A 54,445-nucleotide genomic window follows, 5' to 3' on the forward strand; every position below is an offset into this window, starting at 1 on the left:
GAGAAAATAATTTCACCCTACTCTCTCACAGTCGCCAAAGAGGAGAAGGAGAAAATAAATCTACAAAATCAAGAAACTTGGTATGGAGAGACATTAACACTAAAGACTCAATTTACTAGGAAAAAATTTATTAAAAATGATGGATCTCCACTCTCTCCGGTGATATGCCGAAAGAGTAAGGGAGGAAAGGGGACTAGTGGTGGTGGAAACGGGAGCGGCGCTGAATTGGAGACCTAGCGGCGGCGCCCAGTCTTTGTGTTTGTAATATTAGCTCTGTTGTTAGTGGTGGTAATTGTGAATTAATTAATGAATCATGATGATGATGAGTCGTGGTCCTCATGGACAAGAAGTCAAGCACAGAGTGAGGACAAGAGTACTCGAAGGTATTAAGAGTACTGTTATAATCATGTGCTAGGATTGTGCCATTAGTGTCTTTAGACAAATTTTCAGGTAGCGAAAAAAGAAGAAAAAGACACAAAACATTTAGTTTGTCTTCTTTGGACGATTGTGTCTAGACCTTCTTTGAAATCTGATTTTTCCCACCTGATTTCTACTACATGTTTCTCATGACGAAAACGAACTGATTTTTATAAACTTCTTGTATAATTTCTGTTAAATTTCTATGTTCCAAAGGAGCTCCTGTCCTTAACGAAGCTTAAACTTTGATAGTCCTGTATTTGTACTGTTTGTTTTAAAACTACACAAGCACAGGCGCGAAAAAGACAAACTGAGGCTTGCAATCCTCAGATGCGAGGTGTAATACCATCATCAAATCAGATCGGATCAGATCAGATAAAAACGAACTGATCGCCATCATCTTCATGTGGTGGTAGAGCAGGTAAACCACGGACGTCCATGATCTGTGCAAGTCAAACTGGCAAATGCACGTGAAGACGCGATCCTTGTCAGAGCTGTCCCAAGATGCTCGCGGTCATGAAACGTGAAAGGAAGGGGTAACATAACATAACAGTGCGATTCTTTCGCAGAAGCAAAAAGGTGAAAATAAACAAGCAGACAACCAATTACAGGGAAAAAAACACCAATCAGACTACATGAAGGACATGAGTAAACTAGACCATATATATAACACTAACTATAAAGTTAAGCTCCATTTGCTACCCTTTTTTGTCATATTAAAAAATGATGAGGAAGGTACATAGGATGCAATGTACTAGTGGGGTACTCCTGTGATCATTGTTCAGCCTATGTCCTTTTATAACCAAATAGTTCATTACCAAAAAGGTGCATGAAGACAGCCATATATACACACATGCTGCCACGAAATCAGAGCTTTTGGCTTAGAACAAAGCATGCATACTCTAGTATTTTGAACACATTGTAACCATGGAGGTTAGGTGGAAAAGACAGAAAAGCAAGACTAAATTACTCATGGTGATGAAGAGCCGGATCTTACTGGGCACTTTGCATGAACCACTCGTTGGCTTTCAGGTGCAATGACGATACAGAGAAAGACTTGTCAAACTCAGTGTTGAGACCACAGTGCTGTTCAACAGTCAGCACCAGGTATTAGTAGTAGTAGTAGTACCATAAGAGAGCAAGGGCATCACTAGTGATTAACCTAGAAACTAGTTTCCAAGCAAGTATGAACACTAAACAGTATCTCCAACTACCTGATGACACACCATTAGTGTAACAAACCAAACACAGCGAACATTAGTCATGGCATTAATCTACATACCTGCTAAAGTTGGGATGGACGTAAGGTCCACCAACAACCTGTGAGCTGAGCATTTTTGGCTAATCTCTGAACCGACAAGGCGACAAATGCAACGCATGTCGCCTCTTGTCATCGCACTGCACACTGTCGCCTTTGTAATTGCGCTGCATGCACTTGCTGCTGCTGCATGTATGGCGCTTTCTTGCAGCCTATGATCACTCAACCATATGAAAATGGTCTCTTGGTTTCCTACCTAATACGCACATGGTCACTTGTTCTTTTTTTTTCTCACAACTTTTCTTGGTAGTACTAGTACATACTTATATTCTCATAATTGAATTCCATGAATCACGCTAAACATTTTGATTCACCAGCTGAAATTAGGGGAAAGCACCTGGATAGATTGCACTCTAAAACCCAGACACAGTAGAAAGTACCAATGGATCTACTTGGTCTCAAATCTGTAAGTAATACAGAATGCATGTCTTGCAAGTAATTTTGTGGTACTAGCAAAGTTTCGGAGTCAAGCAAGTTATGTCATGATTCATTCTTGAAAAAACTCTTGGTCAACACCTGTGCACACAAGCATCGCCTGCTGTTTGTCGGCGTGGGCCATGGACCAGATAGACAAGCGTCGTCGTGCTTTCCTGTGGGCCGGGACTTCAACCGTAGCAGGTGGCAAGTGTAAAGTGGCTTGGCCGATCATGTGCAGGCCAAAAGACTTGGGAGGTCTAAGGGTCTTGGACCTCAGATTCTTCGGTTTTGCGCTACGCCTTCGTTGGCAGTGGCTGGCAAGGACATCTACGCAGGCAACCTGGTTGAAGCTCCCGTCCAGGGTCGAGAAGGAGGTCGCGGCCATGGCATCCGCCAGCATGCGGGTGGCCGTTGGCGATGGGATTTCCACGCGTCTCTGGACGGACTCCTGGACTGCGGTCGGTCCTCTCTGCAGCTACGCTCCGAACCTCTTCGCGGCCATCTCGGCGTCCGGGAAGAAAAGGTCAGTCCGGGATGGCCTTCTCCAGGATCGTTGGATAAGGGATATTACAGGTGCGCCAACGGTGCAAGTGCTGTGCCAGTACCTCAGAGTCTGGAACGTCCTGCGCGGTGTTGTTCTAGAGCCGCTTCGGGCGGATCGCTTCATTTGGTCCTGGAACGCAGACGGAGCATACTCCGCATCGTCAGCCTACAGGGCCTTCTTTGCAGGCTCCTCGTCACTGCCTGGAGCTAAAGAACTTTGGAAGACGAAGGCCCCAGCTCGTGTCAAGTTCTTCTTCTGGCTGGCGGTTCACCGAAGGCTTTGGACGGCCGATCGACGGAAAAGACATGGTTTGCAGCCTGATGATACTTGTGCCCTTTGCGGTCAAGAAGCTGAAACCTGTGATCACCTACTAGCCGGCTGTGTACTGGCCAGGGAGCTTTGGTTTGCAGTTCTTGCGCCCCTGGGCGTCTCTGCGCTAGTACCGGTGACGAACACCCGGCTAATCGATTGGTGGCTGCGCAGCAGGATAGCCCTTCTAGGTGATCTCCGACCGGCGTTTGACTGCTTGGTGTTGCTTGTCGCTTGGATCCTATGGAAGGAAAGGAACGCAAGGACGTTCAACCAGGAAGCCTGTAATGTCCAGGAACTACTCTCAAAGCTCCTGTGTGAGGCGCAAGACTGGGTCGCGGCTGGCTTCGTCTCACTCTCTGTCTTGCCTCAACTGTCGCTTTTAAACAATGCTTTGTAATCTCTGCTTGTTGTTCCTCAGTAGCTAGGTTCCTTCTGGTTTCAAGCTGGCTACTCGCCGGCTTGCTTTGTCAACTCTCTGTAAACGTTTTCCCTCTTAATGAAATACGAGTGAATGACCCGATCGCGAAAAAAAAAACCCTTGGTCTTGAGTTCAAACAGTGCATACGAAGTAGTAGTACAAAATTTTTTCTTGATGGCAGTACTGATGAGTTACAGTGTGGAAAATCTTTAATCTATACAAAAGATAACAGATCCATAAGAAAAAAAAGGGGGGGGGGGGGGGGGCAGGGCTTCATTTTACTTCTTTGTACAGCCACGGAAATACATAGCCCTCCTCCACAAACCCAAAAACTGAGCCAACACAGCTCGACATGTAGTGGCACCTCAGATTGGCACTCAGACAAACACCATGGAAGGCAATGCAAGCAAGGAACAATAACCCATGCTCAACTTCATAAGTTATCTGGGGGTTTTGATTTTTGAACCCACTTGGACGAGCCTTACTGAATCAGCAATCCAATCATGTCCATGTTTCATTTATCTCAAATGGGAGATTGCATCTGAGTAGCATACGGTGATTCTGGGCTGATCCTCAGCGTTCCTCCAAGCTCCATGGGCACTAGGGGTACAAGCGAATGGAGTACATCGGTGATCAGTGGCCTGTAACTTGGCTCTGGTTGCACACAGAGCACAGCCACCGCAGCAACCTAGATGAAATGTACCCGTCTGATCAGTTAAAAAGCTAAATACACATGAAACAGACAATACTGTAATGACTTGAAAATGCTTACTTGGTATAAGTGTTTCAGATCCATTGTGTTCTTGATCATGGGGTCAATTATGTTAGGGAGTTTGGATCTATCAGTTAGCTGAGGCATGGCCTGCATCCGAGTCGAAGTATAGCAATATGTCAGAAGTCAATACGCCAATTTATCTGCCTCAGTTCTTGCATGTTGAGCAGGAAAATATTTTACTATTTAATTGGACACTAGATTATAATAATTCAAGATGCCAAATTTCATAACATTGTGTACCCATGTAACAATTGATTGGCACTGAGATTGTGCCGTCTTCTCAACAGGTTTCCTTCCCAGTAGAAGTTCTAGAAGTACCACCCCAAACGCATATACATCGCTCTTCTCAGTCAACTTCCCTGAATTCAATGCAGTTGCACATGATTAGAGTCGAGTACCATAGTTGTGATGAATAAATACTAATGTACACTTCTAGAAACAGGATTACAGGTGAGACACAAGGAGAGGGGAAAAAAAGGGCACATATACCATCCAATAAGTACTCAGGGGCCACATAGCCCATAGTCCCAGAAAGCTTTAAATTCCCTTTGCTGTGATTCCCACTAATCACTGCAAGGCCAAAATCTGAAATCTGCCGAATAAGAATTATTTCGTATTTAGGTCATATACTCATATGAGTTGTGGTCAATGGTCAATAGCAATAATAAATTGACTAGAATGAAAATACAAAGGCATACCTTAGCACTGAAGTCTGAATCTAAAAGTATGTTAGATGACTTCAGATCCCTATGGATAATTGGTGGGTTGCAGTGCTCATGCAGGTACTCTAATCCCCTGGTTGGTTCAGATACAGATGCATATTATAATACAGTCATAAGCAGACAACATAGTTAAACTATACTACGAGAAGGTGCAAAAGGGGAACCTTGCCGTGTCAAGAGCAATCTTCATCCGAATATGCCAGCTCAGAGCTGAACCATGTGATGGCCCTGGATACAAAACCACGGGGATTACATCGAAGCTTCTATAATCTCTAAATTTTATTAAAGATCATGCTCAACAATAAACATAAGGAAACAACAAAACACAGTAGAAATTTGAAAAACTATTGATACCATGAAGTTGTGAATCCAACGACCCATTCTCCATCAGCTCATAAACAATGAAACGGTTCTCCTCATGAATACAGAAGCCCACAAGGGACACAATGTTCGGATGCCGAATCCTCCCGAGCAAATCTAGCTCATTCTGCCGATTCAATCAATAATAAATTCTTTTTTGAGAGCACTGTTTAATTAATAATAACAATCCGAACACAACCATTTAAATGGACATTTTTTCAGAGAAAATGGCATAGCTGATTATCACCTCGAATTCCTTCTCGCAATCATGTGCCCCAGCCCCACCATCCAATCTCTTAACCGCAGCAGCAAACCTCCCATCAAAATTGGCTTTGTACACAGACCCAAACCCACCAACTCCAAGGACATTGCTCTCACTGAATTTTTCAGTTGCTGCCTCCAAAGATGTGTAATCCATCATCGCGGCAGCACTCTTCTTGGTAGTCTTGTATGAGTTGAAGCTATTCAACATTGGCACAAATGCAATCCTTGCGGTATCTGAACAACGCATGAGTAGGTCAGATTCTCAGGAGCTAGGTAAGTAATTCACATGACCACATGGGCAGCACAGCAAGTCAACCAGGGGAACAAGAACCGGTCAGGCCAATACCTATGCTCTGGGTGTCCTTGGAATCCACCAGGGCTCGCCGTGATCGTCGCCACAGCAAGAAGGCATACAGTGCGGCGATGGTGATCACGACGATGGCGACGGATGAGAGGATAATGGCAGCGATGAGCTCCCTGCGGAGGTGGTGGTGTCTCTCCACCACAATCACCCCTGCAACAACACCACAAAAGCAAAATGATGAACACTGCAAGATTCATTCGGACGTCACAGAAAGATGAATGCTTCCAAACCAAACTGAACTGGGTAAAATTGGAGTTTCGAAGATGGCACGGTTCCTTAATAAACTCCAAAAGAAAGAACAGATATTTGCTGCAATTTGAGTTAAATGCGACAATATTGACGGCAGTCAACTGTTTCCTTATAGGGCCTAAACTCCAAATATTTCCCTCATTGCAATAGGAATAACAAATAAAGTTTAATAAGCAACTGAAACTCCACAAGATTCCCGCACAATTTCCTGAATGGAAAATCCGAAACAAAAATAATCCACGCTTTCTGCTCAACTTGTAAAAGACTAGGATCCCAATGAACTGTTCCCCACCACTCCAATGACATGGTTTGCCCACCAAATCAGCACTAAATGTTTTCCCCAGAAAAACATGAGCAAATTCCCGGCCAAAAGGCGCAATTTTGCAGCACGACACGCGGCCAAGCGGTAATCATCAAGAACCCCGGAACATCACTGCAAAAAAACACACTGAAACCCCGCAAAAAGCAGCGCAAGGTTTTGATCCAGCATTCCAGTCTACCTAAGGGAGGAGGCCCCGCGGCCGCAGGAAGCACGGCGGCGGCGCCGTTGGCAGCGGGTGCAGGCTGCAGAGCGGGCTGAGCCGCCGATGGGCCCTCCGGAGAAGGCGGAGAAGCCCCGGTCGGTGTGGCCCTCCCATTGGCCACCAACGGGCGACACAGCAGGAGCAGCAAGACGACGAAGGCGGAGGAGCAGAGGTGCGGCAATGGCGGCGGCATTGACTTCATCACTCCTCCCCGCCTCCGTCTCTCTCTCCCCCCGCGCTCCCTCGGCGCTCGCACCCCTCTTCCGCGGGAGCAGAGAGACAGGGGCGTTACAACAACGAGAGGCACACTAAAGTCTGTGCCTTTCTGACCAGATACCATGCGAGTCAGGGAATCCAAAGGGGCTCGGCTTCCTCGGCGCCTTCGCCCAATCACCCCCTTGTGTAGTTGTGTGCACTCCTCCCTCTGGTTTCTTGAGCCGCCACTTGGGCCTTGTTTAGTTCATCCAAAAAGCAAAAAGTTTTCAAGATTCTCCGTCACATCGAATCTTGTGGCACATGCATGAAGCATTAAATATAGACGAAAGCAAAAACTAATTATACAGTTTAGCTGGAAATCGCGAGACGAATCTTTTGATCCTAATTAGCCTATAATTGGATAATATTTGTCACAAACAAACGAAAGTGCTACAGTACCGAAATCCGAAATCTTTTCGGAACTAAACAAGGCCTTGCTCGGTTTCTTTTGGGCCAGCGTAACCCTTTCCTTGAGCTGCAGGGTCAGTGAGAGAGACGGAGCACGGGAGGGAGAGCGATGGCGACAAGACTAGAGGGAGCTGGAGAGGAATGGTAACCCGCCGTGGTGCACGGACGGCAGGGGGTAGGAGAGGGACGGGCGGTGCAGCACGAGCACGGCTCCCACCTCTTGTAGGGTTGGTGGTCGCGTCGAGCAAAGGAGATTGTCATGTGGCAGTTGCGAAAAGGCACCGCCGCACCGCAGCGCAGCGCAGCGCAGCTGTGGATGGCGATCGCCCATCACCTCGGTGGCTCTCGGCCGGGCGGGTCGTTGATGGCGCACGCGCTGTGCTGCCGCGCACACCAGCTTCGGTTTCGTGCAGATGCAGCTGCTCTGCACGGCACGAACCTATCGGCATCAGCCAGCCCGTCGTCCCCTCCGACGAGTGCACACCGAGCTTAGCCAGTTGCTACGCAGTACAGCAGTACGACCACTGTACCAGGGACATTGAGCGTGTTAATCAACAAGTAACCGGGTTGTTAAAAGACTCTAGGAGTAGTGTTAAGACTGAACTATGGGCAGAGACGACTACAGTGCTACAGTATCGGAATAAGGCTGTTTACCTTTACTATAAAAGAAGTTGCCAGCTACTGAAAACTCTAACTGTCCCTAAAAAAAAACTCTGAATAACTGATTCTAAAGACACAACAGCTTATAGTTTACTCGCAGCTTATTTTAAAATATTCAGGCAATTCAGCTACCAAACTATAAAACGCTACTCGAGTTTAGAGACAAACATACCAGATTAGTACAACTGAATTTGTCATGTAGTATAGCTTCATAGTTTTATTGATTGGGTGTGCATGGTTTTTTTATGTTTTTCTCTACAAACATAGTCAAGGACTTGATTAGTTTGCAAAAATTTTTAGTCTTAGCTACTGTAGCATTTTATTTGTATTTGTTAATTATTGTCCAATCATAAACTAAATAGGCTCAAAAGTTTTATCTCGCAAATTACAAGTAAATATGCAATTAGTTTTATTATCTATATTTAGTGGTCTATACATATGTCTAAAGATTCGATGTGATGAAGAAACTTGAAAAATTTTAGAAACTAAACAAAACCTTAGGATAGTTCGCTTCAACTAGACCTATAAAGATTCTATTTGATTGAGTTTATCCAGTATTTTTCTCTCACAACAATTCATCGAAGAATACTTTCAGCGATGACAAGTGAACATGCTCAAAGTTTTTTTTTTTTTAGGAGGGGGGGCACGAATAGAGTGTATAGAAACGGAGGCTGTGTGAAGCAGTAAACGGCAGTTGTGATCATTAATCGGAGTAATGAGTGGTTTACTTAACCGAAATAAATAAATATAGCCAGTACGTACTACTGAACGGCCCTGTTGCTATTCGCCGAAAGCAATGTTTCATCAATCTTCCTTGACGTTCAAAACCGTCGGTGCTTTCCCCTGCAATTCCTGCCGGCAATCCAACACAACAGTGTCCCAATTTAAGCAGCCATTCAGACCCGGTGGCTCCCAATCTGTTTTCCAGTAGTAGCACGAGAGTACAGTAGCATGCAGTGATCCATTGCAGAGCCCTGCATGTGCAGTACACTTGGAGTTGGAGAGTAGTGGAGCATGCACATTGATCTCGTTGATTGCAAGAATTGAAGAAATTAAGGGCCTGTTTGACCTGGCAGTAGTAATCGGCACTCAAAAATTAGGGTCTGTTTTGCTGCTTGCTTACACAAGTTGTCTAACCAGACCGTAATCTCTAGGCTATTGATTTTTTTTTGTTTGAACTTAAATCATAGGCCATTGATTATGATTACTGTCTGGTGGATAGAATTGTTGGCTGATGAGTAGCGGGTTGTCAGCCAAAGCCATGAACCAAACAGCCTCTGACGACTGAGTTTTGCTTTTGCGCCAGGCTACTTTGCTTTAATTAGAAAGCAACAACAAAGCCCAATTAAGGTTCTGCTTGCTTGGAAGTTGGAACGACGATGAAAGCTTTTTTCTTTGTCAAAACTCTCAAAAGCACGAGGGAGTACACATCAAGGATCAAAACTGAAAACCACGAGGGGAGGGGGGAGTACAGTACAGATGAGTGACACATCGCCATGCTCATATTAATTAGCATATGTGTCTCGGATAAAAGATAGCGACATACAAAGCGAGCAACAGTTAGGATGATATATATATGGACTAACTAGAGGTGACAAAACACGTTTCTAACTAATTAAAACTGTATTTTTTTTTTGGCAGCCAGCGATCGAGCGAGTGCGTAGATAGATGATTATTATCGAGACAAGGGCTCGAACAGGAACTCGATGGGCGCTCGGCGGACGGCTTTGTACAAGGGCTCGACGCTCGACACAGGAACTCGAAAGCACGCACGTTTAATTCGAAGGTCGTGTCAGATAGTAGCAGGGGGATTATTCCACAGAAAACGGCTTAGGTTTCACGAGAACGCGCAGGGGTTTCCGGGTTGGATGCACACGCACGTGACACGCTCGGCTCCGACGACGCACGCGGCACGCGCATGCGCCCAGACACGCAGGCGACGTAGCGGCGCCTGTTGTCGTGACGGGACGATGGGAGGCTGGGGTAGGCGGTTTGATTAGATTCAAAAAGTTTTAATATTGTAGTACTTTTATTTTTATTTGATAAATATTATTTAAATATGAAGTAACTAGACTTAAAAGATTCATCTCGCGATTTACAGGTAAACTGTATAATTAGTTTTTTTATTTTTTATTAATATTTAATGCTCTATACATGTGTTATAAGATTCGATGTGATTGAGAATCTTAATTTTTTTTTTTAATTTTTGGTGAACTAAACAAGACCTACGGTGGGGGAGCAACGTTCCTACCCAGCAGGCTCACAGAATCTTGGGCACGAATAACGGCCCGGCGCCTGGTGTCCGGCGACTTTTTGAGCCCGTTGCGGGCGTCGCTCGCTCACTCGCACATGCGCCGGCCGGCCGGGGGTGACCACCACTCGGCACTCGCTCGCCGCTAGCTAGTTCTGGACCAACCAACCCAAAACCCAGATGGTCCATGTCCGTGGCAGCCTGCTGCTTATTCCATACAGTACCGTTTATTTTATTTATTTCTTCGCGATCGATGGAGATGCATGGAGAGTGGATAACAGCAGGCAAAGGTAGCTAGCAGCCTAGCACTTGCAGCATAGTCATAGCTGCGATCCAGCAAGAGTCCATCTAGTGGGGACTCGGGAGTATGTAGGGACTGTATATAATTCAGTATAATACACGGAGAAGACGGATCCTGCGTTCGTGCATCAAAGTTGCGTGGCTATTTCCTCCAAATAAAGGACATGGGGGCTGAGGGAGCTAGGGAGATGTGGATGTGTATTGTGTAGTACGTACTAGTAGTATTGGCTACTGAGTTGGCATACGATCGGCGAGCTGGTCCTGGCGCACCGGCACAGATGGCGATCGACAGCGAGAGCCGCCATCGCTGAGGAGAGGGCGCCGGATCGGAAGCAGCCTGGATCCAGAATTCCAGAGGCCCCAAACGCCTCGCCTGGCCGACCCAAACTACTCGCCTGCCGCGCACGGCATCCGGTGGCGTGCACACCAGCGTGGGTGACTGGCGGAGGTCACGGGCGCCTCATGCACCTGCAACTGCGCGCGGCCCGTACGCGGCGCGCGCTCGGCCGTGCCCACCGCAGAAACGTCGCGTCGCGGCCGGGCGTCCCGCGTTCCCCTGCAGGTGCAGAGTGCAGACCGCCTCCAGCAACTCCGCTCTCGATCGCCATCCTCTTTATCGTCCACGCATCTCGGACCGTTTGTGTGGCACTGGCACGTAACCTGTCTATCTATACTATACACGTCGCGGCCACGACGGGTGTTCGATGGGATCTCCTTTTTTTTCTTCTTTGGATTGGAAATGAACATGTGTTTCAGAGTGTGAATTGCATAAAACGCACTCATTTATGCCTGCCTGTCACCACTGCATCATCACCTCTACGGAAAACTACTCACGAAACCACAGCGTTCTACGTGGGCTCACCACCTGCCCATTCTTCTTCTTTTCGTTTTTTTGGACCGTCCTTCCTACTCGTTACTATCTAGGCCCGTTGACGATGCAGCAAAGAGCAAGCATGTAGTGATAGGCATAGCTAGGGATGAAAACGGATCGGATCGGTGCGGGTAATACCTTTTTCATATCCTAATCCGCTTTTCTTTGTCGGATTCGGTGCGGAGCGGATAATACACGGATGCGGATGTGGATACGGTTTTTTTCGGTAGTCGGAACTGGTACGGATATGGAGCGGAAACGGATCGGAGACGGATTTTAATAGTCGAGTAACATGTGCATACATAGAGAATTATATGCTTATCAAGAATTTATTTAGTACAGAACAAGAATAGGCAATAGATAATAATCTTGCATTGCATTCCATGTTGCTGCTCTCACACTAATAATTAACACTTTACATGATATCTCCACTAAAAAATAATAAGTTATTAGCCAATAAATAATAGCATCTAGCAAATTTCTTAATTTAAAAATTAGAACATTAAACAAACACATCATAAAATACAAGTCCTCAGATAACAAACTTTTTAAAATCCTAAATTTTTTAGTCTTGGAAGAGAAAACCTTCGGATATCCTATTTTGAACATCGGATAATCCGCATAAAATTTGCGGATAATCCATATCCGTCGGATTTTATCTATTCCATATCCTACCCTATATCCGCAGACAATCGGATTCGGATTACCCGTATCCGCACGGATGTTAAAAGTTCTTCTCCATATCCTCAAAATTCGGATTCGGATCGGATCGGTTCGGAGAATTATCCACACCACTTTCATCCCTAGGCATAGCAGCCAGTAGTTCCACAAAGGCCCACACTCCACTGTCTGTAACCTGGGCCGAATGGGCTGGTCCAAAGTTGGGCTGTTTGGGTGGATTCCCAGCGCAAATGTTGGAGTTCCCGAACGACCAGGCCCACCCATCCGCCCATCCATCCACAGCCGCTGCCAGCACGCCGATGGACGCGAGGGAGTGAGGGACTCGCGCGCCCCTGCCGCCGGTCCCGGCTGATGCCGATCGGCGTCGTGCACCGCGACCGCACGGCGTACGTCCGGGAGCTGGAGCTGGAGCTGGAGCTTCCATTGAGAACGTACCAGTACAACAACGGGCGCATCGAGTGAGCCCGCGCGTCCTTGTGAGCGCCACCAACCGGCTTCAATTCACCGGTCACCACTCATCTTCCATGGTGTGGCCTACTACTCCTGCTCCTGTACTGTGCTCATGCATACAGTACCCCCGTACTACAGTAGTATACGCCGCATGCATCCTTGCATATCTTGTTGTTTGTCCGAGTTTTAAAGAACACAATGTGCTGCAGCTTTATTTCAGAAGATAAGAAGGAGCTCTGAAAAGAGATTATTGCCCAGGATCAACGGGAGGTCGTCAGAACTCAGCAAATGCCACCGTACACAGCGAAAGACTGAAGAGCTCAACGACCCAAGACTACAAACGACGGGCGACATGATACTAATCCTCTTCTTAGGAAAAGAAACGTTTTACTAATCCCTAGCACACTCACCGTAATGATGTGTGCTACTGCTTCGGGTACAGAGAGTAGGGCCTTGTTTAGATCCGAAAATTTTTTGGTTTTTACTACTATAGCATTTTCGTTTGTTTGTGACAAATATTGTCTAAACATAGACTAACTAGAATCAAAAAATTTGTCTCGCGATTTACAGATAAACTGTGCAATTAGTTTTTGATTTCGTCTACATTTAATGCTCCATGTACGTGCCGTAAGATTTGATATGACGGAGAATCTTGAAAACTTTTTAGGCCCTGTTTAGTTCCCCATCCAAAATTTTTTCATCCATCCCATCGAATCTTTGGACACATGTATGGAACATTAAATATAGATAAAAAAATAAACTAATTACACAGTTTAGTTGAGAATCGCGAGACGAATCTTTTAAGCCTAGTTAGTCCATGATTAGCCTTAAGTGCTACAGTAACCCACATATGCTAATGACAGATTAATTATGCTTAATAAATTTGTTTTGCAGTTTCCTAACGAGCTATGTAATTTGTTTTTCTATTAGTTTTTAAAAACCCCTCCCGACATCCTTCCGACACATCCGATGTGACACCCAAAAAATTTTCGTTCCCAATCTAAACAGGCCCTTAGTTTTTGGGTGCATAACAAGGCCTAGCACAGGCTACAGAACGAAGCAACCGGAGACAACAAAAACGTACGAGAACCACTGCTGCGTGCTGCGTGCACTGTTGACTGCAGACGGCAAGCGCTGACACTGACAGACGGGACGGTCCAGGTGCTTGGTGTGTTCCTGATGCCTGGGCCCCACGTGTCCGTAGCTTCTGAGTACAGTGCTTCCACTATTCATTATTCCCCCGGGGCCCTGGGCACCACGCACCAGGTACAGTACATACGTAGAGGAGCCAGGGACTTGTATCATCTTTCCTTCACTTCGATGATTTTTCTAATGACATTGTAAAACTTGTATCATCTTTCCTTCACTTCGATGATTTTTTCTAATGACATTGTATACTCGTATTGCCGACAAATGACATTTACAGTAGGTTTTAGTACAGAGCTTGTGCGTTGAAGCATATGATTACACCTTTCCTTTTGTCAACGATTGTGTACTAGTAATTAGCAGTACAATAATTTTGGCTTTGACTACTATAATATTTTTGTTTGTATTTAATAATTATTATCGAATCATGCATTAACTAGGTTTAAAAAATTTGTCTCTTAAATTACAGACAAACTATACAATTGGTTTTTATTTTCGTTTATATTTAATGTTTCATACATTTTTTAAAAATTTAAAGTGACGAAAAATCTTAAAAAATTTTAGAACTAAACCAGGCTTGAGGATGGGTAGCTGCAGTGCTGTAGTACACTGTGTGCCTGTGTGGCATTTGACTGCGTTCACATGAGTGGCAGGAGCATTATCAATACCTGCGTATACTCCCTAGTCCCTACATACTATACTAGAGCAAGACATGTAATTTATTATATATTTTGCTTTTAATTTTTGAAATGAATCTTTTGAACATAATTGATTTATAGTTAGATAATAACTACTAAATATAAATGAAAAGTGATTTCGTACTTAAAAAACTTTTCACTTATAAAACTAAACAAAGCCTAATTGGGCAACTAAGGCCTTTTTTAGATCCTTTTTTTGAATTTTGACAATATATTACTTTCATTTTTATTTAACAAATATTATCCAATTATATAGTAACTAGGCTCAAAAGATTTTATCTCACGATTTTACAGGCAAACCGTACAATTAATTTTTGTTTTCGTCTATAACAAAATTTGATGTGACCTTGAAAAGTTTTTGGTTTTTGGGTGAACTAAACTAGGCCTAAACAAACACTTGAAAAGTTTAGTTTCCCATTTTTTTTTGTTTTGGGACATCGTGGCATTTTTATTTTTATTTGACAAACATTATCTAATTATAGACTAATTATATTGAAAAATTTCATCTCGTGATTTACAGTGTGACTAGAAATCTTTTGAAAATTTTTAGCCAAGACGCGCGGAAGTAAATAATAGGCAGAAAGAGAAAGAAATCGTGAGAGAAATACCTTCGCCTCCCTGTCTTTTCTTTCACGGAACGCGACGATACCAGGGCACGACCGACGCAGCATCAGTGTCCCCATCAATACGGACGTGTTCGGTTCGTGCATGCACGTACCTACCGACCGAAATTTATGGCACCGTAGTTAAGGAAGGATCAACACATTTTCATTTGCTCACAAATAATAACTGCGTAATTAATTTACGGCAGCAGTACCCTGAATGGATGTACTGTTGACGGTCCTTGCCGGTAGTACGTGCGGCAGTCAATTACAGGATCTTCCATTTTATGGCCTCGGCGCCTCGACAGCGGAACTGAGGCCTTGTAGCATCGGAACGAAATTGGATAGCCACGGTTATTCTCTATTAGTCTATAATTAAATAATAATTATAAAAAAATAAATAAAAATACTATAATAATTAAAACCAAAAAAAATTACCAGCTAAATCACCTAAGATGATAAAGCTTAAATAGCCAGATTTCAACGCAACCACTGGAAGACCCCGGGCAGGCATTGCCCCTTTGGTGTGTCACGATCGCAGATTAACGGCAACACGCGTACAGTAGTCGCGTGGATGTGCATCGATCTGACCTTGCCTCGCTACTCCTTGGCGCCGGTAATTTCACTCGAGCTTGGGAAGCAAGAAGAGAACAGGTTGCCGCCATGGCCACGCCATAGCGATGGACGAAGCAGCAGACCATCTGCCGTGTGCCCGTGTCACGTATAATTGGTGCCTTCGCGCCAAAGCCATGGGCAGCTCGGCGCTGCCCCCTCGCTCCGCCACGCCCCACGGGCAGCAGTCAGCACGCATGTGAGCCGGCAGTCCAGTCCAGCCGGCCGTGAGTCGCAGGACGACTGGCGTCTTTTCACCGGTCGTGTACGCCTTCCCCTGCAGCAGGCCGGCGACTCTGCTCGACGAAATTTCCGGCTCCGTACGTCCGCGCCCATACCTCCAGCAGATGATAGGGGAGTAATTACTGTAGAATACGTACACGCGAAACAACCAAAGAGAACAGGGCCTTGTTTAGTTCACCCCGAAATCCAAAAAGTTTTCAAGATTCCCTGTCACATCGAATCTTGCGGCACATGCATGAAGCATTAAATATAGATGAAAACAAAAACTAATCACACAGTTTGACTGTAAATCACGAGATGAATCTTTTGACCCTAGTTAGTATATGATTGGATAATATTTACCACAAACTCAGCCTGGGCGTTCGGTTATAACCGCAAATTCGGTTCGGTTCGGTTCGGTTAAAATTATTTCGGTTTCCAGCAAACAAGCACCGATCGGTTATCCAGAAAAATGAAAACCGCAGAATTTCGGTTCGGTTTGTAAATTCGGTTTTCGGTTTTTAACCGCATTAACCGAACATAGTTCCATCAGCATATTCAAACAGCAACAGATTGCAAGCAACAGCATATTCAAACAGCATCTTAACATGAAAAATTTAAAAGTAGTGCATCTCAGTATCTCATGTTCTCACAGTACACAAATCAACAAGGCAACAAACATAGTTTCAAAAGTTCTTCATTATTGAAACAATAAATAACTAAACATCCAGCATGTTCAGGCGTCCAGCAACAGCAGGGGTGCAGGAGCAGGACCAGGCGACCAGCAGCATCCAGCATGTCCCAGTCAGCAGTCCTGCAGCCAATTATCCTTTAAAATATTTCTTGAGCTTTTCTTTCTCATCTTCATATACTTTAACACAAGCTCTAGTGACTGTCCTTCTAGATGGTAGAATAAATCGTGGACATGCCTCTGCTAAGAACTTTCTAAGACCAGAACGTTCAGACAAGACAAATGGTTGTTCATCTTCAATTATCATCTCAGCAAACAACCTTCTAAGTTTATCCGGATCAAATTTCCAAGTGGATACAGTACCAAGATTACTAGTGCCAGCACATGGTGTCAATTGCAAAGTTCCTTGATTATCAACTACTGGTTTGTTAGGATTCTTTTTGCATATATTCAGATGAGTTTTCAAGGACGACGTACCATTTGTTCTTGAGCCACAATGAAACAACTTTTCACACCACTTGCACTTGGCTCTCTCTTCCCCATTGTCCAGTTTGATCTTGCTGAAACTAGCCCATACATCAGATCTGAGAGTCATGGGTTTTCTTTTCCTGGATTCTTCAGTTGCTTTGTCTCCATCGTTGGTCTGCTGCTGCTCCTTGCTTGGATCTACCACTCCAGTAGATGACACGCCAGTTACTGAAGCTCCAGCTTCAGTTTCTTGAGTTTGAGAGTGATTAACCTCACAAGCAACAATTTCATCTGTGTCCCCCATCTAAAAACGAAATGATTGAAATCAGGACATTGACTTAAGAAGAAATCAGATAATGAAGGATTGAAGGCTTGAAGCTCGATCTAATTTTCTAAACTTACATAGGAGGACTGCTCCGTCGTAGCCGCCGTTGTCTTGTTGGAGAACTTCAGGAGGGTGTTGCCAACTGCCTTCTGCCCTGCTCCTTGCCGCGACCTGCTCCTGCTCTGGTTGGCCGCGACCTGCAACAAGCGCTCTTCTCTCGAGCCTTATGGGGGGGCGCCGTCGAGCTCTGTACGGGGGCCGTCTGGGGCGCCGCCGAGGCACCGAGCTCTGCTAGGGCCGCCGCCCGCCGCCGCGGCGCCGCGCCGCCGCCCCTCTGCGCTGTGCCTCTGGTCGGATGGTCGCCGCCCTAGGGTTGCTGGTGGGTGAATCTGAATCGAGCGAGTGCTACCTCTGCGTGGAGTCGTGGACCGCGTCTGGGCGAGGGCGACTGGCGAGTACGCGGCTCCGCGACCGCGCGACCGCGTGAAGGCCTGAAGGGCGCGGGCGTGAGCGTGACCGCGTGACCGCGAGTGGGCCGTGCTGGCCTGGTGGGCCGCGACGCAGCAACTCAGCGACGGGGATCGGAGGGACTAGGGAGTTTTCTGGAGTGCGGTTTAATCGGTTATTCGGTTCGGTTTGGGTCTAAAACCGAAGCCGAAGCCGAACAGCGAATACCACAAAACCTTTAACCGAACCCGCACCCGAAAACCGAATAAACCGCAATTTCGGTTCGGCTCGGTTCGGTTCGGTTCGGTTTGCGGTTTTCGGGTAAAAAGTGCCCAGGGCGACCACAAACAAACGAAAGTGCTACAGTTCCGAAAACTTTTCAGTTTTTGGAACTAAACGAGGCCCAGTTCAAGTTCAATCGTTTGCAAGATCTCTCTGAACTGAAACCCAGACGTAAACCCATTTGTTTGTTTTTTAGCAAATGATCCCATGTTCCCATAATCTCATTCCTCTCTAGACCGAAGTGGTGCGAATAATATAAGTGATGTTTGGTTTGTAATGTTAAAAATTAATAAGTATTGCAGCGCTTTTGTTTTAATTAATAATTATAATCTAATTATAAATTAATTAGCTTAAAAAACCGTCTCATAAATTATTCTTTAATTATGTTTTTAGTTTTGTAAATAATATATATTTTGTACTTTATGTATGTATCAAAATATTTAATATGACGGGTGATGTGGGGGTATAAACCCCTATACCCTCATGGGCCTATATGGGCCGCACCATCAGAGGTGGCTCGGCCCACAGGATGAAGACGTGCGGCGCACGACTGGTCGGCGTGCACCGCAAGGCTACAAGATTTTGTACCAAATAGGATACTTTACTTGTAACTCTGTCCCTTCACGATATATAAGGAGGGGCAGGGGTCCCCTAGAGGACAGATCATATTCTCTCAACACAAATCAATACGACCAGACGCAGGACGTAGGTATTACGCCAACTCGGCGGCCGAACCTGGATAAAAAGCTTGTCCGAGTCTTGCGTCACCATCGAGTTCGTAGTTTGCGCACCGTCTACCGATAAACTACTACCGTGGGTATACCCCAAGGTAGACTACCGACCAGCTTTCGTCGACAGTGGCGCGCCAGGTAGGGGGTGTGCGTGCAACTTTCCCGACGAACGAGATGGTCATTATCCCCGACTTTGTGGCCATGGCGGGCGACTTCACGTTCACCGTCAGCTTCAACAGCTTCACCGCCACGACCACGGAGGAGGTGTAGATCCGATCTGCGCCAATCACTTCTTCATCGACGTCGGCGGCGGCTTCAACCACGCTGGCTACGACTCCAACTACTCCAGCAACGTCTCCGACCACGCCGACAACGCGTCACCCGCTTCTCTGCTACAAAGGGAGGCAGATCGACGACACCGACCTGCTCAGGCTATCGACCAAGTTGTGTGGCCTACTTGCTCTGACCACGAGTCGCAATAATAATCGCCGCGAAGAACGGCGCTACGACAGCCGCGACCACCATCACGACAACAAGTCAAGCAACTCTCCCGACCAGACTTTCGTCCAAAGATAAGTACAATTCTAATATTTTATTTATTTTTGGCATAATATTTTTAAGATTATTATTCTTCAAAACAACTTTTTTAGCCGACTAGTTTTTTCTCCTACACGAGCTTTCCAGAGCCGGTACTGTCTCCGACTCCTCGCTACACGTGCACGAGATCCGCCCTCTGCGTTCCGGGTGGTCGGCAGTAGCTCTCTGACGTGGCTGACAATCCTACGCGTGCCTAGGTTCCGCACCTCATGCTGATTGTTGGCTAGACCAGAGCTGGTACAAGCTCTAGGATGAATTAACTACTCGTGCTAATTTTATAACAAAAAATCTAAAACTTATCTTAGTACTGATTTTTTATCTAAAGGTTATTTATACATCATGTACTACCAATTCTTTATATTTACTTTTTAGGAGTTTGGCCCAGTCGACAAGCTACGCTTGGAGACTCGTCGACTATTCCCTACGCTGTGCCCGGGGACTGCTCCGACCACCGAGCACGTTTACGTTTCCAACCACGCTCGGGGACTTGTCGACTACTCTCTATGTTGTGCTCGAAGATTGTGCCGACCACCGAGCACGTTTACGTTCCCAACCACGCTCAGGGACTTGTCCACCGGTCTCTACGCCGTGCTCGGGGACTGTGCCGACCACCGAGCACTATACGCTCGGGGACTGTTCGACCAGCTCACCAATTTGAGAGTTTTGGGACTGTACCGACCACCGAGCACTATACGCTCGGGGACTGGTCGACCAGCCCACCAATTTGAGAATTCGGGGACTGTACCGACCACCGAGCGTTATATGCTCGGGGACTGGTCGATTAGTCTATTCAATTGCAGACGGACTGGTAAATTCAATTTTTTAGACCTTGCTACAAGGCTCATACTTCGCCTTCCAGCAAGCTCAGGGACTACATCGGTACGATGCATCTGGCGATGCATCTCAGTTTCAGAATTTCTTTGAGGAGTTTTCTTTTGACCCTGGCACCACGTGCCTACGTCACCTACTACCAGGCTCGGGGACTAAGTGGGCACACTTCACCTTGCGGTGAATATGCTTGCTTTTTGAAAGACTATACTTTTCAGAAAAGTAAAGTGGGCACACTTCACCAGGAAAGAAATCTTTTTTGATTAAGAGCACCATGTATTCTTCGAACAACCTGCTTCTTCGATGTCAATGTTGATCAACTGTCTTTTGAGTTGGTCAAAATACCGTTGCAACTGTTTGAGCGACTTTCCTGCTTATTGAAGACGTCAAGCCTCACTGATCGAAGAAGCTCAAAACGGCGTGTTACATCACAATACATGGTGCTCGGGGACTAGCTGTGGGGGTATAAACCCCTATACCCTCATGGGCCTATATGGGCCGCACCATCAGAGGTGGCTCGGCCCACAGGATGAAGACGTGCGGCGCACGACTGGTCGGCGTGCACCGCAAGGCTACAAGATTTTGTACCAAATAGGATACTTTACTTGTAACTCTGTCCCTTCACGATATATAAGGAGGGGCAGGGGTCCCCTAGAGGACAGATCATATTCTCTCAACACAAATCAATACGACCAGACGCAGGACGTAGGTATTACGCCAACTCGGCGGCCGAACCTGGATAAAAAGCTTGTCCGTGTCTTGCGTCACCATCGAGTTCGTAGTTTGCGCACCGTCTACCGATAAACTACTACCGTGGGTATACCCCAAGGTAGACTGCCGACTAGCTTTCGTCGACAGGTGATAAAAAAATATAAATAAACTAGAATGGACGGTCTGCTTGTCCGTTTTCGTCGGTCACGGTCGGACCAGGATACATAGGTCCCATCTCATACACTACTCTAGTATTGTTATACCTCTAGTACTACTCCTACCTTGCCACAAACAAGTTGTTGCTTTGCTACGTTTGTAGGAGTACAAGTGTACAACGACTAGAAGCTAGCGCATCCGTCGATTGGATTGGAACCCTTCCTCCCTTGTCGAGAATGGACGGAATCTGCTGAATTTTGCTTTGATAGGAGACCGATGATGTCCTCCGTTCTCGATTCTCTTTCATCATCATCAGATGGAAAAGCAGTGTCACCGGCCGGACTCCCAATTAAGGAAATCGCGAGTCCATCCCGGACGATCCGTCCCTGTCAGCTAGCGCACGCAGGTGAGGCTTGTTTGTTTGGCTAATAAGCTATGGTTGAAAGTAATGTTAATTGATTTGTTTTTTAATAAATATATTAACTAATTGTTGTTAGAGAAAAACACTACTAAATAACTGATAAATTCGCCTGATAAATCTAAGTGAGCAGGCCATTGATTTGTTAATTACATATTTTGGGACGTTTTATATACTAGGCCTTATTTAGTTCCAAAAAATTTTGCAAAATAGATACTGTAACATTTTCGTTTGTTTGTGACAAATATTGTCCAATCATGAAGCTCAAAAGATTCATCTCATCAATTCCGACCAAACTATGCAATTAGTTTTTATTTTTGTCTATATTTAATACTCCATGCATGCGTCTAAAGATTCGATGTGACGGGAAATCTGAAAAATTTTGCAAAATTTTTTGGGAACTAAACAAGGCCCTAGCATATACTCCGTAGTATAGGAGTACTAACTTAGGAATATACTCTGAATACTTGATCATGTAATCACATGTTGTTACTGATGAAAGTCCGAAAACGCTACCATCAGAATAGTGTTTATGCATACTCCTACGTACTGCGGTAATAATTGGAGTCTGACATGAACAGAAACTTTCATCGATCCGGCCGGGTCTGGAGTTCGAGGCGCCGAAGCTGCCAAACTGCAGGACGCTGTTGCTGTAGCGGTTGCGGCCAGCGGCCCTGCGTTTGCGTGCGCGCCTGGCGGCCTGGGAACGCACGCACGCAGCGGAACCACGCGTCCACTGCCACACGCACCTCTCCGCCATGGCCGTGGCCCGAGCCCGAGGCGCAGCTACAGGCGCTGGCTGAGGTTTTTTCTTCGCGGCAGCTAGCAGTGCAGCTGCAGCACAAGAGTCAAGGGCGAGCAGCGCGGGGTTGGCCCCGCCGGTCAGAGCAGGGGCAGCAGGCGCGTCCGTCGTCGCCTCGTCCTCCCTCCTCTTCTCTCCTCTTCCACACGGGACCCGAGGCCGCTGACCAGTGACCACCACGCTGTCCCTCCAATTCCATCCCGCCCGCGGTCGCACTGGCTTGCGTCCGAAGCCTCGAGCCGTCCCGGGCCCGCGCCCCGGCGCTCCACTCGCTGACACCCGGGTCCCGCCGCCCGGGCGCGGGCGGCAGGGTCATTTCCGCGCGGCCACGCACGCTGCGGGACGGCGCAGTTCCGCCTGGTCGGATCGCGGCTGGCCAGCGGGGGACGCGGGGGCCACTTGTGGACAACGCTGCCTATGACTTGTGGGCCATGGAGAGTGTGGGTCCCACTCACATGCAGGGGGAGAGCGGAGCCGTAGCTCTCGTAGGTGGAGGGGGAGAGGGGTGTGTGTCGTGTGGGCGTGGGTCAGCCTCTTTTTTTTTTTAATCCGCGGTTTTATTCCGCCATTTAAAAGGCCCTCCCCGGCCACGACGCCGCGGCTTTTGGTTCGCCTCCCACCTCCACGCCCCCCACATCCCGTTCCTTTCCTTCCACTCCCCTCCCCCTCTCCTTCCCTTCTCTCCTCTCCTCTCCTCCCCCACCCACACATCTCCACTTCCGCCTCTCACACACCTTGCCAGCCGACGTCCAGGTCTCGTCGGTCCGCGAGCTGAGCGCTGAGAGCTGCGGAGGAAGGCAGCCAGCATGGCAGCCGACGGGGAAGCAGACGAGCTCGTGGCCGCAGCCGCCGGCATCATCTGCTCGATGCGAGGGGCCGACCTCGCCGGGTGGACGCCGCCGTGGCGCAAGCCGGAGCCGGAGCTGGAGGCGGCGCGGGAGGGGACGGAGCTGATCTGGCCGGCGGTGGCGCGGGGGAAGCGCTCCTCGCGCCGCCGCTCGCCGTCCGCGGGCTCCTCGGGGGGCAAGGCCAGGTGGGGCAGGGGCAGCCCGGCGTCGCCGCTCGACTACAGCGGTGGCTCCGGTTCCGGGTCCGGGTCCGCCGCGTCCACCAGCGGCGGCGAGGACGGCGGCGGCGGCGGCTTCTGCTCCCTGGCCCACCACAGACCGGTACCGGCGACCAAGGTTCGTGGCTCCACACGCTGACGCTCCTACCACCCCTCTGTTCTTCTCTCATCTCTGAACTGTCGCCGCCGCCGTGCTGCTTTGGGTTCTTCTCCCTCCCCCACCAGGCCACCACCAGTACCCTCTCTCTCTCTCTCTCTCTCTCTCTCTCTCCTATCACCTGTTGTCTTTCCGAGTTTTCTTTTGCCCTTTTCCCTTTTTTGGTTAGCGTGACGAAACTGCCCCTAGTGGTCAGCAAAAATCCTTTCTCCAAGTCACTCCAACACCACCTCAAATCCACACTTCCTAACGACCAAACGCTCACCTCGTCTCTCCATGATTTTGAATTCTTGGTTTGCTTGATGGGGACGTCAAGTTCCGGCTCACGTTTCGCTTCGCAGATCCGCATTCTCGTTCCTGCCTCTCTTTACCTTTGAAATTTCCAAATTCTGCGTTGGATATTCGATACTTACAACGAAACAAAAAAAAAGAGTCCTTCACCTTTTTTTTTCATGGTGTCTGTGCGTGTGTTTTCTTTAATTCATTCATTAATTTATTCATTTATGCGCCGGTGGTTGACTCTTACTCGGATGAGGGGTAATTAGGGCAAGTCATGGAAGCCGGTGGGTGCGGCCAGAGCTGGGCCTTCCATGGCTTCCGTGCCGCCAGGTTTGCCAGAGCTGCCCCTGGCCTTGCCAGAAGAGGTCCCCCACGGAGCGCTGCTTTTCCCCGGGGGCAGTCCGGTCATTTTCAGCCGTTCGTCCTTTTTATCCCCCGGCGCAATTGCTCGTGTGGTGGGAGCGTGGCGTGGAGCCTGTGGGCCCCCCCTCCCTACTCGGGTTGAGCGGAGAGTGGAGGGAGACGGAGTCAAATGCGGGAGTTAAAACGCGGCGCGACGGGGTGGGTGGAGACGGCGCGCGCGACACGTGACGTGGGGGACGCCCGCCCACCGGCCGCGAGCGCGACGAGCCGGAGCTGAGCTGCCCCGGCGCCGCCGTCTGTCGGCGTCGGTGGCTATGGCCGATTGGCCGCGGCGAGGCGAGGCGTGGACGTACGGCGCCGCCGCGGAGTGCGCTAGGTGGTTCTCTTGCGTGGCGTGGACACCTGGTCCCACCTGTCGTATGGTCCTTCCTGGCTGGAGAGTGGGCCCCTCTTCTCCTTTGAACGAAGGGCCCCTGGACCGGACCGCTGGACGTGGTGGGGGTTCAGCTGCGGCGGATGGTTGGTTAGTTTGGCGGATGTGTTTCTTTTGCCTAACTAAAAATGGGGCATCCATGGATGAAAGAAATCGTTCGGGAATGGCAAATCTGCAAGAAGGCACCATGTATGTGTTTCCGGATTTTTTTAGTTATTTGCCACTCTTAAGTGTGCCAATCCTGTGTCAATGACATGTGGGACCATATGAGTCACTGACATGTGGGTCAGGAATGACAAATCTGCAAGAACGCACCGTAAGGATGGCATGTTGGTGGCAAATAACTAAAAAGCCCAGCTCGCTGGAGTGGAGGATTGAGGCTTCCCTCGCTGGAGTGGAGGATTGAGGCTGAGGGAGAAGTACAATAATGGATGGCTCTGTCGTGCGTGTGTCATCATGTGGTTCCCCCTATTGGTGGGTGGATGTGGATATTCATTCATTCTAGCTGGGGGTTAGGAGGGAGGGGCGGATCGGGAGCCATTCCCTAAGCATGCCTATGTCGTGGCTCGTTTTCTTTTTCTGGTAGTGTATAGTATCATCAGTGTCGCTGCTCTGTCTGTGCTTGCGCGCTTGTGTTCTGTGTTGTTTTCTGCGATAGCTGCTGCGTGATTCTGAATCCGTGATCTCGTTGGACAGCTGTTGTGGGAGGTGGGTGTGGGCTCCTTCTGTGGCCTGCCTTGTTCTTGCCAGCATCGGGCGTGTGTGTCTTTCGTCGGATTTGTGTGCTCTTTTTTTTCTCTCCTTCTCTCTGAACGAAGAAGTGTGCTCATTGATTGGTCTTGGACTCATGGCTGCTTCCTTCCTCTCACTGCAGGTGGGCGCCATCGAACGGCCGCAGCTTATTACCTTTCCGACCCCGCTTCCACGCCCCACGGGCCAGCGACCACGGAAGAAACTGGTAAACTCCCCCTTGCTTTCTCTGATGAGTCACAAGTGATGCACTGGAACACGTCAACTTGTATATGATTCAGCGTGGCTGATGGGCTGGTGCGAGGGTGACTCGAAAACTGTTTTGAAGCTGTGTTTTTTCATTAGAGTCCTGCCCCCGACGCGCTTTACTGGTCTTAAGGGAAAGGAAGTCTGAGTGTCTGACCAGGTCGGAGCGTCGGAGTGCCACCCATTCACAGGGAAAAAGGGCTTGTTTAGTGGTGGTTGAACTAAGCCTGCACTAGTTTTATAATAAAGCAGAAGCAGCTGCTATATATCTGTCTTTCGTTTGAAAGGGTGAGGGGAGGGGAGGAGGGTGAACACAAAGTGGAATCTTAAGGACAAAGCTACAAAAAGGCGTACTGGCCAAAAAGATCTACCTCATTATCATCAGGATGGTCCTGTCCTGTGACCTAAAAGCCAAAAAAATTCAGTGCTATAGAATACCGAGCATGTCCTTGTGCCTTCTTGTCCTGTTGGCTTAATTTGGTTTGTCGTTTGGATCATGCAGAGGCTGCCGGAGATCCAGCAGCTGGTGCGGTCTCTCGCTGTGGAGAATGAGAGCCTCCGCCAGGTTACACATTGTTTCTCACCAAGTACTTTGGGAGTATTTCGATGGCAGTTCTGTTGACTGTATTTTGTTCTTGTTGGGCTATGTGTGCAGGAGATGCGGGATTTACAGAGAGCTTGCAAGGCGCTGTCAAAAGAAAATGACAAGCTTGAGGTAACACCGACTGTATTAATCTCTGTGTCTCTTGTTCCTTTGTGTCCTGAATTGGTATGGTGGGCCACCATATGATATCTGTTGGTGGAATGGCTTATCAAAAGGCTGTCTTGTTTTGGCTTAAAGCATAAGTTATATATATTTTATATTGCTACTAGAAGAGTTTTTTAAGCCGCCAAAGGTATCGGTCCACATACTCCTGCGATGATCTTTAGGTTCTTTAGTTTGTAAGCTATCCACACGCAAGAAAGATGCTAAACGGTATGCAAGGTTGTGGCCAGCATTGTTTTCTCCCACTCATCTGTCACTGGCTGATGGGTAGGAACATAGGATCGATGATGGGCCATATTAAATGTGGCTTTCTCATTCTTTTTGTAGAAAAAGTTTTAAGTAAATATTTGGATCTCAGCTGAATGTGAAAGGGATTGTTTGTAACTCTGCCTGTAACTAGTTAGAGTAGTACATGGTCTGCATCCTACTTACAAAGGCTACAAGCTTACAAACACTCGTGAGACATGTGCACCCTGAACCTGTATCTTATAAGTCATACCAAGAGACCAAATGTGTAGAGTACAATCTAATGTTCTATTGGTCTGTGCAAAACTACTCTTAGGCCTTGTTTAGTTCGTGAAAAGAAAAGTTTTTGTGTACTGTAGGATATTTGTAATTACAGTAATTAGTGCCCAATCTTGGACTTACTAGGCTCAAAAGATTCGTCTTGCAAAATACATGCGAACTGTGCAATTAGTTATTTTTTATGTATATTTAATGTTCCATACGTGTCCGGACATTCAATGGGATGGGGCGAAAAGTTTTTGTGTGAAAACTAAACAAGGCCTTAGATATCGCTGTGTATTATGGAAATCTTGAACCATCATTAATCATGAATATGGATTCTATTCTTATGTTAATATAATGGTACAAAACTCTCTTGCATGTTCGAGGTAAAAAAAAACATGTATATGGATAACTATCAGTGGGCAGCAATAGCGGTATACTTACCATGATTTGTGTTTTCAATTTTCTTCATAAAAATTTGCACCTTCGGAAACTCAATATATGTTTGTGGTCAAAAACTCAATATATGTTTTGCGGTTAGACGAATTGACACTCACAACATATGCCGTCATGGCAAGGTGTCAATTTCTGAATAATCTGTATTCCTTATGTGTAGCTTGTGACTAAACATCTCAGACCAATAATTGGGCTGATTCATATGCACGGTCTCACTCTCATCCGGAGTCAGAGTAACAGGCCTATGTCATTATGTGTATCCTAATTGAGGAGTGATTGTAACTTTAGACATGGCCCGTGGTTTGTTATTTTCAATTTTCTTCCAAGTCAGCCGTAATTCTCTCAGCGTCAATTGAACTTGATGGTTTCCTGCAATAGTTGAGTCAGTTGTTTTTGTTTATTGCTTGAAAGTTTGAAACATTGTGCATATGCGCACAGGAAAAATGTCCATTTCAGTTAGCATTAAAAAAACACCTAAGACAATGTTTTAAAATGGACATATTAAGCAATCATTTTCCTAGGATTCTGGTTTGGCAGCTTCCTAGATGCTTATAAGGATTTCCGGGTTTAAGCCATCTTTTCAAAACAAACATTCCTGAGTATTATCTTCACAACCCTTGATTACAAGAATGTTAAACTTGGGCCTTCATCTTCTTAAATGATGTCTATAGATGCAACAATCTATCAATATGGAGTGATGTTTATAAACTTCTGTTAGTACAGATGAAATATCCTGCTCACCTAATCCCTTGATGTTTATCAATATCTGGTTCAGTTGAAAGTAGTTGCAACCAACTGGGCCACTTTTTCTTTCTTCCTTGAGATAGTGTTGGGTCCACCTATTATAATAACCAACATTCTGGATCTGTCTAAGGCGTGTTTCATGCCCATTAATTCCTATCCAGTACATGTTGATTTTGGGGGAGCCCATTGCAGCTTCATCAGGTTTCCAATAGCCTAATAGGTTGGGATATCTTGCTTCACCTATTTCCAGTTAACATGTACTATCTAAGATAAAAACGATCCAAAAAATAAGTTTAAAATGCTTCTGAACAGTTTCAATGCTTTTCATGAGTTATCATCCAAAATTCAATGCTTCACTGCGATACCCTTGCTTTTAAATGTTTAGTTTGTATTTACATAAATCAAATTGGGAACAATAGGAACATCTAATATAATGTTGTTTTCATTGTGCAGACAACGTTAGGGCAATCGAACTCTCAGAATGAAATCACTTCAAAGGAGCAGAAAGGAAAGGAACAGCTTGATCAGCAGTCAGTTACACAGTCCTCACGAGACAGCTTCGCGCTACCAGATCTGAACCTTCCCCCAGAGGACTCTGCCGATGTTTCAACAGTTCATTGATCACTCCAGATTGCTGCAACTTTGTTAACCGAATAACAAGTGTACATAGAGGAAGCAGGGTAGCGGTCTAGGTGGCGGCACAACCACGTCATCCTAAAGAGAATGACACGTATTTGATAATTTGTTACTAGATCACAGAATTTTACTACCACTATAGTCAGTAAGTGATAAGCCACGTCTGTAGCTAAAGGGAAGTCTAATTTTAACTCACCTGACATTGTTTTGCCTAGTGCGTTTGCATATGGTAGAGCTGAAGAGGATTTCAGCTCAAACTGATCTCCACGCTGTAGTGGATTTAGATGAATTTATTCATGTTATTTCGTTCAATTAGGTGAAATGTTACCTGTGAAGATCTGGCATTTATGAGAAAACTGTTACTTTTTTCTGTATGGTTTTGTGGATCTTTTGTTACTTCAGTTGCAACTTATATCGAGCCTTTCTTTGGTTGGTCTGCCAAGTTCTGTATAGTTTGCTAATGGCTACTGCTTGTGAACGGTGGGTTTAATCTGGTCGATAAAGCGAAACATGGTTGGGATAGCCCGAAGTTTTGAATTCAAGGGGCCAAATGTTTGGCCTGGTGGGATTCCAACGTCCAAGCTGGGTTTACACAGTTCTAACTCTGAACAGCGACAAAGAAGGAAAATGATAAATTTCATCAACGCCAATATATGAGCATATGATTTTGTGCTAAATTAATTTTTATTTTTTCACTAAAAAAAGGCGTTCCAAGTGCACTCAAGTACTTAACCTTCTGATTCTAGGTTTGTACACGAGTTACACAAAATGCTAGGGGTAACAGTGCAGTCTTCCTGTAAACTTGTAGAGCAAAGATGGTTGGAATGAGTGCTCTCCAGGCCCACGGCCCTTGTACAACTTTAGCTACAGTCTACTGATACAGCAGGCTTTGGTCGCTGTCATACTGGTTTCTTTCGTTTTCCAACTTTGTAAACATCTAGCCTTTTGAGGGTTGATTGCAATTTGCCCTAGTTAGTGCCATTTTCTCCGGCACTCACCTGAATTGGAAACGTGCACAAATGATAACATTAATTACTTATAGCAATATCAATGTGACATAAAGTTTGGTTTGTCATCACCCAAATGGTGGTAGCGTAGGTGGTCTTTTCCCAGCTAATTCTGTAAGTGTGAATTATGCTGTTGGTGATCTTTTGCCAGGTATACCTTTTCGTTTCCCCCGGTACGGGGTGTAAAATTTTCACTTTCTTTGGGTTTTAAAAATGGGATTATTGGAATCATTTTTGATGGCACGATGTTAAGTACTACATACTTTTAAGTTACTGCCTCCATTCTAAATTATTGTACCAATAGTGAGATTTTGACTGATTCCGGCTTCTCCATGTACTATAACATTGGCACACCGCAGTAATGTACTGTTTTTGTTGCTATCACAAATAAACAAAGGGTTTGTGAGGCTAGTTTTTATGGTTTTATTGGCTCCGTGTCGAATATGTTCTAATTAGTTTGGCTTTGTTCTAAGCCAAGTAAATCTATAACGTCAAATTAGTTTTATTAGTTCATCATGCAATATGTATTAAGGTGCACATATTTGATATTCTAGACGTCAATACATAATCAAAACTAGAAAAGGTTAACTTCGTATAAAGCCAAAGTGACTTATGATCTAGAATAGAGGGAGTACTAAAGTTTCAAGATAAATATAGCGACACTTAGTAGACTTAAAATTTCTTTTAGTATTGATGCACCAATTTTAAAGAATCTTGATTGCAAAGAAAAACAACTATATAAAATGGTGATAATACGAGAAACAATTCTCATATTGATTCTTTGTGCTACATGTTCTTTGATGTGTCCCTCGTTCTCAAGCATGGATACTGACCATCATGTTGTCTGAGTGATCTCTACATTTGAAGTCACAGTGACTTTACCACTGACAAATTGGCATAATAGGTATGACAAAATCACCACAATTTCATGATTGAAGAACCGACCTCAAGCCCTAAAAGGCTAAAACCCATTTCCAAATGACTATTATGTTCGCCACTGTGTTCAGAATCCCATAGATCAAAAGGACCTTAAATTTGAAGCACCCGTTTAAGAGGATTTTTCCAAAAATAGTTCTCGTTTTTTTTAAATATGGTGTATATTAGTATGCGGCTGTTTTTCTATCTTTTTTTTTTTTGTGAGACGGCTGTTTTTTCTATCTTCCGCTGGTAGTATAGCAAGAGACAGTAAACAATCCTTCGGTACTAGTTTGAAAGCTAGTGAATCAAAGTGTTAGAAGCCAGATTAATAGACCATGATTACTTTATCAAATTAGGCCTTGTTTAGTTCTTTTTTTATATAAAATGGACACTGTAGCAATTTCGTTTGTATTTAACAAATATTGTCCAATTATAAACTAACTAGATTCAAAAGATTCGTCTCACAAATTACAGACAAACTTTGTAATTAATTATTATTTTTGTCAATATTTACTTCATCCATGTGCCGCAAGATTCGACGTCACAAAGAATCTGAAATTTTTTGCAATTTTTTTTAGAACTAAACAAGGCCTTACTCCTTTTGGTTAGAAAAAAACACTCGTTTAGAATTATATATTTGGTCGAGCCTTAAACAACTACCGGTACCAATCATTTCTAAATTATTTGGTTTGCAAAATATACATATTTGTATTGGAAAATACTTGCACAATTTTAATGATTTTTAAAAAAACATCTTTAACCGGAGGGATTACCGGTTACACAAAGTCAAACGTACCTAACTCAAGTTAATTATAGCATCTCCCTTTTTTTGCGACGCAAGTGTTAGCAATTAGCACACCCACTTTGACAAGTGTCGTCGGTCCCCACGCAGCGGATATGGTCACACTCACACACAGCTGCGCTGCACAGCTGACGCGCCTGAGCCTGGGCCCACCTGCGCCTGCGCGCCCGCGCGGCGACGAAAGGAAAACCAACCCCACAGTCCGTGGAGCCTTCCAACCAAAACCAACCCCCACGCCATCATCCATCCATCCATTCATCCGCTTGTCCCTCCCACCACCACCAACCAAAACCCCCAACCGCCGAGGTCGCCGGCGACTCCGTCCGCTCCGCTCCTCGCCGCGGGGATGTCGTTCCACTACCCCGACCACGGGCTGTCCATGGACGCTGCCGCGGCAGCGGCAGCGGCTGCGGCGGCCGCGGCAGCCGCGTCGTCGCCGAACCCTAGCGGCTTCTCCTCCCCCGGCGTCGTCGGCGGGGAGAGGGAGAAGGCGGCCATCGCGGCGCACCCGCTGTACGAGCGCCTCCTGGAGGCGCACGTCGCCTGCCTCCGCGTCGCCACCCCCGTCGACCAGCTCCCCCGCATCGACGCGCAGATCGCCGCGCGGCCCCCGCCGCTCGCCGCCGCCGCTGGGGCCGCGGCCGCGGGAGGGCCGTCCGGCGGCGAGGAGCTCGACCTCTTCATGGTACGGCTCGAACACCCCTACGGGCTCCTTCTTCCTTCCCTCTCCCGCCTGCCTTGCAGCTGTGCGCTGCAGTTGGTTGAACTGCTATTACGGTGTGGGGAGTTTGGAATTTGGGATTGAAGGAATGATTGGTTGACTGGGTGACCTGTACCCGGAATCTCTCATATTAAGGCTCCGCTTCGCTTTGGCTATAAGTTTCCCGGTTTCCCCATTTTTTCTACATGGAGTTGGAGAATTTAGAGAAGGAATCCCAAGCTAATTGTCAAGCTGTGATACTACTTGCGAAGTAGGATGGGGATAAGGTCATGGCCTCATGGGTTGGAGCCTTTTTGTGGTTATGATTATTGACTGCATAGTTGACTGACTTGGATTATGGTAGTTGACCTCATTCCTCATGGCTCAGTCAGTTTGAAGAATTGCATCAGATCACTGTAGCCCTTCCTTCTATTTCTTTCAATTCACCTTTTCATATGGCTGCTTGAAATTGCCCTTTTCACCTTTCATGTCGAGGATGTGGACTGGCTTTTATGTGATGGCAGGTCATATGCTGCAATGGGTGTTTGCTATTGTACCATTTGTACTGATTTAATTTCGTCTAACTTTTGTTATATTGTCATGCCATTTACTGGAATAAATAAGCCTATGCACTGATGCTTCTACCTTACTATGGCTGTATAACAATGACTGTGTTGCTTCACTAGAAGTACAAGTTGTCTTTGTCCAGGTTTCTGTACACAGTTAACATCTTGCATCATCTGTTTTCACTGGGCACACCTGTTCTCTGATTCTAATACGTTTCATTATTTTTTCATTACAGACACACTATGTGTTGCTCCTTTGCTCATTCAAGGAACAACTCCAGCAGCATGTACGTGTTCATGCAATGGAAGCAGTGATGGGTTGCTGGGAGCTTGAACAATCTTTGCAAAGCCTAACAGGTGGATTGTTTTTCTTTTATAATCTTGCCTTAATTCAGAAACGTGGCTGAAGCTTTCAGATATACACCACTTTTATCATTTCAATAATTGCAGCCTTGCTGTCCGATGTAAAGATGACAAAGTGCTTTCAGTATTTATATTGCAATTATGTCATAATTGAATGAATGGAAACATCAGCATTAGCTAAAAGGAAACAGTGAAAAGAAAAAAAAATATTTTGCAAAAGTATTAATATGTGACAGCTCTTTATTGCATGCCTTCCAATCAAAAAAATTGCATGTCTTTTCAACCATTTCTTAGCCAACTTCAAGAATATCTGTTTAAAATATATGCAGTACCTTCTGTAGAGGCCACACTCAGAATATACAGGCTAGCATACAAGCTGCCATAAATTATCAACTATCACATATACTCCAGCATTTTGTATTGTTCATTTTATTTGGTTTGGGACTCATAGAGATGGTTGCCCATGATAAGCATTAATAGAAATGAGGATTGCTGTGTAGTCCCATGATATGAACAGGAGAGGTGGTTGCACAATAAAACTAATTTCCTATCCTACATTCCTAGTATGAGTTTTATACCGAGATATATAAAACTTTACCTGGTGTTTGGTTGTATTTTGATGTGCAACACTGAAGAGTTTTATGCAATGTCAAGTAAGATTTATGTAACTTTCTACTCTTGCACCATGTACACCTGAACTAAATTTGTGAGAGCATCTAATAGAACAGTACTGTGGATATTGTCATTATCAGGCAAAACTAACTGATGCTAGGATTGGTTCTGCAGGGGCATCTCCTGGTGAAGGCACTGGGGCAACCATGTCCGATGATGAAGATAACCAGGTGGATAGCGAAGCCAACATGTTTGATGGAAATGATGGATCAGATGGTATGGGCTTTGGCCCCCTAATACTGACAGAGGGTGAACGATCCTTAGTTGAGCGTGTACGGCAGGAGCTGAAGAATGAGCTTAAGCAGGTAACTCTCTTTGAAATGCTTCATTCATCATTGTCTATGGTGCATTGTTGACTAACAAAATATTTCCTACCTCTAGGGTTATAAAGAAAAGCTTGTTGATATCAGGGAAGAGATTATGCGCAAGCGCAGAGCTGGTAAACTTCCTGGAGATACTGCATCTGTACTGAAAGCTTGGTGGCAAGCTCATTCCAAGTGGCCATACCCAACTGTACGTGACACCACGTCAATATCATTCCCTCGTTAACTTTTGCTATCAGCTTCTGACAAGGAACTCTTTGCTTACTCATCCAGGAGGACGACAAGGCTCGACTGGTGCAGGAAACGGGATTGCAGCTGAAGCAGATCAACAACTGGTTCATTAACCAACGCAAACGGAACTGGCACAGCAACCCGACATCCTCGGGTGAAAAGACTAAGAAGAAAAGGTATCACAAGGAAAACTGCTTTGGTGTTTCCTAAACCCTGGCAGGCAGGCTTGCGGCTTGCCCTTTTTTTTTTTGGGGGGGGGGGGGGGGTACTTGCACTGTTTTCAACATGTAATATTGGAAACTTCGCAGGTAATGATGGCCCAGGGCAATCTTGACAAAGTTAGATGTCCACTATACTTTATGGTGAAGTACATTCTCCCTCACTCCGTAGCCAAGAGGGAAGATATGCATCATGGGTGGCCTAGTGGTCACCTAATGCCCCCAAGTTTGACCACGTGGTGGGGATTGGAGTTGGTAGTGACCTCTGCAGTATAGCATTCGCTAATGTGATGATGTGGGAATCACGTGTTGTATAACTGGCGAATGAGAGGAAGTAATTTATGTTGTATTGTACGTAATTGTGTATTTTCTTTACCTTGTAATGATATTTTGGGGAGAATCCCAAGATTCAGATTGGCCGTTCACTGTATTGCCGGTGGTAAAAGTGGGGTGGGTAATCATCGTGTTTAGAGTTCTCCTCCTGAAGGGTATGTAATAGCTCGTATGTTGGATGCCATGCATGTTTTAGCTGATTGTCGTTTGTGTTACTTCTGCCTGCTGAGATCGATGCTTGGAATGCATATTTTGTAGAACGCCCTTGGGGTGCATATTTTGTCGTTCAGATCAGATGTGGGAGCATATTTTGCTCGGATATGCCCTGAGGCTCCTTTGCAGTGGCACCCAGAAGATCAAGCATGGAGACGCATGTTTTGTGGTAGTACTTTCGCTGGACACAGGTTGAGGTTGTCCTTAAGGATTACTGTCTTTGAAGTCGTCGAAATGGCAGTGAGTGAAGCTCGTGAGCGCAAAGAAAACAGCCGAACTGCCGAAGCTGGAGTGCTGGACCAGGTCCGAGCAGGTGGAGTCCAAACCACGCGGCCTCTTACTGGGATGAAGATCACCAATTCACCAAGCAAGCCAAACCATGGATCGTATTCTATCCCTTCCCCGTTCGTCGTTTTCGGTGAAAAAGACGCGGCCGGAGCGCAGATTTCTTGGTCCCCGTCCCCTGCCGTCTCCGTCGCGTCGATATCATCATAGAAAAGCCAGCTTGCTGTCCCGACCCCAATCAAGTCCAAAGCTAGAAAATCAATCACTCGCCGAAATTGTACGTTTTGTGGGACCAGGGGATGAAGATTAGCTCAGCACGCATGCATCTCTTAGAAAAATCACAGCCTAAGCCAAATTTGTCTACACCAACTACAAAGTTTACAGAAAAATACACCTGTATACAGCGTCGAATTACTTTCACTAGCTTCACTTAGAAGTTGAAGAATCTGCACTCAAAACAAAAATTAAAAAACGATCTACAAAATTAAAAAACTTTTCCTAAGTCCCTTTGTTGTTGTTCTCTGTCCTTACATACCTTTCTTTGTAGTACTATTTGTGTTGTAAACTCGGTTACTTATTTTTAATAACATCTCTGTAGGTGCTGCGGCCTCTCTTGTTTCCTCAAAAAATAAAGTAAACAAATTAACTGAAATAAGGGCATTTTCGGTGAAACTCTTTTTGCAACGTAATAACTAGTAAACAAGTAGGAAAACCCTCCAAATCAGATAGTAGTATATAACAATCAAGAATCAAGCACGTATGCTAAAGTTTTTACATGTATCAGACTACTAACACAACTATACTGATTCTTCATCGATCTGATCTGACGCATATGCTACTAGTGTGAATTCTGCAAGAGCCAAAAACTGATCGATGAACGCAAAGCATCCGGACTGCACGCGCAGAGAGAACTCGTAATCGCAGCAAACAAACACACGTATCCATGGCCTCCTCATCGGACCTTCCGGTCCCAGCAGGGCCGGGCGCTACACGTCTACGCGACCTCGACGACCGCCGCGGGCGTGGACAGCCGCGACGAGAAGCTGTGGTAGAGCAGGCCGTCGCCGCGGCGGGCGCGGGCTCCCAGATCCTCGTCCTCGTCCTCTTCGTCGTCGCTGTTGACGTCGAGGTCGCCCTCGTCGAAGTTGAGCGCGTAGCTGAGCGGGTCGTAGCGGAACTCCCCGACGCCCGCGCGGCGGCGCCACCGCATCCGCTCGCTCAGGCCGCCGCCGCCGGCGCCCTGCTGGCCGAAGCAGCAGCACACGGTGGCCCTCAGCCTGTGCCGCAGCGCGCTCAGCGACGACGGCGACGGCGACTCCATCTTCTCTGACGGTCGCTAGCTGAAGGCTGAACTGCTGAAGGTGAAGGGTCGGGTCGGGTACTCAGGTAGCTGCGCTCGGCAGCTGGTCAGTCTGGGCTATAGCGGACGTGTGATTAGTACGTAGCCTTGCCTTTTTAAAATAGCCGGGCCTGCGTTTGGTTAAGGCCTTGTTTACTTCCCAGAAAATTTTGCAAAATTTTTCACATTCCCCGTCACATCGAATCTTTAGACACATATATGGAGTATTAAATATAGACGAAAATAAAAACCAATTGCACAGTTTGGTCGAAATTGACGAGACGAATCTTTTGAGCCTAGTTAGTGCATGATTGGACAATATTTGTCAAATACAAACGAAAATACTACAGTGCCTGTTTTGCAAAATTTTTTGGAACTAAACAAGGCCTAAGGTGGGCGCGACGCAGGTTAAGGCCCGCCGGGCGTGGAATGGATGACGACGGCGACGGAGAAGGACACGCCGTGTGCCGAGGGGAGGTCTGGTGCCTGGTGGTGGGGTTGGGGTGAGGCCGTGACGTGAGGAGGGTGGCGGCGGCGCGCGTTGCCATTGCAGGTAGCGTTGCGGGTGGGCTGGGGTTCTTCTACTTAATTATTAAGTACAGTATTATATTATTTTTGCTAAACACCATCTGATAAATTGTTTCGCGCCAAGCACACGCAACTTCTGTAACTTTGAGTCTTTGACCGTCTGTCATGGCTGTGGCCGTGTCCTATTTAATTTTTAAATATGTTTTTTCGAAAATATTTCTATCTATAAATTCAAGTACATACTCTATCAACATACTGAGCTTGTTTGTCACAGCTCAACTTCACTAGTAAAGCTGTTTTTTTAGAAAATAGCTTTATGAGTAACTTTCTAGATGAAACTGAGTTGTTTTAGAAAAAGTGTTTGGCAAAATAGCTTTACCAACTACTTCTTGAGAGAGAGAAATGAGAGAGAAAGCTACAATAAACTACTTTTTTCAGCTTCATCCTAACTTATGTCTTTGTGAGAGGAGGGAAAAAACAGTTTCACCCATGAAGCTATTTTGGAAATAAATGTTTGGTAAAAAAAAACAGCTCACAACAGCTCATAAAGCTATTGTGAGCTGTACCAAACAGACCCACTATGTTGTGCGAGAAGGGATGTAACAACTTCCAAATGAGAATTATTTTTATGGATAATGGATAAGATTCATCTCAGAAAATTCCTACAACACAACACAACTATCCCGCATTGGAACATGAGAATGACAGCTGCCCTGACTAAAGTGAGATTGATGAGTAAATTGACGTTAGGTATTCTCGTTGAGACCATAGCTGGCTACCTAGACAACAATGGGCCAGTTCGAGAGCGAATTAGACCCAACGGTATTTTACTACTGGAATTTGACGGTCTTCATAGCGTTTAAAATCCTAGGAAAAAACTAAAAAAACGATAGGGAAGTCATCCCCCTACTGTTTTTGAAGGGAACGACTTCTAAGAAAAATTCCAATGGGAAAGAATGAGTGTCCTACGTTTTTTATGAAAATCCCTAGAAAAAGAACATTTCTCTAGGAGCTTAGAGCTTTAGGAAACTATTTTAGTCTAGAGATTTAGGAAACTATTGTACATGTGTCTATGCTTCTTTCCCTACGATTTGACCCCTACATTCTAAATAAATTTTGAGTTAAACTGAATCAAAATTTCTTAGTCTCTTGATTTTGGCCCACTATTTTTTCATATTATTTTGTTTTGAAAATTTGAGACTCCCGTAGGACGCACGTGCATTTGCTAGGTGATATCATAACACACGTGTGTTAGTGTACTAGTAGGAGTGGCGCGCCCTTGCGCGCCAGTGCGGTCTAAATATAGGTTAAAATTAAGAAGAATGGACTTTAAAAATATATGTGTTGGATAGTAGACGGGGATATATAATTATAAGAGATAATTCAGAGTTTGATACATCACAACAAGATATAAGTGGGGAGATCACATAAGTATATACATGACATAGAGTACTTCTGTCAGGGATAGGCTAGTTCACTGCGTGATATTGCTGTTACAAAAGGTCGTCATAAGATTGGATTTATTCCTTTTTTTCGTTCATGTGGTGTCCAACGTAAGATTGCTTAGTCTGCTTTCCAGTAACTGCGGTCTGATTCCCAACCTGGTTCGTAGTCATCAGAATTTCGCCGTGGTGTAACTGTAAAAGTGTTTGTATAGTTATAAACATGCTGTATGAGTTGGATCATAACAGTGTTGGATGTTGATGGATGTAGGAAAGTATGGAAAAACAATTTGTTTATTAGAAGTAGTATGCATGTACCATCATAATCTGAAATGTGGTTTGATGATTCTATAGAAACATATACACAGGATAAGTGTCGGTGTATTGATAATGGTAAATGTGTGCTGAATTTATGACAGAGCATGTACCTCTGAGTTCCGAAGTAGTTTCATTACCGTGACCTGGCTAGTGAACAGAAAAACAGTGTCAGTTTTAGTCTTGCTACTTTTGAAAAGACACAAATACTCTGTAAGTTTGTTTTTTTTTCTTGTGCAGGAAGGGAAAAAATGTTTGTTACCTGTATGGCTGGTTCCTTGGTGTCGAAGCTAGTGGTTCCTTGTTACCTGTATGGCAGGAAGGAATGTCAGTTGCTGATTCGATAGGAAACAACAACAGACAGCGAGTTGAATAGCCTGTTTGAGAGGAACTTTGACTACAAAATAATACCAAAAGCAGCAAGATGGATAAATTAGTTGAAAGGAACTGTAATGGCAAAGTATTTCTGAACCAAAGATAGGATGACACAATCAAACCATAATTATGAACTCAATAAGCTCTAGATGGTTTGATAATTGAATGCAAATATTAAACACAAAATGAAAGGATTCTTTAAGTTCAAGCAATGATGTCAGTAGATAAGAAATAAAAGACAAATGGAACTATGAAGGTTAAATTCAGTGAGAAGATCCTGCCCCTCAAACCGCAGTGAGATGGCACTGCCTCCCACTCTCGCCTTTGGTTTTTTTAAGAAAAAAAATAAAAAGAAGATCATATTATCATCAGTTCAAAGGTGGAAACTAATAGAACTCTAAACATATCAGAGAATAAACATGATAATGGTAAGTATGTTGGAGGCAATAGAGCAAAATTATTCTTGAGGACACCATTCTATTCATAACAGATAACCAAATATATGTGGAACTGAGTTTGTTCTCTATAATTTGCTCACGAAATAGGAGAATAATCTGCACTATAAACAAAAAAAACAAAGCCTAAACTAAGTAACTCCAGTTTTATTCTTTTGCACTATGTTAAACTGGCATCATAAAATGCAATGAAGCAATTCTAGTCTGCAGTATCCAACTGGGTGTGGGAGTGTGCTTCTGCGTACATCTCCTTGAGAAATGGGAGGTTGCTTCATGTTGTCATCCTTCTATGGCCAGTAGTTTGGGGAGTGAAAATAAAGGGTACATTTTTTTTAAAAAAAAAATTGAAGGCGATTGAGGCTTTAGGCTATGAAATGAAACAACCAGTTGTATATGTCAACCAGCAACTAAGTTGCATTAGAATTCAGAAATAAAAGCAGGAAAACAAACCTCTGAAAAAATGAGTGATTTAGCAAGTGCTCATTCATTAAAAAACCTTCTTACATCTGTAATTTTTAAAGACAAGAGGTGAAGATAAATAGCTACAAATTAAAGGCGAGACAAATCAACAGGTAAACTTTTTATTGCAAAGCATTCAATATATATATATATATATAAATTATTGTTCTCTAAATTTGTTGCTAACTATACATACTATACCAAGCAGTGAAGGCTATTTTGGATGATGATTCGTTTACGCTACCTGGACAACGATTAAATACACTTCAATGTTTGTTAGGCCTTAAGGCTTCGTATCCATCTATATAAAATGGATGCAATATAACCAAAAGTATAACACAACAGCACTGTTAGGTCCAACGCTTTGAGTAACAGAGTGGTATCACTCAATTTGACAAACAAAAGAACACTCAACAATGGCGTGTATTAGGAGGAGCAATTAGTACCGAAGAAAACATTAGACCATGAGCAAATACATGTTGGTGTGCCATAAAGAGCCCATCCATGTCTCACCGCATGAGCAGGTCCCTGAAATCCAAAACAAGGTATGTGAGGGTGAACATCTGGTTTGAAAAATCAATGAGACAAACTCATAGTTCTCTAATTGAAACTCTAAAAGGTGTCTTGCCGTATGAGCAGGTCCCTGAAATCCAAAACAATGTATGTAAGGGTGGACATCTGATTTGAAAAATCAATGATACAAACTCATAGTTCTGTAATTGAAACTCTAAAGGGAATGAGCAGGCAGAAGCAAAATTCAAATATAGAGTACCTACAGTTTTTTAGGGTTGCATTTTTGTTGTGCAGATGATATCCCACACCAAAAATAAAGCGCATGCTTAACCTAATTTAATCATTCTGAGCCTCATTACTATGGATGAGGGCCCTGTCTACGTAGCCTAATAGTAACACAGAAAACCAAGTAAGCCAAACCAAATGACAAAAACAAAACGACCAAACTGACATGTAAATAATGAATTGTTATATGAGATTGTAGAGAACTGATAAATGTGAAAGGGGAAGCGTACACGAACATTTGAAATTTCCATCACCCTCCATGCTGCAACCCTTTTGATGCAGAATAAGTAGAAGCTAGCATTAGCCATTATGTATTAATACAAATCTGTAAGGCACATAGAGGAACTGTGACAATAACAAAATTCAATTAGAGATAACAAAATTAGAAAACAAAAAAGTACCTACACAAATGTCTTGGGAATTTAAGGCCCATGTATATTTTGATGCAACTTAAAGATGACAAACATCTTATCCTTCAATGGTCCAAGGGTGAAAATACCAAAAATAATGATAACTGGTCCACCTCATAAATACTGATATTTAGGGGCGATGTGTATATTATATTTCTTTAGTTCCTTATGAACACCTAAATTACCATCGCACCACCCGCGTGAGGAGGGAGAACACAAGGTTTAAACATAACACCTCTAAAAGTAAAGAAGAAATCCATAGATGATATGATACAATTTTATTCTGTAGAAGAAAGGACTAATATATGGTGCATCCATGTGTAGACTAAAATAAATATTTGTAACCACAACCATCAGTACTAACAATACGGCAAACACATTTATTCTGTAGAGATGGAAAGGTAGGCACTCACATAGCTTGGAAGGTTGACTTGTTTCCTGGTAGCACCAACAACTCAATAATTCACATGTTTTGGCTGCAGTAATATAAATATAAAGAGTAAAGTGACAAAGTGTCCCTGCCAAATACTATGAATGAATCTAAGGCTGCATAGGCTAGCAATACATGGTCACATGTTTGGGAAAACAAAAAAGCATAAAGAAAGGGAACTGGATAGGCAAAAGATAATCGATACCGAGTAAAACCTGTAAATCGATGAAATTCAAAACTAAAAAGGTTGACACACATGCTATGAAAACCAACAGTAAGAAATGAAATTATTAGAATCCAGTTGTGTAACAGTGCAAACTCAATAGGATATGAAATGTAGTGAATACATAAGCTGCCTCGTTAGTGGCACAAAAGATTAATACTGGAATTGTATACATGGCTTTCAAACTACATGGAGTCAATATCTTACCATCGGAGCAGCCTATATCCATAAATCGAGCAGCCAGTTTGATACTGAGTCTTTCTAGATGTGTCCCAATATAATAGAATACAACAGCACGGAAGCACATATTTTTAGAAGCTGCAGAAACCGAATAGCATAGCACTAGATGTATACAGGAGCACCTGAGAATAAATTTAACACCACTAAAGAACAATAGATGTATGAAACACTCCATAAACATGAAATTGTTGCAAGGAAAACACCACTCAAACCATCCAATCTTGGTAAGTTAAATAAAAGGGGATGAAAGGAAGAAGAGAAATTTATGAAAGGGGCCAAAGAAAGCACCGAAATGAAAACACATTGATATTGCAACAGGCCCAGCGCTATGAAATCCTACACAACTGTTGGTGCACGCTTTTGCTTTGCTTCTGGCTGCTCAACTACTATGGTAAACAGATTAGGAGCACTACTTGTTCCAGTGAGTGTGCAAAACTGCCTTTGCAGGCTTGCATTGGTAATGCATAGTTCAGTAGCCTTGTTTGGAAGATGATATTTTAGGTAAAAATTCAAAGTGTGTGCAGTACTACATGTACATATAATGTAACGTAATTCATAAAAAATTCTGCAAAACAAAATGAAACTTACATGTAGGCAGGATTTGGTCGTCGAGGCCCTGTATGGATTCCATGAAAGGCCGACAAGCACAGATCGAGGCCCGGCATATTACCTAGGGTTTCGCTGAGCTGAAGAGTGCACGGTCCCTGGCGATGGCAGCATCGAGGAGAAATTGCGGAGGAGGAGGCACTGAGGAGGCCGCACGGAGGATGGAGGAGACGGAGGAGGTCGTCGGGCCTCACCTGCACCGCCGCGCCGCCTGCAAGCCGCGCCGTCGCCTAGTGCCCTCGCCGCCGCCGCCGGATGGAAGGGGAAGAGGAAGGCCGGGCCCTAGCTAGGGTTTCGGCCACAGGCGGAGCGCAAGCGTCCCGGGAGGAGGAGGCACTGAGGAGGCCGCACGGAGGATGGAGGAGACGGAGGAGGTCGTCGGGCCTCACCTGCACCGCCGCACCGCCTGCAAGCCGCGCCGTCGCCTGGTGCCCTCGCCGCCGCCGCCGGATGGAAGGGGAAGGGGAAGGAGGAGGAGGCGGTGGCGGAGGACGACGGCAGCAGCGGCACGCCAGTCAGGGCCGTCGCGGCACGATCGGCCTGGTGGCGGCGTCGGAGAGACCGAGAGAACCTTCTCGTCTGCGTTTTTTTTGCGGACTCGAGGGGGCTTCCGTTTCTTTTTTTTTTGGGACTCGAGGGGGAGGGAGCTGCTTATATTTGGGGTTGGCGTTGCTGAGGTGGACCAATGACAGAAGCCGAAGATGACATGGCGCCGAGCTGGACCAATCAGAGAATTTGGGGCGACGTGGACGGTCTCCCTGCGCAGGGTGTGCCTCCGGTTTGTTAGGTTAAATTTATTTCTTCTTCTTTAGCTCACGAACTAGTCAGCTCTACCTCGCAATCGCGAACGAGTGAAGCCAGAGCCGAGCCAGCCCTCCGTCTCGTCAAGCCGAGCCGAGCTGGCTCATGTTGTAAATTTGCCGCCACAATTTGCTTCGCCCTCCGCCACTGCGGCCTCCTACTCGTAGCTCGCCATGATCCAGGTGGTGATGGTGATCAGCACCCAGGTCAAGCCTCGTCTCCTCAAGTTCTACAGTTTCCAGGTTCCAAACCCTCTCCTCTCTTCAATTCAGGCGCCACCTAGTCCCCTCTCTTTCTTCAATACCCAGCAGGTGCTCGGTCAATTTCCCCACCCAGATCAACCTCTGGTTCATCCATGGATCCTTCCTTGCTCGAGGAACTAGGTTAGCTAAGCAGACATTCTTGCTCTTAATTCAATTACTTCCCCGTTTCATGGTTGCAGGCACCCGAGAAGCATCAGGACCTTGTCCGCAGTGTCTTCCAATGTATATGCACGGTTTGGTTCCTCATTTCTTCGTCGATTTGTATGGATGCTGCCCTTGAGCTGTGGGGTTTCTTGTTGCAGTACTGTCTGCAAGGCCCAACAGCGTGAGCAGTTTTGTCAAGGTGGACTCCGTCTTTGGCCCGGTAATGGCTGATACAGTAGTAAAGCTTGTGCTAAAGGGACAACGCTAATGCCAGCAATGAATGAAAAAAGTAATGAATATTGGTCAGATGCCATTTGTCTCCGTGGCTTCAGATATGCAGATTGGTATCTTAGGCATCTGTAGTGTAATCTAAGCCATGCTAACTGCCCAGTGGTTAAGTTTCTCTATCTAGGATTATTTGATCATATTATCGACAGAGATCTGATGATGGTTACAAAGGTTTGGTTTTCTTCTTTGTGCTTTGCAGGGAACAAAAATGGTCTACAAGCATTTGGCCACACTATACTTTGTTTTTATCTTTGATAGCTCTGAAAATGAGCTTGCCATGCTCGATCTATTACAAGGTAAACTAATGGCTTATTGATGAAATTGGAAAGCATTCTCTTTTTCTAAGAAACGAATTGTATTCAGTGTGTTGTGTTATCATGACATTCATCTGTTTGGCCTCTCGCCCTGTCTTACTGCATAATCATTAGCTATTTACTGTGCTTCTTTCAGCATTCAGTCACCCTTGCATTCAAGTTTTTATTCTGTATTGATGCATTATTTTTCTGTTGAAGACTTATTTTGTCTTCCTTTTGTCTAAAAATATCCTTATCGACTCTTATTCTAGGAGATTGATTACTCGATACGAACTTTGTCTCGTGTACAGTTTTTGTTGAAACATTGGACAGATGCTTCAAGAATGTATGCGAGCTTGACGATGTATGTAACTTCAACAAGGTAACATACAATCCTACCTTTTTTTAATCTTTTTACACTAGATAGTGTGCTTATCAAGGATCCATGGTTTCGTTCCTGCTGAAATTTCCATTCATCACTCTTCATTTGCACATTGCATGTTGTTGGGTAGCCAGAAAGGTGGGATGCAGAAGCTTTTCAATTCTGCATCGCCATTTTTTTTTGGGAGCAACTGGGTTATCTGTATCAAATTAAGCCTTTTGATGCACAGGCCATATGCAGTGCAAATCCGAAAGTCTCGGTATAACAAATGCCTGACTCCAAGGAACCCCTGATATGCAGAATAGCTCATTATCTACCCATCTAGTAATTAATTATTGTTGTGGTTGTAATACACAAATACACAACCATGCTCTGACTTTAAGGTAATAAAGGTAGGCTTCAAATAGATGATTTTCTACGCCAGGTAGAAGTGGCCTTAAATGATGAAGGGCATTGGGCACCCATAGGGGAGAGGCCTGGGCTAAGCAGAGCGATAGAGTTGAGATACATAGGCAGGCCTTTTTATTTATTCCACTGGGCTTTGCCTCTGCATTGCGCACATCCTGATATAAAGGAGAGTCCTCACGCTTCAAAATCTAAGCTGACAATAGACGGAAACAACCTAATCAGTAAAGATAGAATCGTGTATATATTATGCAGTGTTGGTGTAAATAGTAGTTTGTAAGAGGGCCTTTATGTAATATTTAGAGGATAAGAATAGAATGACACTGTGCTGGGATGAGCCAGCCAGAACCTTCTCTGGCGGAGGAATGTGTTGAGCCGGCTAACAAGCTTAGCTCTGAGTGGAGAGTTTGGCATACAACAAACTCTACCATAGTGGCATGGCTATTGGCATCTATGTCACCATCTGTGAGTAAGATGGTGGAAGCGATGCCCACTGCAGCACAAATATGGAAGACGCTGAGTAATATGTACTCTAGGCGAGGGAATGTGATGGTGATGATGGAGATTCAGAATAAGGCGGATGCAGTGAAACAAGCAGGACGATCAGTGGAGCAATATGCCAGTGAGTTGCAGTATTTATGGGGGGAGTTGGACCACTATGCTCCACTTCGTATGAGGGATCCACAGGATATCCAAGACGTTCAAAAGTGGGTAGAGGACAGAAGGGTGACTCATTTCCTGAGAAACTTGGATCCTGAGTTTGAGAGCAGGAGGGCTGCTTTTTGTCATCAGGATAGCCTACCTACCATGGAGGAGGCTGTGTCAGCCATGGTTATCGAAGAGAGTAGGCTTCGGATGATGAGTAGTAGCAATCCTGTGAAGTCGGCTTACACCACAATGGCTGAGAGGGAGTGCTTCAACTGTGGAGAAAAGGGGCACTTGAGTTATAATTGTCCTCTTCCTAAAAACTATGGTGGAAGAAGTGGTACTCGTGGAGGTCGTAGTGGTGGACGTGGCGATCAAGGAGGTGGTCGTGGTGGCCGTGGAGGAGGTCGTGCAGGGAGTCGTGGCAGGGGCCGTGGTGGTCCTCAAGCCAATGTCGCTACCTCGGAGAGTGGTTCTCAGGTCACTACTATTACCACAGGTGATGTTCCATCTGTCACGTTGACCGGGGAGCAGGTCAAGCAGTGGGAACAATGGCAGAAGATGAAAGGATCTGAATGTTCCAAAACTACTTCAGATGGTCCTATGATTGCCACTACCAGTCACTTTGGTAACTTTTCCAACTATGCCCACTTGGGCAAAGGTACTCAGGCACAGGCACTTGCATCCACATATAGGCATAACATAGAATGGGTTATTGATTCAGGAGCTTCCAAGCATGTCACAGGCATATCTAGTTCTTTTAAAACTTATACTCCACACTCCTACTCTGAAACTATTCAAACTGCTGATGGTACATCTCAACCCATTCATGGTGTAGGATCTGTAGAGTGTACTCCATCCCTTTACTTATCATCTGTCTTGCATGTTCCTTCCTTCCCAGTCAACCTCATCTCTGTTAGTTCACTAGTTGATCAATTCAAGTGCATTGTTACATTTGACGAAAACCTTTGTATTTTTCAGGAGAAGAGGACGGGGAGAGTGATTGGGACTGGAGTTAGGCATAATGGGTTGTGGGTTATCAACCAGGAGGAGTTAGCATTGGCGGTAGCTGTTGGAGCACAGGAGAGGGATATCTACTTGCTTCATTGCCGGTTAGGACACATGCCTTTTGAAAGCTTGAATAAATTATATCCTGCTGCGTTTGAGGGTGTGGATAGAAACAAACTTGTGTGTGATGCATGTGTACTTGGGAAGCATACAAGGTCAACCTATCCTAGTATTGGTCTTCGTAGTTGTGAACCTTTTATGATGATACACTCTGATGTTTGGGGTCCCTGCTCGGTTACATCTTTGAGTGGGTTTAAGTGGTTTGTCACTTTTATTGACTGCCATACGCGTATGACGTGGATCTACATGCTTAGGGGTAAGCATGAAGTTCTCCGATGTTTCCAAGACTTCCATAACCTGGTTGTCAATCAATTTAATGCTAAGATTAGAATTATCCACACTGATAATGGAAAGGAGTATATGAATAATGATTTTGTGGCATACCTATCGAGTCATGGCATTATTCATCAAACCACGTGTCCTAATACTCCATCACAAAATGGTGTGGCTGAAAGGAAGAATAGACATTTGTTGGAGGTAGCAAGGTCACTGATGTTTCAAATGAATGTGCCGAAGTATCTCTGGAGTGAGGCGGTGCTGACAGCAGCATATTTAATTAATCGTATGCCATCTAGGATTCTTGGCATGAAATCTCCAGCTGAACTTTTATTAGGACAAAGGGAATTCAAGGTACCACCCAAGATATTTGGTTGTGTTTGCTTTGTCAGGGACCATAGACCTTCAGTTGGCAAGTTAGATCCACGGGCGGTAAAGTGTGTTTTTGTTGGATATTCATCTACACAGAAGGGTTACAAGTGTTGGGACCCTATTGGAAAGAAATTGTTTGTGAGTATGGATGTGACATTTCGTGAGTTTGAGCCATACTACACAAAACCATGGGATCTTGATCCGTTGTTGGAAGAATTCTCTTCAGTCACTGAGAGTGACAGTAGAGAGGGGGAGAATGAAGGAGCTGCTGCTCAAAAGAAAGTAATTGTTGGTGGTGCTATCCCATGTCCAATGGATGTGTCTAAAGTTCAATAGGAGGTGGTGGATCAGGATAATCAGGATAATGTTGTGGATATGAGGAGTGGTAGCCATGAGAATGGAGAGATGATTGATGGTGAGAGTGAGGAGGTGATGGTTGAAGGGGGTGAAGAGATAATTGATGGGACGGACCCATGTTTAGTGGAGAATAGGGAAACAACTTCAAAGAAGCCAATTGTGTACCAAAGGAGGCGGTTCAGGAGTCAGGGGGAGCAAACAATTGAGAAGGAGCCAATAGTGTACCAAAGGAGGCGATTCAGGAGTCAGGGGGAGCAAGTTGGTACACCACAGCCACAACAGCCTGTTTTACCAGTCCCAAATCTCTCCTCGGACCTTTCTTCATTGAGCTCCTCGACCCAATCTGGGTCAAGTGGTAATGTATCTCCTACTCTTGAGCATGTAGAGTTACCTCTGGCACAACGTAGAGATACTAGATCTAATTTTGGAAAACCTCCCGTTCGCTATGGATTTGAGCATCCTACTACAGATCATGACATTGCTAATTTCCTCTCATACTCTTGTCTTTCACCTGCATATAGAGCATTTATTGCATCTTTACAAACAGTGCCTATTCCAAGGGACTGGAAGTGTGCAAAACAGGACCCTAAGTGGAAGGCCGCAATGGAAGAAGAGATGCATGCTCTTCAAAAGAACAAGACATGGGAATTGGTCCCACTTCCAAAAGGGAAGAGAGCAGTGGGGTGTAAGTGGGTCTTCACTGTGAAGCAAAACCCCAAAGGAGAGGTGGATAGGTACAAGGCAAGATTGGTTGCAAAAGGATATAGTCAAACATATGGCATTGACTATGATGAGACCTTTGCTCCTATGGCTAAGATGGGTACTGTGAGGACCTTAATCTCCTGTGCTGTAAACTTTGGTTGGCCTCTACATCAGATGGATGTGAAGAATGCATTTCTTCATGGTGACCTGCAAGAAGAAGTTTATATGGAGATCCCACCGGGGTTTGCAAATAGTCAAACGGTTGGGAAGGTGTGTAGACTTAAAAAGTCACTCTATGGACTAAAGCAATCACCTCGGGCGTGGTTCGACAGGTTTAGGAGAGTAGTTTGTGGTATGGGCTACACTCAATGTAATGGTGATCATATTGTCTTCTATAAGCATAAAGGGACATTTATCACCATTATGGCGGTATATGTGGATGATATTGTGATTACAGGAGATGATGCAGAGGAAATCAGATGCTTGAAGGAGAATCTGGGAAAGACTTTTGAAGTAAAAGATCTTGGACCACTAAGGTATTTTCTTGGGATTGAGATTGCTAGGTCACCTAAGGGGATAGTTCTCTCTCAAAGAAAATATGTCCTTGATCTGTTGACTGAAACTGGCATGCTTGGGTGTCGGCCATGTAGTACCCCGATTGATAAAAATCATCAAATCAGTGCCCAGTGTGGAGATTCTGTGAACAAAGAAACATATCAAAGATTGGTGGGAAGGCTGATATACCTGTGTCATACAAGACCTGACATTTCCTATGCAGTGAGTGTGGTGAGCAGGTATATGCATGATCCAAGAACAGGACATATGGAGGTTGTTTACAGGATTTTGAGGTATCTAAAGGGAACCCCTGGGAGAGGATTATGGTTTAGAAAGAATGGGCACCTAGATTTGGAGGGCTACTGTGATGCAGATTGGGCAAGTAGCAAAGATGATAGGAGGTCTACCCCTGGGTATTGTGTATTTGTGGGAGGCAATCTTGTCTCATGGAGAAGTAAGAAGCAAGCAGTTGTGGCTCGGTCCACTGCAGAGGCTGAATATAGGGCAATGGCTTTGAGCTTGTGCGAGATGTTATGGTTAAAAGGCTAGTTGAAAGAGCTGCGGGTGTTGAGGAATGAGACCATGATGCTTCACTGTGACAATGTTGCTGCAATCAATATTGCAAATAATCCGGTCCAGTTTGATCGCACTAAGCATATTGAGATTGATAGATTCTTCATTAAGGAGAAACTGGATAGTGGGATCCTAAAGCTAGGGTATGTAAAATCACGTAGTCAGTTAGCGGATTGTTTCACAAAAGGCTTAGGACCTAGTGAGAATGAGTTGAGTTGTAACAAGATGGGCATGTTAGATATCTTTAGCCCATCTTGAGAGGGAGTGTTGGTGTAAATAGTAGTTTGTAAGAGGGCCTTTATGTAATATTTAGAGGATAAGAATAGAATGACACTGTGCTGGGATGAGCCAGCCAGAACCTTCTCCAATTTCCTCAATATGCAGGAACTTCAGAACTAGGAAATCTGCATCATCCTTCTTGTGCCTACCCATTATGGCTGCTGCCCGCCTTAGTTTTCCTTTTCCACCTTCCAGTGGCGTAGATCTTGAAAAGCAATGAATGACCAGGCTACTGGAGCATATTTTCATGGGTTGGCAATAGAACTTTGTTAGTATGCAGACAGTGGTAGCTAATTCTTAACACAAAAGGAAGGTTACGCCAAACTTTGGCCCCTTAGCACTGAACCTGCTGATGCATATGGTGCTAGTTTCCCCTTGTTTCCCTGCATCTCAAGTTTTCACAATGAGATGTATAGAAATGCTTAGTCTTAAGACAAAATGCCCCGATGATCCACTCTACTTTTCTTGCGTTTCTTCGTGTTCCTTTAATAGCTACGTGTTTTAGTACTATTTTTTACATTCCATTCTTGTTTAACTTCTTTCAAGCTGCACACAATTTTGGATGAGATGATACTGGGGGGACAGGTGATCGAAACGAGTTCAGAACAAATAGTGAAATCTGTGGAAGAGATTGAAAGGTTCTCCCTGCAGCCCTCACCGCTCCCACCAAATATTGACTGCACTCTTTGTCTTATGTTAATAGCACTGTCCATTGCTTGAAACAGACTGGAGAAACAATCGAGCACAACCAGCTTCATACCCAAGTCGATTACAGAGCGTTTTACCCGTAAGCTTTCACTCATTTCCTTGACGCCGAACATTTAAGGTGTGAACAGAACTGAGAAGACATACGATTCAATCTCATTTTAGTTCTCTGATGAATATCTGACCGCCCAGATTTTGTCATGTTTCATTGTATCACTCCGAGCTGTATTCTGTAGGCCTGTGACCTGAATATGAATGCAGCATCTGCAGTCTAATAATACTGCCTGCTTTATATGCTTGCTGGTCTGACAACCAAGCTTGATCTGAAGCTTTAAACCTGTATGAGCTGGTATCCCAGCAACGCCAAATTTTTATGCATAATAAAAAATAGAAGTATCGAGCATAAGTAATCATAACAACCGGCCACGATTACTCTGTGGTTCAGCTTAATTAGGCCCTCTTTGGATCGCATGATTTTTTTTTTCTGTTTCCTACATTTTTCCTGTGAAAATGAATGATTCTTGTATAGTTCCTGTAAAATTCCTATGTCCCAAATGAGCCCTCAACAGGTGGATAAGTTTTTTTTAAGGACCGAGATGATACGATAGTACAAGTTTAGAAACCGGTGGTAGACTTTAGTCTTTTTTTTTTTTATCTCAACTTGCCCTCGTGCCCTTCATTGCTAGACATAAGCTCAACGATATCCTCCGGGAGGGGATCAACAGGTGGACAAGTTTGAAGAATATTAGATGAGATAGTTATGCGATCGTTTTTTTTTTTATTTCCACTTAATTACGGAGTAAATGTAAGTGAAAATATTAATATTCTAGCCATCTGATCAGTTGCCCTGTTGAACGGTTGGGATCCTACGCGGAGGTAGTTTGGTCCGGTACCGATTGGCATGGACTCGCTCTACGCCGTCGCTGCCACTGCCGCCAGCCCGCCACCGCCGGAGGCCTCCCGAGAGAACCCCGACCAAGCCACAAGCGCACGCCGGCCGTCGCAGTGACTCCCCCTCTGCTACCGCTCTGCCTCCCCACCTCCGTCTAAGCACTTCAAGAACCGTGAAGCAGGCAGGGAGAAGGTGGGTTCCCGTTCCAGCCGCAGTTGCGCGGATTGGCGATTCCCAGGACATCAGACGACCAAACCCTCTCATCTGACCTAAGGGCAGGCACCCGCGAGGCTGACGCTTGAGTGCCAGAGTGAAGCCCCTCCTCCGGCCGCGCAGTCTCCAATTCGACGGGTGTCCAGGGCGGTGCGTACCGCTAGGTACATTTTTCTCTTCCTCTGAATTTCTGGTCAGCAAGATCTAGGGTTTGAGAATGTGGACCGTCTGAAATTTGTGCAAAATTTAGAACCCTGATTGATTGATATGCTTTTTTTATTTTGTACAATTGAGAAAATGAATCGTACCAGCTGTTCTTATTTCTAATGCTTATTATTCTCCAGTAGATAGGTGTGTTCAGCACAGTTATGGTCAAAACTATTAGATAGACAAACCAGCTACATATTTGCAAATTATATTTGATAGTAATTAAACTTAAAATTTTAGTAGTGTTAGCAATGCTGTGAATTTGGGAGAGTGGATACTGGACAGTCTATGTTTGGTTTAGGATATGTCAACATCATTAGAAGGGGTAATTTGGAATATAATGTTGATATTGGACAGTGCAAGATTTTCACTGAAATGCTTGCTATTCTTCTCATATTTGTCCACTCTTGCGTCAAAATTTAGTGACAATATTTTTCTACTGTAACATGTAGTGACCGATAATGTGATACACCATCTATAAAATATATACTCTGATAGGATCGATTACAAACAGTAGCAGATTATCCTGTAACGAAGTAGCAGATTATCTATTTTGTTCCCAGGACTATGTAGTGTTTTTACTTTTTTGTTTTTCCCGGATTATCTATTTTCCATAGAAAGAGCTATTCTGCATGTTCATTTTTTTATTTTTCAACTTTTCATAGTAGACAAATAGAGTTTGCAGCGAGTGTGTCTTCACCCTTGCTTATGCTGACTGCTGACCGTAAACAACAGCTTGCAGTGGTGGTCTGGTGGGTCTTGCGGTGGTGGCCTGGTGGGTTTTACAGCAGACAGGCATTTTGATTGGTTTGGTCAGCAGCGGAAGCAAAAGTGGGAGTTGGGTAATGGATTTTAATGGGTTGAACCCACAGGTCCAGTGCCTGGTTTGTTTGGTATGGGGTGAATGGAAATCATGGTTTGAGTTGGTTTGGTTTCTGTGATTGAATGAATGGTTAGGGGTGGGTGTGCATGCATGTCCTGGATTGGTGTGGGTTCGGTCCGGATCCAAGCCCACTAGTAGGGCTAGTTGTCAATCAATGTTAAGTTCTAAATGCAGATCTTTAAATTTAGGTAGATTATATATATTTATATATGGCCAAGCATATTACTTATTACCCGTGCTCATCATTTACAGCAAAACTAGGGACTGAGGCTTCGAGCCGGAACTTCCTGATCCCATCTCATGAGCGATCCTGGCAGCTGCACCTTGCGGCAGCCACCGACGGCAGCGGAGGTGGTGGGGCGGCTCAAGGATGATGGCGACTTCGATGCTCTCCGCCGCGCCATCGTTCGCAAGGTCAAGGACAACGTAAGCTTCCCCAAACGTCAATTCCCCAAATCCTTTACCCCAAGGTTTTGCGATTTTGCCGCTCTTGGTCCCTAATCCTGTGCACATGCCACTCCTTTTCACTGAATTCTCCGGTGGATCGCTCATCGCTGTTACTTGATTCGATATCGTGCTTGATTGTTTGTACTAAGAGATTGCAGTAGGTGATCCAGAGTGTAGTCTTTCTCTGGAATTTCGTCCGTTTTGTCTGCTATAGGTCTTAAGATTCCAATGCTGTATAGGGAGCACTTTAGATCTGGTTGAGGCGTGAATCGATCTTTTCCTTGGCAGCTCTCTAGTTGACAACTCCAGAACTTTGTTGTCATTGAAAATATTGTCTTGTTTGGGTGAACTACAATATGAGTGTTCTGGCCTGGGTTTTGGTGTTTATTTAGTTATGAAATCCTATCTAAAATGGACTGATTTGATGTTTGTTACAAAAGGTTTCAAAAATAATAATTTGCAGGATGGTGGAAGAGAGCTTCGAACATTAGAGTGTCTGTACCCTTTTGCATTTAGGTTATTCTATATGCTGCATTTGGAAGGCGGAAGTTTCAACTTTCAAGAGTTCCCCTCTATAAGATGTGTGTAGAGGTTCTCCAAAGGTTTCTCTCTATTTGACACGTGTTGAGGTTCACCAAAGTTTCTATGATAGGAAGGTGTACATCTGGATGTAGTTTACATGGGA

At 44.9% G+C, this 54,445-nt stretch overlaps 6 protein-coding genes across 7 annotated transcripts; 2 read left to right on the forward strand and 4 right to left on the reverse strand.

Annotated features, from left to right (window-relative positions):
- On the reverse strand, positions 3,581-7,096 carry LOC8079410 (probable receptor-like protein kinase At1g80640). The gene is made up of 10 exons (XM_002453368.2): positions 6,661-7,096; positions 5,894-6,061; positions 5,531-5,781; positions 5,278-5,410; positions 5,088-5,151; positions 4,900-4,996; positions 4,691-4,793; positions 4,442-4,560; positions 4,199-4,288; positions 3,581-4,114 (listed from the first exon to the last, which is right to left on the reverse strand). The coding sequence occupies exons 1-10, from the start codon at positions 7,022-7,024 to the stop codon at positions 3,950-3,952; spliced, it is 1,554 nt and encodes a 517-aa protein (XP_002453413.1). The 5' UTR covers positions 7,025-7,096; the 3' UTR covers positions 3,581-3,949.
- Positions 22,894-29,073, forward strand: LOC8079411. 2 transcript variants are annotated; one of them, XM_002451625.2, is made up of 5 exons: positions 22,894-23,480; positions 25,469-25,552; positions 26,093-26,155; positions 26,246-26,305; positions 28,517-29,073. In XM_002451625.2, exons 1-5 carry the CDS (start codon positions 23,103-23,105, stop codon positions 28,682-28,684), a joined length of 753 nt encoding a protein of 250 aa, XP_002451670.1. In that variant the 5' UTR covers positions 22,894-23,102; the 3' UTR covers positions 28,685-29,073. The 2 variants fall into 2 exon arrangements, 1 of the variants encoding a protein (XP_002451670.1); XR_002452763.1 differs by lacking the exon at positions 22,894-23,480 and adding an exon at positions 23,504-25,302.
- Positions 31,628-35,047, forward strand: LOC8077633 (homeobox protein knotted-1-like 2). The gene is made up of 6 exons (XM_021460028.1): positions 31,628-32,111; positions 32,929-33,049; positions 33,842-34,032; positions 34,109-34,240; positions 34,324-34,457; positions 34,590-35,047. The coding sequence occupies exons 1-6, from the start codon at positions 31,773-31,775 to the stop codon at positions 34,591-34,593; spliced, it is 921 nt and encodes a 306-aa protein (XP_021315703.1). The 5' UTR covers positions 31,628-31,772; the 3' UTR covers positions 34,594-35,047.
- Positions 36,027-36,810, reverse strand: LOC8077634. The gene has a single exon (XM_002453369.2). The coding sequence runs from the start codon at positions 36,649-36,651 to the stop codon at positions 36,325-36,327; it is 327 nt and encodes a 108-aa protein (XP_002453414.1). The 5' UTR covers positions 36,652-36,810; the 3' UTR covers positions 36,027-36,324.
- Positions 38,585-40,921, reverse strand: LOC110434714. Its single transcript, XM_021459420.1, has 5 exons — positions 40,872-40,921; positions 40,757-40,771; positions 39,217-39,351; positions 39,068-39,104; positions 38,585-38,834 (listed from the first exon to the last, which is right to left on the reverse strand). Exons 1-5 carry the CDS (start codon positions 40,919-40,921, stop codon positions 38,718-38,720), a joined length of 354 nt encoding a protein of 117 aa, XP_021315095.1. The 3' UTR covers positions 38,585-38,717.
- On the reverse strand, positions 41,290-43,184 carry LOC110434342. The gene is made up of 4 exons (XM_021458203.1): positions 42,933-43,184; positions 42,312-42,466; positions 41,865-41,927; positions 41,290-41,386 (listed from the first exon to the last, which is right to left on the reverse strand). The coding sequence occupies exons 1-4, from the start codon at positions 43,007-43,009 to the stop codon at positions 41,349-41,351; spliced, it is 333 nt and encodes a 110-aa protein (XP_021313878.1). The 5' UTR covers positions 43,010-43,184; the 3' UTR covers positions 41,290-41,348.

The sequence above is a fragment of the Sorghum bicolor genome, chromosome 4 (assembly GCF_000003195.3).
Source record: "Sorghum bicolor cultivar BTx623 chromosome 4, Sorghum_bicolor_NCBIv3, whole genome shotgun sequence".
NCBI classification, from domain to species: domain Eukaryota; kingdom Viridiplantae; phylum Streptophyta; class Magnoliopsida; order Poales; family Poaceae; genus Sorghum; species Sorghum bicolor.

Excerpts from the sequence above, each read along its gene's own strand:
- LOC8079410 (XM_002453368.2), bottom strand. The coding sequence starts at position 7,024 with ATGGTATCTGGTCAGAAAGGCACAGACTTTAGTGTGCCTCTCGTTGTT. Across the intron at positions 5,411-5,530 it reads ATTGCGAGAAGGAATTCGAG|AATGAGCTAGATTTGCTCGG; the intron begins GTGATAATCAGC and ends TTGAATCGGCAG. Across the intron at positions 4,289-4,441 it reads GCCAATCAATTGTTACATGG|GCCATGCCTCAGCTAACTGA; the intron begins GTACACAATGTT and ends ACTCGGATGCAG.
- LOC8079411 (XM_002451625.2), top strand. The coding sequence starts at position 23,103 with ATGGCAGCCGACGGGGAAGCAGACGAGCTCGTGGCCGCAGCCGCCGGC. Across the intron at positions 25,553-26,092 it reads AGCGACCACGGAAGAAACTG|AGGCTGCCGGAGATCCAGCA; the intron begins GTAAACTCCCCC and ends TGGATCATGCAG. Across the intron at positions 26,306-28,516 it reads AAGAAAATGACAAGCTTGAG|ACAACGTTAGGGCAATCGAA; the intron begins GTAACACCGACT and ends TTCATTGTGCAG.
- LOC8077633 (XM_021460028.1), top strand. The coding sequence starts at position 31,773 with ATGTCGTTCCACTACCCCGACCACGGGCTGTCCATGGACGCTGCCGCG. Across the intron at positions 32,112-32,928 it reads AGGAGCTCGACCTCTTCATG|ACACACTATGTGTTGCTCCT; the intron begins GTACGGCTCGAA and ends TTTTCATTACAG. Across the intron at positions 33,050-33,841 it reads ATCTTTGCAAAGCCTAACAG|GGGCATCTCCTGGTGAAGGC; the intron begins GTGGATTGTTTT and ends TTGGTTCTGCAG.
- LOC8077634 (XM_002453369.2), bottom strand. The coding sequence starts at position 36,651 with ATGGAGTCGCCGTCGCCGTCGTCGCTGAGCGCGCTGCGGCACAGGCTG.
- LOC110434714 (XM_021459420.1), bottom strand. The coding sequence starts at position 40,921 with ATGTCCACCCTTACATACATTGTTTTGGATTTCAGGGACCTGCTCATA. Across the intron at positions 39,105-39,216 it reads CCAAGGAACCAGCCATACAG|CCAGGTCACGGTAATGAAAC; the intron begins GTAACAAACATT and ends TCTGTTCACTAG. Across the intron at positions 38,835-39,067 it reads AACTACTTCGGAACTCAGAG|TTACACCACGGCGAAATTCT; the intron begins GTACATGCTCTG and ends ACACTTTTACAG.
- LOC110434342 (XM_021458203.1), bottom strand. The coding sequence starts at position 43,009 with ATGCCGGGCCTCGATCTGTGCTTGTCGGCCTTTCATGGAATCCATACA. Across the intron at positions 41,928-42,311 it reads GGATATAGGCTGCTCCGATG|CCAAAACATGTGAATTATTG; the intron begins GTAAGATATTGA and ends ATATTACTGCAG. Across the intron at positions 41,387-41,864 it reads AAGTCAACCTTCCAAGCTAT|TTCCTCTATGTGCCTTACAG; the intron begins GTGAGTGCCTAC and ends TTATTGTCACAG.